The sequence below is a fragment of the Nicotiana tabacum genome, chromosome 3, assembly GCF_000715075.1.
Source record: "Nicotiana tabacum cultivar K326 chromosome 3, ASM71507v2, whole genome shotgun sequence".
NCBI lineage: Eukaryota > Viridiplantae > Streptophyta > Magnoliopsida > Solanales > Solanaceae > Nicotiana > Nicotiana tabacum.
The window spans coordinates 11888401-11960489 of record NC_134082.1 but is presented as its reverse complement, the minus strand read 5'-3'; the positions used below and the strand labels follow the sequence as shown (position 1 = coordinate 11960489).

The 72089-nt window shown below is 36.2% G+C and overlaps 2 protein-coding genes across 3 annotated transcripts; one reads left to right on the top strand and one right to left on the bottom strand.

Moving 5' to 3' along the window:
* Positions 1-22367: 22367 nt before the first annotated feature.
* LOC107795609 (methylsterol monooxygenase 2-2) lies at positions 22368-28872 on the top strand. 2 transcript variants are annotated; one of them, XM_016618273.2, is made up of 7 exons: positions 22368-22525; positions 24716-24853; positions 25134-25279; positions 25779-25898; positions 25991-26203; positions 26292-26372; positions 28535-28872. In XM_016618273.2, exons 1-7 carry the CDS (start codon positions 22496-22498, stop codon positions 28617-28619), a joined length of 813 nt encoding a protein of 270 aa, XP_016473759.1. In that variant the 5' UTR covers positions 22368-22495; the 3' UTR covers positions 28620-28872. The 2 variants fall into 2 exon arrangements, with proteins under 2 accessions (XP_016473759.1, XP_016473758.1); XM_016618272.2 differs by lacking the exon at positions 22368-22525 and adding an exon at positions 23539-24485.
* A 1815-nt stretch (positions 28873-30687) lies between these two features.
* Positions 30688-35427, bottom strand: LOC107795610 (tropinone reductase homolog At5g06060). The gene is made up of 5 exons (XM_016618274.2): positions 35085-35427; positions 34022-34229; positions 32858-33074; positions 32655-32761; positions 30688-31127 (listed from the first exon to the last, which is right to left on the bottom strand). The coding sequence occupies exons 1-5, from the start codon at positions 35408-35410 to the stop codon at positions 30939-30941; spliced, it is 1047 nt and encodes a 348-aa protein (XP_016473760.1). The 5' UTR covers positions 35411-35427; the 3' UTR covers positions 30688-30938.
* Positions 35428-72089: the final 36662 nt, after the last annotated feature.

Here is a 72089-nt window from a genome sequence, read left to right as displayed (position 1 = left end):
TCGGAGCAAGGTAAGTCTCATATCTAACCTTGTGAGGGAGAAACTACCTGTAGGTATTAAATTGTTATGTGATACTATTTGTGGGTGCTACATACACATGAGGTGACGAGAGTCCATACGTAGATAAAAGTATGTTTACTTTATGATAGTCATGTTTACTTTATGATCATATGCTTATGTTGCAAACACATGACCCGTAATTTGATAAGTTTCTTCCTTTTCTGTGGATCGGCCGAACCCCTCATCATTATATTTGGATGCATATCTGATTTGCGCCGATCGACCCTAGGTACTGTACACACCACTCTGGATCGGGTCATACGAACTCGGCATAATCGTGCGTGATACTGTTAGGAGTCTGAATATTTATGAGATTTTCCTTTGATTGAGACCTGACATTTATATGATATTCCTCATCCATTTGAGATTGCACTTGATATATCTGATCTTTGGAGATAGAATATGAGATCCAAGAGATTTATATCGTCAAAATAAATATTGGAGAATTATGTGAGTTACTCTTTTTACCCATGGTTGTTGTGTGATACGTATTGTTAATAATTATATTATTTTACTAGACCACTAGTAAGTGTCGATGTTGATCCCTCGTCACTACTTCTCCGGTGTTAGGCTAGATACTTACTGGGTATGCATTGATTTACGTACTCATGCTACACTTCTGTACTAATGTGTAGGATCTGACAGGTTTATTTGGTGGTCATCTTAGCGCGTAGGTGCAATTACTGAGGAGACTTTATGGTGAGCTGTATTCCAGGCTACATGTCGTAGCCTAAAAAGTCTCTATTATATTTATTAATTTATCCTATCTAATTTACATTCTAGACAGATGTTATATTATTATTGTACTCATTTGCAAATACTCATGCACTTGTGACACCAGGTTTTGGGACATTCTAGTGATGTTAATGGTTTTGCTTTAATATTGTCACCTTTTAATTTATGTCTTACTAAAATTATATGCACTTATAAGTGGGTCTAGGTTCACTTAGGTCTCACAAGTCATGAGCTAGTCTAGTAGAGTCTTGTAGATCGGTAGGGATACGGCTGTGCTTATCTTCGGGACTATAGGGCTATTAGGAGCACGTCCCTTACTGATTCCTCATCGTGCTATTTGATTCCATTGAATCTTATGCCTTCATTTCCATCTTACTCATTCTTATACGATGTTGAGAGCTTGTTATGAACGTGGCATCGAGGAGTTGTAGTGGTACTGTAGATGTGGTGCAGAATGTTTCTCCCTGCGTATTCGGGTGGGCTATTATAGTCGCCTTGTGAAAAGGTGTTCTGTCATTTCAACTTAGTGTTAGTGTTGCCTACAGTTTCGAGGTTATGCATTATGTATTATGAAATTTATGTGTTGTTATCATGCAGTGCTGGTGTAAATGGTAGGGTGTTTATTTATGTATTGCAGGAATAAATTGAAAGTACAAGAGGGGGGTAAATTGTGGTCTATTAAAATATAGTTGACTAGGGATGGGTTTAGTCGACTAGATCTCGTGCAGAATGCAAATAGAGATAAACAAAGAGAATAGTAAATAGAAGAACACACAATAATGTTTATATTGGTTCGGTACTGGTATGGTACTTACGTCCAGTTTCCCTTGGGTCACAAGGGTTCTCTTAGATCTTGAAAACAATTACAACAATGATGGTTTTAACTCGTTCACCACCAACGGAATGTAGCAGCTAAATATTTTGAATGTTGACACAACTCTCTTTTACGTTCTAACTGTTCCTATATTTTATGACACTGGTAAACTGAAGAATACAGTGTTTATACTAAGAAGTAGAGAGACTTAGAAGATAATATTTGTAGTTGCGCTAGTCTTCTTTATGAATTGAGCAGACTTCTTATAGGAGAGTTTGAGAGCCGTTATAATTTGTCTTGATTGAGGCACAGAATCCTCTAAGAGATTTGACCCAAGGGGTGCCTCTCGAATCCTGCACTTGAGATGGGTTGGATTCGTTCATGACTTTCCTTGTCATGTCCTTATTTTGTAGAGAGATTTAAGCCTTCGACTTTGCTGATTGAAGATGCCGGATATTCTTTGATCTTCTCTTCATATTTTCTTATTTGATAGTCTTGATCTCCTTCGATTGAGACTGAGAGGGCATGACAGATTTGTTTTCCTTTTTGATCGCTTCTTGTCCTTTGATTCAACATCATCTCCTTTGGTTTAGACATCATCATCTCCTTTGATTTAGCATCATCTCTTTTGGTTTAGACATCATCAGCTTCTTTCCTTTTGACAACTTTCTTTCCTTTTGTTGACACCTTGATTTCTGCAATCAATGTAATAGGTTGTCATCATTGAAACTTAGATTTAGATTTAACAATCTCCCCATTTTTTATGATGACAATAAAGAGAGAGTAAACAGTAAATAAATATAGATAAGTATAAACCATGTATACTTCCTTTTCATTATGCATGCTCCCCCTGCGTTTGTACTTATCATTGCTCCCCGTGAGTTGATACTTTACTTCTCTACTATTATCCCCTTTGACATCAATCGAAAAGGAAAAAAAATACAGGCCGAGTAACATAGTAAGTAATATTTATAAGAACAGACTAGTTAGAGCAGCAAAAGTAATGCCTACAATAGAGTCATTGATGATGGTTCATACAGACCTATGCAAAAATAAGTTGTAAGACTAAAAGCAAGCAAGAAAAACAAAGCAAGAAAGATTATTTTTAACCACATCATCACACAAATACGCATTAGTGTCTCCCCAGGAAATACTTGAGGGTATTGATCACTTTGGTGCAGAAGGAGTCATAGGAATTTTCGACATCTTTGACAAGCTTATCCATCTTTTCTGTCATAGAGTTGAATGCGCTGGTTCCTTGTCTCCGTATGACTCCCATATCTATCCTAAGCTTGGCCACATCTGTACCTATCTCTTTAGAGACTTCCCTGATCTTGTCCACCTGTTCCTTCATCTCAACGAGCAGTAGTTTTACCTCATCTAGATATTGTTGAATCTACTGAAGATTTTGAGAAGCAGTCGACTGAGATTCTTGTTGTGCAGTATGAGCTTCAACTGGCACTGGAATGCTTTCAACTTTAGCGTGCTTAACCCATCCATCATCACCCAAGATGTAACCCATCATTGAAAAAGTTGTCTTATCATAAGTGCTGGTAATATGTTTGGGTGAGAAAGGTGCCAAGTCTACCTTCATAACTTCAAGAATATGTAAGATAAGGAGACCATATGGTAAACAAGCAGCAGAAGAAGAAGATATGTCCCTGATACTCTCAAGCATGTATTGGCGAATTCACACAAACCAGTCCAGCTTTTTATTATTAACAAGATATAAAGGAAAAAAACATCTCAAGTGGATAAAGTACTAAGGGACCCAGTTCTGGGAAGTAAAGTAGTAGCAATCATGTGGGCCAAAACACGATATTCAAACTTCATATTCTTGGGACCAATATCAGAAGGGTTATCAGACAGAAAGGCTTTTGCTTCTTCAAAAGAGGCTTCAAAATCTTTTGGCCAATAATTTTGCACTAAGACCTCAAACCCACTAAACTTAGCAGAGAAAATCTTTTCAAATTGATAAGAGTCCAGAATAATTCGAGTGCCTAAAATCATGGATTCTAAATCGTCTTTATCATTCACAAACAAATTTGCATAGAACATTCTCATAGGCTCTTCATAAACAGAGTTCCCATTAGTATCAAGCAGAGAAGAAAGATGTTGAAAATCAAATATAGCAGTCACATCACAGTGCAGATTTTTCATAAGAGAAAGACTTACAGAGCGTCCATAAGACATAGAATTTGACTTGTAAGTCTCAAACCTTGATTTTTTACTAGATTCATAGAAGATCAATTTGCCCTCTGGTCCGAATTCCATGCTTTCCACCTTTCCTTTCTCGCATGCAGACTTTTTGGGGGTTTGCTCCATGGGCATTTGTCTTGCCTTTTTTCTAGCTAATAGGAAGATTTTCTGAAGATTCACTGCTCTCATTGTCTATTTTGAGAAAATATGAGTCGAATTGAATGACTCCAGGTTTACAGTTTCTTCAGGGTTGAGGGTTTTTTGAAACCTGGTTGCAGTGGAAGAGGAAAGATTTCCTTTTGCCATGGTGAGAAAATTTGCAAGATGAGAACGAGGAGTGAAAAGAAGAAGAAAGGGTTTTTAACAGGGTGTTGGAAAGATTGAAGAGTCGTCTTCGTTAATTGAAAGGGCGGATTCATAATGGAAGTGACCTTTCTAAAAGGATGTTCGGCGGTACAGATGGAAAAGTAATAATGATACTTACAGCAAATTAACGTTAAACACTCATAATAAAGGAAATAAAATATTTTATAAAGATACAAAAGATTTGTTTTAAAAATTTGGCACAATGCCGATCTTTTTCCGTAGTAAACAAAATATTTCCTCTAAAATAGGTTTTGTAAAAATATCAGCAAGTTGAGATTCAGTGCTAATGAAATCTAATACAATATCACCTATAGCAACATGATCACGGATAAAATGATGCTTGATTTCTATATGCTTTGCTCTAGAATGATGCATAGAATTTTTTGACAAACATATGGCACTAGTATTATCACAAAATATAGGAGTAGAGGTAAGAGATAGATCGTAGTCGAGAAGTTGATGCATTATCCACAGAACTTATGTACAACAGCTTCCAACAGCTAAATATTTTGCTTCAGTTGTTGATAAGGTAACACAATTTTATTTCTTGCTATGCCAAGGAACTAGTGCATTTCCTAAAAGTTAACATGTACCGCTGGTACTTTTCCTGTCGATCTTATCACATGCAAAATTCATCTGAAAATCCTCTTAAAGCGAAATTGTTAGAATGAGCATACCATAATCCTAGTTCAGAGGTATTAATGAGGTATCTTATAATGCGTTTGACAGCAGTAAGATGGGATTCCTTAGGAGCCGACTGAAATCTTGCACACTTGCAAACACTAAACATAATATTTGGTTGACTAGCAGTGAGATATAATAAGGATCTAATCATTCCTCTATACATAGATTCATCAACACTTTTTCCATTACTGTCTTCATCAAGCATCGTTGTTGGATTCATTGGAGTTCCAATAGTCTTAGCATTCTCCATGCCAAACTTGTTTATAAGTTCCTTAGTGTACTTGGTTTGGTTAATGAAGATCCCTTTAGGAGACTGTTTGATTTGCAATCCAAGAAAGAAATTTAATTCTCCCATCATACTCATTTGAAATTCTCCTTTCATAGAAAGAGCAAAGTCTTCACATAGAACATAGTTAGGACTACCAAAAATAATTTCAATCAACATAAATTTGAGTAATAAGATTACCTGAACTTGAATGCTTAATGAATAGAGTTGTATCTATATTACCTCGTTTAAAATCTTGATTTAGAAGGAAAGAGCTTAACCTTTCATATCAGTCACGAGGAGATTGCTTGAGTCCGTATAGAGCTTTAGTCAGCTTGTATACATGATCCGAGAGAGTGACATTTACAAATCTAGGAGGTTGCTTCACATATACTTCTTCAAAGATGTAGCCATTTAGAAACACACTTTTTACAACCATTTGAAACAGTTTGAATCCTTTGTGAGCGGCAAATACAAGAAATATTCGAATAGATTCCAATCTTTCTACAAATGTGAAAGTTTTATCATAGTCGATTCCTTCTTGCTGAGGGTATCCTTGCGCAACTAGCTTTGCATTATTTCAAACTACTTGTACAGATTCATTCAATTTATTCCTGAACACCCATTTTGTTCCTACAATAGAGGAGTTTGAAGGTTTTGGAACCAATTCCCACACTTTATTTCTCTCAAACTGATCAAGTTCATCTTTATTGCTTTGATCCAGTGAACATCTTTTGGTGCTTCATCCACTTTCTTTAGCTCAAGTTGAGAAATTAGCCACATGTGATTTGAGCTTTTGGGATATTCTAGTAGTGATTCCTTTATGTGGGTCTCCGATAATAAATTTGTGAGGATATCCAGGTTCACTTTTCCATTCATTTGGAGTGTTTGAGGAAGGCTCTCTTTCCACATTAGTCTACGGATCTATTTGGGAAGGTTCATGATCTTCAATATGCTCTTCAGTTGACTGAGTCTGCTGACCAATTGACTCATTTTGATGATCGTTTCCTACAGTAGCAGATTTGGGGACAATAGAAATTTTCTCATCTTCAGGTAGTTTTTTATTCCTTAAGTGAGGGTTAGTATTAACGAAAACAACATGAATTGATTCTTCAATACATAAGGTTCTTTTATTATAAACCCTATATACTCTACTTGAGGGAGAGTATCTAATAAATATACCTTCGTCACTTTTAGGATCAAACTTACCTAGATTGTCCTTTCCACTGTTGTGAATGGAACATTTGCATCCAAAAGGGTGAAAATAACTGATGTTGGGTTTCTTACCATTCCATAGTTCATATGGAGTCCTTTTAAGGATTGGTCGAATCAGAAACATGTTGATGATATGACATGTTGGGCCTACAGCTTCTGCCCAGAAATGTTGAGGTAGAGAATTCTCCACAATCATAGTTCTTGCAATGTCCTGTAAAGTTCTATTTTTACGTTTTACCACTCCATTCTGTTGTGGTGACCTTGGTGAAGAGAAGTGAGAGATTCCTTGATCATTGCAAAAAATTTCAAAAGCTATGTTTTCAAATTCTCCTCTATGGTCACTTCTGATAGTGGAAATATAGTATCCCTTTTCTCGTTGAACCTTCTTACAAAATACTTCAAAATTCCTTAGAGCTTCATCTTTATGACTTAAAAACATAACCCATGTAAATAAAGAAAAATCATCCACAATAACAAAAACATATTTCCTACCACCTATACTAACAGTTATAGTTGGACCAAATAAGTCCATATGCAATAGTTGAGTAGGTTTAGGGGTAGAAATAATGTTTTTGATTTTGAAAGATGAGCGAGTTTGTTTTCCTAGTTGACATGCATCGCAAATATGATCTTTTGAAAAATCTAGTTTTGGAAGACCAATGACAAGATCATGTTTAGAAAGTTTTTGAATAGTATGCATACTAGCATTACCAAGTTTTCTATGTCAAACCCAGGGATCATCAATCATAGAAACAAGACAAATTTGATCCCCAAGATTATTAATATTGCTAATAGTATAGATATTCCTATCTTTATTACCTGAGAAAATGACCTTACCTGATTCGTCTTCTATAAACCAACCGTATTTTTTAAAATGAACCTCATAGTCATTATCATATAGCTGACTGATACTGAGAAGATTGTAGCTGAGTTCATCAACCAGGTATACTTCGTCTACATCACATGCTAAGCTCAGAAGAACTTTTCCAACTCCAATTATATTACCTTTTGATTTATCTCCAAAAGTGATTGTTCCTCCATCTAGTTTGGTGACTGTTTTGAACAGTTGTTTGTCACAATTCATATGTCTAGAACACGCACTATCGAGATATAATTTTCCTTTTCGATTCTTCTTGCAGTATTCCTACAAAATAAAATTACTTATTTTTAGGTACCCAAGCCTATTTGGGTCCTTAATATTTAAGTTTCTGAGTGTTAATTTGATTAGAAGATTTAGGTAGCCAGACCCATTTCCTGTTATCCTTGAACCTGTAACGATTAGAGGTGTGACCACGTTTACCACAATAAAAACATGATGGATTACTGGGATTTTCATAGCCTCTTTCTGCTCGGATTTTATTCTTGCATTGGTTAGTATTGTGACTATTTTTACCACAAAAGGAGCATGCATGAGATTTGTTAGGATTGTGAGGAGCAGTCTGGTTTGATTTGACAAAACTATGGCTGGTGGATTTTTGCAATCCATTCAGTCAAAGTTGAAGTTCATTTACTTCATCTTGAAGCATATAATGCTCAATTTCACAGACTTCTAGCTTCAAAGCCCAATCTTTTTTTTCTCTTTTGATCTTTCTGAGTTCATTCAGAACTTTTTCAAAATTTGCAATAGCAATGCCAACAAATTCTTAAAGTTCATAACTGTTGGGACATGTAGGAAAACGTACCTCACTGGTTCCCTCGTCTGCCATAAGGCCAAGCTTATTTGGGTTTTCTTGCTCATCTGCTTCTTCATCTACCATCAGCTCAAGCTCCCTTGAATCTTCATTTTCATCAATAGCCATGAAACACATATTTGCAATTTCTTCATGATCAGATTCTTCTTCATCACTCTAGGCTCCAAAAGATTTCTTCTTTTGCATGTTTCTGCTGAGCTACTTCTTTAGTTCAGGACAATCAGCTTGAATGTGTCCAAACTTTTCACATTCATAGCACCTTCAATCATTTTTATCAATTTCAAATTTATCCTTCCTTTCCTGAAGTTAGACTTCCCTTTTTTGCTATTTCTGTTCTTCCTCATCATGCTTGTTACAACTTGAGAGATCATGGCTATGTTTTCATCTTGTTCTCCTTCTTTTTCTTTCTCTTCATTTTCTGGTTCAGCAACAATTGCTTTAAAAGTAACTATTTTCTTCTTTTCTTGTTGAATTTGTCTATCCAAGTGAGTTTTCTCAAAGACAATTAGATCACCTCTAAGTTCATCATAGGACATTTTGTCAAGATCCTGACACTCGAGAGCAATGACCTTGGGCTGCCAAATCGTGGGTAGACTTCTGAGAATCTTTCTGACTTGTTCTCCGCTTTTTATTGTTGTACCAAAGGATTTTAGATCTCCAAGAATTTTGCTGAACCTGGAGAACATTTCCTCTGCAGATTCTCCATCCTTCATTTGGAGTAGCTCATACTCACGAACCAAAAGATTTATCCTTGTTTCTTTTACCTTGTTGGTTCCTTCATATGTGACCTCCAATTTATCCCACATTTCCGTAGCAGTTTCACAGCTTGAGATCTTTTTATACTCTTCACTAGTGATAGCATTGTACAGTAGATTTTTTGCTTTAGCATTCATAGTTATGACAGCAACTTGCTCATCAGTGTAATCATCCAAATCAAGTGGATCAATTGATACTATGACTTGACCATTCTCATCTTTCTTTAGGGGAATTGGAAGATTTTCCTTTGTGATCACCTGCCAGACTTTGATGTCATATGACATGGTATATGTTTCCATACGCACTTTCCAATGAGAAAAGTGTTGTCCGTTAAAATATGGTAGTCGTACTTGAGAGGTTCCTTCTTGAAATAATGCACCAACGACTGTGTTCGATACCATGATCTTTTCTCACTAGCTGTTAAGCTAAGTTTCTGAGCCTTAGTCTGATACCAATTGAAAGTACAAGGGGGGGAGGAATTGTGGTCTATTAAAAAATAGTTGACTAAAGATGAGTTTACTCGACTAGATCTTGTGCAGAATGCAAATAGAGATAACAACAACATACCCAGTATAATTCCACAAGTGGGGTCTGGGGAGGGTAGTGTGTATGCATACCTTACCCCTACCTGGCGAGGTAGAAAGACTATACTCTCGGCTCAAGAAAAAGTGAAAAGAGAGAAAGGAAGAAGACGAAGGAGAAAGAAAAAGAAAAAATATAGGGACGAAGGACGATAAGGAAAAGGGGAGAAAGACAACTAAGAATTTAAATAGAGATAAACAGAGAGAATAGTAAACAGAACAACACAAAGGAATTTTTATACCGGTTCAGTACCGATGTGGTACTTACGTGAAGTTTCCCTTGGGTCACAAGGGTTCTCTTAGATCTTGAAAAAAATTACAGTAATGATGGTTTTAACTCGTTCACCACCAACAAAATGTAGCAGCTATATATTTTGAATGTTGACACAACTCTATTTTGCATTCTAACTCTTACTATCTTTTATGATACTGGTAAACTAAAGAATACAATGTTTATATTAAGAAGTAAAGAGACTTAGAAGACAATGTTTGTAGTTGCACAAGTCTTCTTTATGAACTGAGTAGACTTCTTATAGGAGAGTTTGAGAGCCGTTACAATTTATCTTGATTGAGGCACATAATCCTCTAAGAGATTTGACCCAAGAGGTGCCTCTCGAATCCTGTACTTGAGATGGGTTGGATTCGTTCATGACTTTCCTTGTCACGTCCTTATTTTATGGAGAGATTTGAGCCTTCGACTTTGCTGATTGAAGATGCTGGATATTCTTTGATCATCTCTTGATATATTTCCTTGTTTGATAGCCTTAATCTCTTTCGATTGAGACTGAGAGGGCATGACAGATTTGGTTTCCTTTTTGATGGCTTCTTGTCCTTTGATTTAGCATCATCTCCTTTGGTTTAGACATCATCAACTCCTTTGATTCAGCATCATCTCCTTTGGTTTAGACATCATCAGCTTCTTTCCTTTTATTGACACCTTGATTTCTGAAATCAATGTAAATAGGTTGTCAGCATTAAAACTTAGATTTAGATTTAAGATGAATGATTCAGGAGGAGGGATTATTCGACTCATGGGTTTGGTATTTGTTCCAATACTAGAAGTGAGAATGGTCTACGAATTCTCAAGTTTTGGTTGACGGTGTAGCGAGATTTGGTATTTCCAACTTGGTGGAATTCTCATTTGTAATGTGGTGTCGTTATCCTTGTTGGCACGCATTAAGGCTCATGGTATTATGGTCTCCTTTGAATTTCCTTTGAGGCAGGGTATTGTGGAATGGTGCCTTAGCAGCGGTTATCAAGATGGCAGTGTGTGACAGCTTCAGAGTCGAATCGGTGTTTTTAGTATTGATGGCTCGAGAGAGATGATCTTTATAGAGGCTCAGAGTTGGTGAAAATTTATCTGTTTGGGTGCTACGGAGATGGATTATGATTTGAAGCAGTATTTTGGTGGTAAAGAAGGAGGAAGGACATGGTAGGAGGTGTCTTGCGATGGTTTAATTGCTAGCAGATCAAGTATGAACAGCAGAGAATGAGTAGTTGCCTAAGGAGATGGTTTAACATAAGCGGGAGTTGCAGAGTAACATATGAATTCTGTGGTAGGATAGTCACATGCTTTGAGAAAGTTTAGAGCTATTTGGGGATCATGGTAGACAAATGACTAAGTCTATGAATTTTGTTTAGGATGGTGGCTATTGTACTGAGGAAGGTTGAATATGACGAAAAGGAGTTTGCTTGGAATGAAGATGGGTGTGAAAGCTTGATTAAAGTTTTGGGATGCAACATGCCTTTGAATATTGGAACATGTAGTTGGGCCTTTAGTTGATGCCAATGGGGAATGAACGGACTCTTACAACTGGTGGACGAGCACGGGCTCAGGAGGGTTAACTGATTTTGTGGTATTTGTAACTAGATCAATGCCGTTGGAAGATGTCGATATGGAATTACACGGGTGGGATATCTTTTGTGAGCAGGTTAGCAGTTGCGTGATTTTTTATGAAGTTCCTATAAAGAGTTCTACTTTCTGCATGGTGAGAGGCACGTACTATGATGTGAACTTGGATCGCTTGAAGAAAATGGTATGACTATCAAGAGGTCGAATATGCGATGGTGGATGATAATTCTGAATGTTTTATGAAAAGTTTAATAAGATATTGGAGAAATTTGGCGAGTTAACGGTGTGAGATCATGGTAATTGAGAAGGAGGAGTTATTATGAGTTCTGGATTTATGTGATTGTAGCTTAAATCTAAGTGGGGATCCCACTGTGTATGATTGGGTCACGTGGCCGTGTGCTTTGGCAGTATCAGGTTATTGGTACATTGGTAGATTAGTTATGACTAAGGAAAGAAAACACCAATGGTAATTCGGGCAAAGGACTTGATGAATGTGTGCTACATTTTGCCTTATTGATTTATCTGCATATTTTGGAATGACTCAGAGTTTATGCTTCTTGTGGATGTGATGTACAAGGAAAAGAATTCATCTGATTGCTTTTTTGGGAGTGTTTATGTGCTAGCAGAGCACTAGAGTTTGGTTATATTCAGGACCAGGTCAGAGTGGGTGACTCTCAATGATGGTTTAGTGGGTTCAAGAATTAAGGTGCATTGTCTAAGGATTTTGGGTTTGTTATGTGGTAAATGATAGAGTTTTTGCAGAGGATTATGAAAGGGACTTGTAGTGTTTGTATGTTAGCACCAAGGTCTACGACGCGATGTTAGAGAGATAGAAGGAAACGACTTCAGATTCATAAAAGATCTTTCAAAATGGGTATATTAGTTGGAGATACTATTGAGTACATAAGGATGGTATAAGATGGCTTATGGGTATTGAGATGATGTGGTATCGTGATTTGGGTCACTCGGGATGAGTGTTGTTTGAGGTCCATTATGTGTTTGAATAGAACTATTATTTTGAAGGCAAGTCAAGAGTAAATTGGTAGAAGTTGAGTCAGCGAGTAATAGTTTGAATCAGCATGGTTGTGAAAATGATCAGTTCATTTGATGTGTTAAGCTATATAGGTGATTCGTGGCTATGCATGCGAGTTTGACAGCCACCGTAATTTGATTGATTTGGAGGTATTTTATTCTGATGGCCTTGTTATGTGTAAAATGGATCCTAGATAAGTTATGGCGGTTTAGACTACAATTTGAGGTTTGAATTTTCTACGATTATGGGAATTCAGTTGCGTGTTGCAATTGTTCTTCTGAAATGAGTTGAGTAAAAAGGTTCTAGCCGATAAAGTGTTTATTCTATTAGTGGTTCAGGGGTTATGATGAAATTCGTATACTCTCCCGTAGCGGCATAATAGGTGCAGTGAATGGTATGAAAATTTGAAGTTGAGGATCAAGGTTGTGGTTCGATGTTGATAAGAATGTCATGACCTCGGAGGAGGAGGGGGATTTCAGATGTTTATGGTATGCTGACACTAATTTTGGGCAGCCTAAGGATGGTTTGTATTATGGTAGAAATGTTGGATATTGAAATGCGTAATCGGATTGAGATCCGTTGGTAGGTATAATGTAAATGTGTGTTCTACATCAATTTGGATGTGTTCATTTAGCATAACATTTCTTATGGAGGAATCTTCGGGTGTTGTACGTTATTCTTGTCGTCAACTATTCTATGTAATACTCTATTTACGCCATGTGGATTGTGATACAGCTTGATTATTCGCATGTGTATTGTGATTCCGTGTACCTTGTGGTATTATATGAGCAAGATGGCTCTCGAGATGCATGTCGTTTATTGCTCCTTAGTCGTGCTTGGTATTTTGTAGCGCATGGCACTATATGTCTCCTCATGTGTGGATCGGGTTACATGCTGCAACAGTGAGATGTTAAGGACGACTCCTCAAATTTATTTTGTGTGCCTTGTTTCTCATCTTTGGGATAGGTTCATAGCATCTGTTTGGCCATTTTATTCGATAGTCGGGCTGAATAGTTGTTTACCATAGTTCATTATTTTCTTTAATTGGTCATATTCAAGTTGTGTCTTATTGATGCATTGATGTTGTCGTATGAGATTTTAGGTGATATTTGATATGGCTTGTCGGCAAGCAGCTTGTACTAGGTGAGACGAGGTTGTCGGGCCTGAAATCATTGCAATCAAATTTATATAAGGTATATTAGAGGAAAAATGTCACTATTCAGTTCAGAATGAGGCAATGGTTCTTATTGAGCGGAGGAATTCCATGAATTATTGATTTGTCAGGTGGTTGTAAGTTTCTACGTACAAATCTCTTTCATCATTGCAGCATTGAGAGGGTCAGAACCAGACTTATATGTGTTATGATATATACTACGGGCATCAGATTTGTGAATTTGCAGCTATTGTGGTTGGAGGATGTTATATTGGGCATACGAATTAAGCGGTCAATGTGTGATTACAATATGGGTGGATGATCATGTTTTGGATTCAACATGTTGAGATTGATACGGTGTTCGTATATTAGAATCAGTTTTCATAGAGAATTTAGAATGTTGGAATTTAGTTCTAAGGCTTGTGGGCTAAGATAGCAGAAAGAATCTTCAGTATGGCTTGCGCTAATATGCTGACATGGATAGTGATGATACAGGTAGGTGCACGAGGTGACAAATACAATAAAAATTTAACCACTACTCCTATTTCTATATTTGGAGGAATAGATTAATAATTGAAAATAAAAAACTACATGATCTTTTTCAAGAAAATAGAATGTTCAACAACTACTCCATCCTATTAAGTACTATACTAGTACGCACCAAACTTTCAACCCTATGCCCACTTATAGCCTATTTGGCCAAGCTTCGTTTTGGCCAGAAGTGCTTTTTTTTTTTTGCCAAAGGCAATTTTGGCCAAAACTTGAGGTGTTTGGCCAAACTTTTGTAAGGAAAAAAAGTACTTTTGAGGAGAAGCAGAAGCAGTTTTGGGGAAGCAGAAAAAAGTAGTTTCTCTCCAAAAGCACTTTTTTAGAAGCACTTTTGAGAAAAATACACTTAGAAGTAGTTTTTTAAAGCTTGACCAAACACTAATTGCTGCTCAGAAGTGATTTTCAAACTAATTAGCCGAACACAAACTACTTCTCACCAAAAGTACTTTTGAGAAAAACACTTTAAAAAAAAAAGTACTTCTCAAAATAAGCTGATTTTTGCAGCTTGGCCAAACGGGCTATAAGTAGACTTCATTGCCTCACTAAAGATACTTGGATTACTCCCAGACACACATAGGGGACGACGTAGCGCATCATAAAGGTAGAAGTTTAAATATGAGTTTGGCCAAACGCACTAAGTTTTGTTCAAATAAAAATTTGTATTTTAAAAAAAATAGAAATGTATATACATATAAAAATTAAGAGGAAGTCTTGGTGTAATTGGTAAAGTTGTTGTCATATGATTAGGAAGTCACGGGTTCAAGCCGTGGAAGCAACATCTTGCAGAAGTGCAGGGTAAGGTTGTGTACAATACTCTTGTTGTATGATCCTTTCCTGAACCCCGCGCATAGGAGAACTTAGTGCATCGGATTGCCCATACACATAAAAAATAGAAAATTTTACCTCATATAGCAAAAGTTGACACCTTATTTATTATAAATAAATACCCTTTTAAAAAATTATCTCTTATAGCTACCTTTTAATTTTTATAGCAAAATATCTATTTATGACCACTTCCTACTGTTAAGCCATTAATTACGCTGTGTATTATTTTACTCTCTTCTTTCTATTTTTTCTCTCACAAAATTACTGTATAGGAGGTAAATTTCTCTCTCCAATTTCTCTTAGTCACAGCGCAATTCTCTTCCCCGTTCTCTCTATCCACGATTCTCCACTGATTTATCTCCATTGTCTCTCTCAATTTTCAACTTTTTTGCTCCAAAGAGTCGTGGTAAGTATGAAAGTTGTTAGATTTTCGCTGGTACTGTGCTTCTTCCATTTCTCTCTAAATTTTCAAAGCAGAAATTAGAGATTCACTATCTGGACGACCCAGAGGGTGCCGGTACCGGCGGCGACGCCCCACATGGCGGCGGCCTGGATATCGGTGGATTGAGGATGGAGTTTGGAGCTGAGGAACTTGAAGAGTCTGTTACCTTTATTTTCATTGTATTTCAATGTAACTCGTTGTATTCCATGTATTTTATTGTATTCATTGTCTTTAGTTTTTTCTACTTTTTCAATATATTCATTGTATTTAATTGTATTGAGTAGTATATATTCAATGTATTGTAGAATGTATTTATATATTTTTTAATTAATATAATTTATGTATTCAGGTGTATATATGTATTCAAATGTGTTTGCAGTATGTATTAATATATTTTTGCATTATAGATGACATGTTATACTTCATGTATTCAATATATTTTTATGTATTTAATTGTATTTAATGTAATTATATAATTTCAATATATAAATCTATTTGTAACGATACCGGTAAAAAAATATTTTAGTAAAGATACCACTAAAAAAAGAAAGGACAGATTGAATCTCTGAAGATTGCTCTGTTTTTGGGGTGTTTTTCGGCTGAGAATCTTTTCTATAATTGGAAATGCAAATTTTGCGTGTTATAATTGAGTTTGTTGAGTTATATTAGGAGTTTATCGCGTTAATTGATTTACTTACCGTTTTAAAATAGCTGAAGACCTTTTTTTTCGCAGGTTTCCATTACTGTATTCACGAATACAGCTTGCGAATACATATGAATACAGTCTATGTTTAGCTAAACTTCCTTGTTTTCTGCCGAGTCATTAATACAACAGCTTGAATACATCGAATACACTCTATAACAAGTGAAAACATAGCTATAGGAAGTAATTAAATAAATGGTAGCTATAGCAAATTAATAGACACTAAACAATAATGGTTTCTGAAAATTCTTCAAAAAATTAGAAGTTGTTATGATAAAAATCAAAATATGGTGGATGTCTACTCTTCCTCCATGATCTTTCTCTCAAATGGTTAATGACATATTCAATGACATATTTTCTATGTTCAATGACATATTCCATGACATATTTTCTTCACTTTTCATGCCTATATAAAGGCTTTGTAATAGATAGGAAAATACACACAATTTAAGAAGAAAATATCTTCCTTTCTCTCTATCTCTATTTCTTGTTCATGTTTTACTATTTATTTCTTGTTCATGTTTTACTAAATTGCTTTTATTTCATAACACGTTATCATCACGAGTCTCTAACCAATTGCATATATATATCTACAAAAAATTTCCTACATCCAGAAAGATTACAATTAGAAGCCATACATATTATCACATGGTTAAATGTAAAGAAAAACTACATATGGTAAGTAATGAAATGTAAGAAGGTATGATTATCTTATACTTGTCATTCCTTTAAAATCTCATATGCACACAACTTCGTACTACACTTGTATTGCATAAGCATATATTAATATTACATCTTTTATATCACATGAATGGAATAAAATTTTCGAAGTTCTATATGTTAAAATCATAGTAGCAGTTAATTGTTGATATGATGCATGACATGGTAACCAAAGATATTTTATATAAATTGTCTTATGCATATTTATGTGTTAACTATCTTCAATCTGTCCTGCCGCTTTTAACATTTTCTTTTACTTGGATGAATATTTTTTTCCTTTTGGATTTTTACACTTGCATATAGTACCAAACAAAAAAGGAATAAAAAATAAAATAAAATTGGTCATACTGATTAAAAGCATAAATCATCTTGAAGAAAACAAGAAATACTTCACATCTTTATCTTGGTTGATTAATTACTTCTTTGAAGTTTGGAAAACAAACCAGCTATTGAGAAAGTATACTTCATAATTTATGGTCGTATCATTTGAAAGCAAACAACGATTAGTATGACTACTAGAAGAGGTATTTTTGAGTATCCATGACCTACTTGATGTTTGCTACTGATTTACCATTTTTAAGTATTTTATATGAATGATGCACCAGCTACAACTGGTAAGTTATTACCTATAATGTCACTTTTCAGGTAATATAAATGTTGAATTTATGTATTAGTACTATATGTGTTGTTACCTATATGGTATACTTTTGATAAATTTATTCACTAATTACTTGGTTGAATTGAGTGAATGAAAGTCATGGCGTTAAATCAAATCCAATAGGTAGGGTATACCCCGAAAACAACAATATTTTTGAGAGAGACTCAATAAATATTAAGACAATGATTTTATGATCCTTTTAAACTCTAATAGAATTTAGAAGAAATATTTTGACTACAAACAATTTTATTTCATATAGATGTCACAAATAATTAATAAAGCTTTACGCTGATTTGAGATTTGTACACTTATTTAAGAAAGCAAATTTGATTTGCTAAGTTGCAAAATAGTAGTGTATAACTTTCTTGGCATGTGATTGAAATTAAGGCTTGAGAATGAATCTCAATATTGTTTAGCCTATTATGTCATTAATTGAGGATAAGACATCAGGATCAAGTCCTGATGCTCCATAATGATAAGAGTTGGGTTTGAGTCCCAATTTATTATGGCCTAACATGCCTTTATATTGGTAAGACATTGGGTTTGAGTCTCAATGTACCATATTGATGATATAATGATGATTAAAGAAAAATAATATATTTTTCATGAAAAGGCATAAAAATTATCCCACTTGATTTGCTCCATTCTTGAAGTGAATGTGATAACAGTGCATAATAAGTTTCAATGAAGACAAGTGGTTGAACAATGAACGTGGGCGTTCCAAATATCAAAATAATAATAATCATCACTATGATTATAAAAGGAGAACAATAAGGGTTCTCAAAATAGTCCTTCAAAATGTGAAGGCAATGCTTACCATCAAATTGGTATGAAAATAATAAAGCACATCGCTGATTATGATCCATTCCTTGAAGAGAATGTGACTTGTGATAAGCATTGAGAATGCAAACCCGTTCCTAAAGTTGAATGTGGCAATATGTGATAAAAGCAATGAATAAAGACATGCAATTCATGATTATATAAATATCACACAACTCACCTCTAAGGGAGGTTTGAGTAAAATAAAGAGAATAAATATTATTGTGTGGTTACATGAATATATCATTGGTCGTGTACATGTGATATGCCAAATATTATTTTGTCATGCCTTATAAAAGTTATTAAAGGCAAAGTTAAAGCAAGAAATGATTTTGCTTATGATGATTTTGACCATGACAATTTATTATGATATAATTTTCTCCGTGAAGGAGACATTTACCATATGAATGGTATGATAAAAGATCTTGTAGTACAAAAGTTGTTAAGAACTCCGAAAAAACTAATTTGTTACTACCCGGATGAATAAACTTATTCATGACATTGATATTGTAAAGTCTCAAAAGAAACTTTTTGAGTTTCAACTATATAAGTCAAAGTGATTGGCATATTGAGACTATAAATGAAAGGAAGATTGAATATCTTCATATTTCTATAATCATACCGGGTAATTATGAAAGGTTACCCGATCTTCTTTCTATTTGTACTACACATAAATAAGCATGATGCTGGAATCATATGCCACAAGTAAACTAGAGGTTTACTAAAACAAATATTAATTGACATGACCGGTTGACCATCTCGGTTCAATTATGATACGAAAAATTAATTAAGAATTACATTGACATATATTGAAGAATAGAAGATTCTTCAAGAATTCTCTTGTGCTGCTTATTCTCATGATATATCAGTTAAAGGTTGGGATTGAATCTTTTGATTTCTGGAAGGAATAAAATGTAATATATATATGGGCCCAGTCACCTGCTATGTGGACCGTTTACTATTATATGATTTTAATAGATGCATCTATTTTATGGTCACATGTGCATTTGTTATCAACTTACAGTTTGGTTTTTGCAAGATTGCTTGCTCAAATTATTAGAGCACAATTCCAGAATATAAATTATGATGATTTATCTTAATAATACTGGTTTAAATCCAAGTTGGTTTAGCAGAAATTATATGCCTCCAATTATAGCTAAATCATTGGTTATGAGAACAAAACTCCCAAAAACAAAATTTGGTATGAGATTTATTATTTAATATGCAGCAGCACTTGTACGCATCTAGCCAAGTTATAAAAATTTCTCTCTATCACAATCGGTTCAGGGTCAGGAACCAAATAATTTCTATATAGAAATATTGATGTGCTATATGATTTAATTATGCCACCAAAATGCACAAAAATGAGTTCCCAAAGTTGGTTGGGAAATGTGTTGGTGATCCCAACATTAGGGGGGAAAAAGGGCAGCTGAGAAAGTGATACGTGAAATGAATTATTATGAATACATATAGATCCTCGTACAAGAAAATATAAACTTGAAGTTCAAGTGATATTCATTTACAAATTATTGCCAGACGCATTTGCTGACCTAAAGCTAAATGTCATATTTCAGCTGCTAATGCTCCAAATAGAATAAAGTCCATGAGGGACAGAGTATATGGCACACATAAAGTGTAACAGACCAATCGGTTCCAAAGATAAAACTCCTTGAAGAAGGAGAGGGGAAAATATTCAAAATGGTCATAATAAGGCGACAATTTCCCTAGAAGAGTACCACGACATAACACTTCATAAGACCTCATGGGAGAGGCTCATGTACCTGAAAATAATGAAATAAAGAGATCTCGATAAGTTATGTCTTTATTGGGTAATAATGGAACCGACATAAAATGATTGTCGATGATATTGTTAATATAATGTAGTGCTCAATATGATTAATATTGACGAGGATCTTGAGATCAAATCTGTCATGAAATTTGGACGGATAAAAGATTGGCCAAATAAAAAATACGCAATGAAATTGACTTCACTTGAAAAATGTGAAGTTGGACGGATAGTCCAACACCTGAAAGTATAAAGTCAATTGAGGTATAAATGTGTTCTTGTGCGAAAGGTTCAAGTCGATAGACATAAAGACAACTTGTGGCACAAGAAAATTAGTAAATATCCTCACATTAAATATATGGAGACATGTTCTCTTATAGTGGATATAGTCACTTCAGGTTTTAATCTGGCAATATATGAAAAACTTGATATGCGTATAGTGGATATTATTGAAAGATTTAAATTGTCTTGGAGCATATTAAGGTTTCCAAGAAATTTATTAAATAAAGCTTCAAAAATCCTTATACGGATTGAAACAATCAGGGCGCATGTGGTATAATCGCCCGAGAGAGTACTTGTTGAAAGAAGGGTATAAGAATAATTCAATTTGCCCTTGTGTCCTTATAAAAGGATATGGATTTGAATTTGTTATAATCTCCATATATGTTGATGATTCAAATATCATTAGAACTCCCGGAGAGCTTCCTAAAGCAGTAGACTATTTAAAGAAAGAATTTGAAATGAAAGATCTTGGAAAGACAAAAATTTATCTTGGTCTACAAATTGAATATATGAAATATAGAATTTTTGTCCTTCAATCAGCATACACCTAAAAGATTTTAAAGAGCTTCTATGTGGATAAAGCACATCCGTTAAGTACCTCGATGGTTGTGAGATTACTCGATATAAATAAAGATCCACTCCGACCTCATGAAAATAATGAAGAGCTTCTTGGTCCTAAAGTACCATATCTTAATGCAATTGGTGCGCTAATATATCTTTCTAACACTACAAGACATGACATAACTTTTTCAGTTAATGTCTTAGCAAGATATAGCTCCGCTCAAGGAGAAATTGGAATGAAATCAAGCACATATTGCGTTATCTAAGGGGGATTACCAGTGTGGGCTTATTTTATGGCAATGATTGCAATACCGATCTTGTTGGTTATGTCGATGTGGAGTATTTATTTGACACACATAAGGCTTGATCTCAAACATGTTATGTGTTTACATGTGTGGCACTATCATATCTTGGCGATCGACTAAGCAATCAATCGTGGCTACTTCTTCTAATCATGCTGAGATAATTGCTATTCATGAAGCAAGTCGAGAATGTGTATGGTTGAGGTCTACTATATATCTTATTCGAGACAAATGTGGTTTGAAGTGTGATAAACTACCCACAGTTTTGTATGAAGAAAATACAACATGCATAGCCCAATTAAAGGGAGGATTCATAAAGGAGCTAGGACAAAACACATTTTACCTAAATTATTATTCACACATGATCTTCAAAAGAATGGTGATATTAATTTGCAACGGATTCGTTCAAGTGATAATATGACTGATTTTTTCACCAAATATCTACCGGCATCAACCTTCAAGAAACTAGTGTACAAGATTGGGATACGAAGGCTCAACGATGTGACTGATGATCTCATCAGGGGGAGTTAATACGCGTTGTACTCTTTTTCCCTTACAAGGTTTGTCCCATTGGGTTTTCCTTGCAAGGTTTTTAACGAGGCAACCAAAAGGCGTATTTCTAAATATGTGTACTCTTTTTCCTTCATTAGGATTTTTTTTCCCCATAGGGTTTTTTCCTAATAAGGTTTTAACGAGACACATTATTTATGGACATCCAAGGGGGAGTGTTATGATAAAAATCAAAATATGGTGGATGTCTACTCTTCCTCTATGGTCTTTCTCTCAAATGGTTAATGACATATTTTCTATGTTCAATGACATATTCCATGACATATTTTCTTCACTTTTCATGCTTATATAAAGGCATTATAATAGATAGGAAAATACACACAATTTAAGAAGAAAATCTCTTCCTTTCTCTCTATCTCTATTTCTTGTTCATGTTTTACTAAATTGTCTTTATTTCTTGTTCATGTTTTACTAAATTGCTTTTATTTCATAACAGAAGTCAATTATTAACACGTAAAATCATTCTTTTAAATTCAGACCACTATACACACATCTCAATTATTTAACAAAAAAATCTACTATTTCCCACTTGTACATTTCATCGTTTTTGTCTCTACTGCACCTCTCACATCTTAATGAAACCGTCTCTCTCCTTGGTGCTTTTCCAAGACATGTAAAAGACACAAAATATTTATACTGTTTTACATCAAATTACTTACTATTTCAATTTTAACAGTTACAAATTAAAATGGAAATATCAATTACTTACAAAATATATATATATATATATATATTATTAATTAAATTTGATAGTCACTAGACACCTACCCGTTAAACTATAGCGGTCCACTCTCTTCAATTTTCCAGTTGCTACTTTCTCTCCCTCTATTTATTAATGCCACTAAATACCAAATAGATCGAATCTGTTTCAACAATGGCTTCCATCATTGAATCTGCTTGGACGGTACTCTTCTCTTTTCTTTTTACATCAATTTTCACCTGATTATCCTTTTTTTTTCTCTTAATATTCCAGAAGCTTCGAATTTGTTCCTTTTTTTTACCTTCTAGAAGGTTCGAATTTGTTCTAGAACTACATTCTGCGTTTTCGCCCAATGCGGCTGTTATATTTGGTTAGATGCATGAGGAACAGTACATTTATGAGCAGAATGGGCGCAACATTGATTGTTTGTTTGTATCATTAGCATTTAGCATTCATGTGTAGTAGCAGTAGTAATAATGAACAAATGTGTTTGACTTTGACTTTGACTGGAATATGAATTTGTGGCATTTTGATAATTTCATTGCTCCATGCATTATGTGATTGTTAAGTTATGGGACTCTCTGTTTCATATAGCCGACATCAAGTTTGTGAAGTAGTTGATGGAATTAGTGCTGGTGAGAGATAGTAGGTTCCAGATGGAATCAGTCGAGGTTCGTGCAAGGTGGTTGGACACCACCATCATCAAAAAAGGAAAAAAATTGATGTAGTTAATTGATTGATCTACTGTCCTACTGGAGCTGATTATTGAAGTAAATAACTAAAATTTGATATGCCGTGGAAATTCTGTTTATTCTGTTGTTTTCTGAAGTTACTGATCAGGTGTGTTTGGGCTTTGGCATAATGAAAATATTTTCTGGGAAATGTTTTTAGAAAATTAGTCATTTTTTGGTGTATGATTGTTGGAATATATTTTTTCAAGGAAAATATTTCCACCGAAAGGGAAAATAACTTCCCTCACTTTTATACAGAAGTCATTTCAACATACACTTTGATGATATTGTCAATCTTTATTAGTACTAAATTTTATTATTCAAAAACCACTATCCGATTTTTGTAACATTTTTGTCAATATTGAACAATTTTTTTTTCTGGAAAATATTTTCTAATATCCAACCAAATGCAAAAAACACTTTTAAAAAAACATTTATTAAATATTGAAAATTATGTTAAAAAATCTGATAAATTTTTTTCAAAAAATAAGTCATTTTTGCAAAATATTTTTTCTGATAATTTTTTATATATCACACATGAGAGTTAGCGGCCAAGTTTGAAGTAGGTGGAGCTCAAATGTTGATAAGTTTGTAATTATGTAGTCATAGTGAGTTTGAAGGTAATGTCTGACGCATTACTCTCCCTAGACCCCACTTGTGGGATTCCACTAGGTTTTTTTTTTTTTTTTTTGTTGTTGTTGTGGGTTTGGAAACAAGATTAGGAGTGGGAGCAAAAGCTGGTTGGACTTTTAGAATTCTGTTGTGGCAGCAAGCATGGAAATTAGAGATGGATAGGGAGTAAGAGCATGAAGTTATCCGATGCTTATTAAGTTTGTTAGCATGGTATTATTGAAACCAGCAGTGTATGCAAGATTTTTCATAAGCAATGTTAGTATTTGAAGAATTGAACAAATGAATAAATTAGTATAATGACAAGTGGTGCCATTTTTTTAATATTTATATCCAATATTTTCATTTTGCTTATTATCTATACACACATCTAGTAAAAAATGTTGACGAAGAGGTGTGTCCTAAGACACCGCTTGGGAAAAGGTATATCCGCCCTTGATTGAAAAATAACTTAGGAAATTGGAAACAACGTAGCCATCTCAGGTTTGGAAGTTTTTGACATGCATTTTGCACTCAGGGAAGTCCAAATCAATCTTTTCACAGAAACTTTGGACTGATGTCTTAGTTTGCTAGTCCCAAAATTTGAGGTTGATTCCATCTTTGGGGTTCAAACCCCATCATGAGCTGCCTTGAGAGAGAGAGAGAGAGAGAAAGAGAGCGGTTCAATCTCAAATCTCATGCTCAATGAATTTTTTCTAAAAAATGCTGGTTCGAAGTGCACGAAAAAAGAAAAAGCAGGGGTGAAGCCATGGCTCGTTACGCTGCAATATTTCAAGCTTGTTAGCATTCACCACTTCTCCATGGTAAAATGTTTGAGACTAACGTAGCCTAACATGACAAAACACATTCTTAATGTGAACTTATTTTTCTTTGTTCTCAATCAAGTTTGCAATCTGGCTCTCGTCTGCTTCCAATTAAAAGTCTATTCGGTTATGTGGACTGACTAGTCCTACCAGTGCACTCATTCTTATTTAGAGTAATGAGGTACTAGTTACCTGTTTAATAGACTTTTGATTTATTCTTTCTTTTTCAGTATCTCATTTCAAATTTCAGCGATTTCCAATTGACTTGTCTTGGTGGGTTTGTTCTTCATGAGAGTGTCTTCTTCTTGTCTGGACTCCCGTTCATTCTTTTTGAAAGAGCAGGGTGGTTTGGAAAGTACAAAATTCAGGTATTACTTTTTGACTCTTCTAATGGAATGATGTTTCTTGATTAAACATTCCCAAACTGTAATTATATTCAACTTAAGACTGGTGCTCGAATTCTATTTTGGTTTGCATTCGGAAAACATTTTCTGGAAAAAGCTTTGTGAAAATATTGCAAAAGCATTCGTGTTTGGCACAAGTACTTTGATAAAATCTGGTTATGATGTTTTTCTTTCGTAGTAGTTCATTCTGTCGTTATTCGGATGAACTTTCATATTTTTGCATTCTTGACCTCTTTTGGTGCAGAAGAAGAATAACAGCCCGGAAGCTCAGGAGAAATGTATCACTCGTCTGCTGATGTATCATCTTTGTGTTAATCTCCCAATCCTGCTTGGATCATATCCTGTCTTTAAATTCATGGGGACGCGAAGTAGTCTTCCACTGCCGTCCTGGTAATTTCGATTTTTCATATGCCAAGCTATAGTGATGTGATGGCAACACATAATCGTTGTATTTTCTTTTCTTTTTTTTTGGTCTTCTAATCTTCCTTTCTTTGGTTTTGCTATTTATTTCTTTTTATTTTTGGTTTTAGAATTCAGGCAAACTTAGCAAAAAATATGATATAACAGAGAAAGAAAAGATAGTGAGGGGTTAAGATTTGGTTATGTTGGTAAACTTACTCAAGTACAATGTCTGTTAGGGGATTTATAATGTTGTTAGAGATTTATATGTTAGTAAAACTGTAGACGACATTGATAAGGATGGGCCTAACTGGAACAACATGGATAATGAGACTTCGTTTTATTTTTGGGATAATGAGGAATCATGTAGCCAACTCCAACTAGCTTGGAATTGAGGCGTAATTGTTGTATAATTTTTTAGTAGGTGTGGCAGTGATTTTCTGTTCTTGTTTATTCATTAGAGTAAATTGCAAATATTTTGCTTGTGCAGGAAAGTGATTTCAACACAAATAATATTCTATTTCATCTTGGAGGATTTTGTGTTTTATTGGGGACACAGGATTTTACATACGAAATGGCTCTACAAGCATGTCCACAGTGTCCATCATGAGTATGTGAACAACATTATGTTTTCTGCTTAATACTTGGGTTTCTATTTTTTTTTCACCATGCAGTCAGAGCGTCTGCTTGTTTACACCACAGGTACGCAACACCATTTGGGTTGACTTCTGAGTATGCTCACCCTGCTGAAATTCTCTTCCTTGGATTTGCTACAATAATTGGTCCTGCAATCACGGGCCCCCATTTGATAACATTATATCTCTGGGTCTCACTTAGAGTCCTTGAGACAGTTGAGGCACATTCCGGGTACCATTTCCCTTGGAGCCCGTCAAACTTCTTGCCACTATATGGGGGGTCTGTACATTACTTTATTACTGTTAGAAATCACCCATTTGTATTTATCTGTTTTCCAGATTCCTGAAATTGCTATTATTCTTCCCAGGGCTGATTTTCATGATTATCATCATCGACTGCTCTACACGAAGTCCGGCAACTACTCGTCAACATTTGTATACATGGACTGGTAACACTTACCGCGCATTGCTTTAAACATTAATACCCTAGTGTAATTTAACTAACAGAAAAATGTCAAGTTCTGATTGGTTCAGTATATGAATACATGTGACTCTTATCTGAAAGAGTTGTGCTTAACTTTCCTTTCGCCCAACAAACAACCCCCCCCCCCCCCCCCAAAAAAAAAACCCCCACCCGAAAGAAAAAAAAATATATAAAATATGACAATAGAAAACAACAAATTGTCAAACAATTGAAAAAGGTTAAGATTCTCTATGTAATTCTATAGGGCTGGTTATCGTTTATGCAAGCTAAGCTGCAATGGATGGGGCAGTAAGCCCTTTAGAGAAGGCCATGAAGTTTTATGAAGTAACATAAGGAGCCCAGTCGACCCATAAACATGAACTAATGTACTATGAAGAGTATCTAAAACATTATTAGTTCCTTAGTATCTTTTAGTTGTAGGATAAAGTACAGATTACTACAGACAACATTTGTATGGGAATAGGCAGATACTATGAGCTAATAGTGAAAGTTGTGTTTGTAGTCAACCTGGTAAGGTTTGTGCCATAGTTTCTGTTGGTTTAGTGGCTTAGTGCATTGTAAACTAATTCAGTATTAATTCCATGATGGGCTTCATTCCATCTTCCTCTATTACTACAACCTTATTTTAAACAATAGCACAGGGAACTTGTTTTCCCCCTGATGCAAAGGCGATGCCTGATATTGGATAGTTATTTTTTACTTTTTTTATTTTTAGAAAAATTTAGAACCAGCTAGCCAGGAGTTGTTAATGTAAACTGGATAGATTAAAATACATTGAATATTAAAATCTGTAAAATTGGTATATTCACAACTTGGAGAAAAGAGAGGAAGTTACATTTTAAATAGTAATTGTGGGCACAATGAGCAAATATGTTGTAACTTCAGAAAAAGTTGAGTACATCTCTGAAAGTAATCTACTCATGCTTGTCAGTGGTGAAGTTCTTAGCACTTTTGTGTTTATGCATTTTGCATTCCCAACACAATGTAAATCTCTTGTATGTGGTTTTGTGAAATCCAGAACAACAACAACAACATAACCACTATATTTCCATACTTGTGGTCTGGGGAGGCTAGTGTGTACGCGGGCCTTACCCCTACCTAGTGAAGGTAGAGGTTGTTTCCAATAGACCCTCGGCTCAAAAAAGTAGGGAGGAGGAGAATAAGAAGAAGCGGAGGGAGAGAAAGAAGAAGAAAAGAAAGAAATGGGGGGGGGGGGGAGGGGACAGAGTAAGTAGCACCAAATTAGTAATAACAAGAGAATACAATAACTGAAACAAACTAAACAACATGATTATATGAGCATAATGCTTAGAGAAATGTCTCACCAGGCATAATAGGAAGTATCATAGATGCACTTATTAGTTTGATAGAAAATGCTAACACGAATTTGGGAGGAAGCTTTGAGGATTGTTAGATAGTTATGTGTAAATAGTCCTAGCCCAATATGTAGTAGGAGTAGAATATGTCCTAGTCCCATATGTAGTAGCCTAGTAGGAGTAGAATATATATTATATATAGAGTTCATTGTATCATTGTAAAAAAAATAGATTTTTCACTCGTGCACCTCACAAGGATCAATGCAATTTGGGGAGTTTCAGCCATTTTTCTCTGACAAAAACTTCGTTAAGCTGTTTATTGTGTTACTACTTTCTCTTCATGTGTTAAAGTTTCTTGGTGATGGATCTCTAATATGTGGTAAGCTGAAACCGCTGAGTAATCTGGTTGTGGCATTTCAAGTTCCTCTTTTCCACTTGTGCTAATCTTAAGACAAGGTTTCCAGAGAACTCCTTTAATATGAGAGTAAAATTTGATTTCATTGGCAGTTCTTTCTAAAACTTAAATAGCCTATTATGGTATGTGGCTCTATTCCTGTGTGCATGGGAGGTTACAGAAGCTAAATACTGCATGTGTATGCTTGATAAAAATGTGTATTTTCTGTATGATTTCTCTTTGTAGTTCGACAGAGACAGCGATTTCATATGTCCACCACATTGTGTTTGTGTTGACTACCTCTGTCTCTCAGTGTTGTCTTTGCTAATGTCTTATTACTTTTGTTGCCAGAACAATAGAAATAAGAGATCTTTGTAGAATTCGTGATCTGAAGGATCCCTCTCTCTGTTTTGTTAGGATATTTGGTACTGACAAAGGTTACAGAAAATTGAAGTCCCTGAAGGAAAATGAACGTTTCGAAGCTGTGGGCAAAGAAATGTGAAGAAGATGGGAAAGGGAATAAAACTATGCCTTCTTGGGCATCACATTACGGGTTTCCGGTAGAAATAGTATATAGGCCAAGGGTCAAATTGTTGTAACTAGTCATCTTGTGCGCTTGTTGTATTCGTCTGTGGTTTTAAGAGAAACATTTTTATGTTAAGGTGGATCAATTAGAAGATTGTGCTGGAAAACTTTTTCTCCCTGCAAATCTGCACTCCCATCTTTTTGCTCTTATATGATTGTAAGTTCCATTCTTTCGAGTGTTTCTTATGCGCCACCAAGAGTTGTGGTGAGATGGATGAGATTCTCTACCCTTAACCCAGTGGTCGCGGATTCGAGCCATGGGAATGGAAAAAATCTTGATAGAAAGCACTTCTCCTAGACCCTACACAACTTTAATATTAGTGGGGGGTTAGTGTGTTTCGAAAACTGAATGATTATAAAACAAGATAGATTGTTTCTTGTGCTGCTAATAGTTGAACCCTGTCACTAGTACCAATTAAATACTAATTTTGGACTTCAAAATAGTTTCTTGAGTCCATAAATAGCCTATCCCTTGGAGTTGTCTAAACAAAGTATTTTTAATTGAGTATGCTTAATTTGTGTATTTTTTTTCTTTTTAGTTTGTTTAAGAAAATGTTACATTTCTAGAGTAGGAACAATTTAAATTAAAAAAAAAAATTGCCCTTAATGGCATGCTTTTATGGTTGTGCAAATGTCATCGTATATGTAAACTACATTTTCGCTAAGAACGTTACATAAATTGAGATAGAGAGCGTAAAAAACTTGTAAGACATGTTTGAGGTCCGCTGCTATATGTAGTTACCTTTACATTGAAACATTGCTTCATAAGTAGATTTCCATGTTTCTAATAGACCTTGATTATTTAGCATAAGTTTGTAGCACGAGTAGGAGTGGAAAACGGACGGGTCGGGTTGGATATGGTTCGGGTCGAAACGGGTAATGAAAAACGGCTAAATTATCCAATCCGACTCATATTTAATACGGATAAAAAACGGGTTAACCGGCGGATAATATGAGTAACCATATTATCCATGACTTCTTGCATATGATCACTTTTGAGAGAATTGTTAGTCTCCCTAACTTGAGGAACTCCCAATTTGAGGCTTTACAAATGTAAAAGTAATATCCATTGGTTACCTATTGATTATCCATTTTCTAAATGGATAATATGGTTCTTATCCATATCTGACTTGTTTTTCTTTGAACCATTTTGCCACCACTAAGCACGAGGCATATACTATTGAATGAAAGTTCGATTATTTTCTCCACTAACAAAGACAAGAAGGGACAGGGGAGAGGTAGAAAATTTGGACAATCAAGTGACCAAATTTCAATACTTCACATTGCTGTAAATCCATACCAACTTCGAAATAATTTTTTTTTGTCAGACAACATAATTTGACCTCTTGCAATCTGAAGCTAATCAAACATAATATTGGAGAAATTCAATATGCATTGGTCAGTTATTGAAGATACAGAGATCTGGATCACATTATCAGGTAACTTGGAAGTTCAATTCTTTCAACTCAAGAATGTTTAACATACTACACACACTCTTGGAAAACCCTACACACCACGAACCCCCTTCTTCCGCCCCTCGGTAGAGGGGGGTTGTTGATGTTGTGTGCGCATTTGATAACTCAACTCAAATGCATTTTAGCCAAACTAACTGCAGGTTGGTATTTTAACATGGAGCATTATGTGGGAAAAGACTTGGTCTAGTTAATGGATGAAGATATCAAGCCAGAGAAGACGGCACCATGAGTGATCATCATAAGGAAGAGAGTTTCCAACATAATCAAAACACAAAAGAAAGGGCTCAACAAGGCAGATATGATGGTTCAATTTCAGAAACCTGTTGCACAGGAAAGCTGCAGAAATGTTGCATATACTGCACTAGTGAGTTTGAAGAGATGCAAGCAGGGCTTAATATATGGCACCAGTGTAAAAATGAATGCCAAGATTATACTTTTTACATGAAGAAATCTAGTTAAAATAGCAGAACCAGCACTGCATTGGAAAAATGGGACGAAATGATATAGTACTTTTAGCCTGCTCAACCAGTTGGTTTGAATGCTCATATTGCCAAAATGAACGAGCACTAAGGTTAAGATTACCTAAATAGTAATTTAATTCCTAAGCTACCACTAGTCAATGAGCCAACAGTCAAAAATTGATCTTCCAAAAAAACTTTTTCCAACACAATGGAAGGTCCAGCCAACGATGCATTTAATGCATTTGGACAAAATTTTCCTATGAAATGTTGTGATACTACATACCTAGAGGCTCTATTCCTCTAGCCATGGTGAGGGTAAAAGCCATTTACAGACATTCCACCGTCAACACAGATTATCTGGCCAGTGATGTACGAAGATGCAGGAAGACAAAGGAATCCCACAAGAGATGAAACCTCGGATGGTTCTCCCAGACGCCCAAGTGGAGTCCGGTCATATACTTCTTGCAAATACTCTTTGTTACTCAGCACCTGAACATGAAAAGGGCATCAGTTATTTAAGTATTAACAAACAATTGAAAAAACAGAAACTCAAACATGAATTGCTGTTTGGTTGACGTCCTGAAACAGAGAAAATGAACATTTGATGCAGCTAGCAATTTGACAATACAATGACGTTAACGGAATGGCTTTTTCATAGATGATTGCTAACGTGAGGATCAGCATAAAGAAAGCACCAAATAAGTTGTTCCCAATCTGGGGGCCTGGAAAAGAGCCATCATTCTTGTATTTACCCTGAGCTTTATGAACTGCCCTTACATCCGATTTCCTTACATCTACTCTTACAATGCTGCATTTGGCTCACACTATATGTATGTATGTATAAACTATAAAGTAACATTTCAACAAAATAGTTATATAACATGTGAGTATACCCACCACCACAAACGAGTAGTTGATGCATGGCACAAAATGTGTGCCGTAAAGTGCACATAGGCGCAGGTTGCAGGCTTAGGCTGCTCGAGACCTCTTCTCGACCTCCACATGGCTACTCTCTTTTTTTTTTTACTTTTTTTTTCCACTTCTTCCTCAAAATTTTTTATTGGAATGGCAATCGAATTTGAACAAACTCGCCAGTGCTGCTCTCTCGCTTAGCTCAACTTCTTCTTGCCAACTCGTTTTTCATAGTACACAAACTCTCCTCTTGCTACTATTAATTTACTCTCATCTGAGCAATGGGCGGGTGGCACTTTTGATCTGTATTGGCAGAAGCATAGTTTGAGGATTTAGAGTTCCGATTTCGTGGATCACTGCACCTCTCCCTTCAGCTGTCTATACCAGGATTTGACACTTGATTTTCTGGTTCAAAAGAATTGCGATAGCAAAAATGGGCAACAGTGATTACAAAGGCGCGAGGCTATCACAATGTGAAAGCAATCCAGACTGGACATCTCTTGTCAGGTCTGAACTCTGTTGATCATGAGCATTTCCCTTCTGATACTAACGTTTCTTTTCTCCAGGAACAAAGGGAATGAAGGACCAAGGTGGGCATTGTGCTGCAATACTCACATTGACTTTTCATGAAACACCAGTAATTTCCCTTTGTCTTCTAGAAGCTCAAACAATCATGACCTGTGGCCAGTTTACCCAATGACTCTGTTGCTTTAGAAGATTCTATGATCCTTATAATATAGAATCCTTATAATATAGCACTTGAACTTCTCAACCTTAGTTGACCTCTTGTTCGCCCCCCAAGAACCCACTCTTTTGGTGTTCAGTTTTGTTATAGCATGAAAACGCATAAGCATCGGGATACATGTAGGACATAGATACTATTGAATCTGAACCTCAATAAAAATGATAAAAGTGTCATGTAACCCTCTGATTATGCTAATCTTAAGAATTGAAAGTCAAATACATGATACTGGTATGCTAGAAAAATTGGGATACGTGTATTTGAGACCAAAGACTACCTCAGAGGATATCAAAAGGACGCAGTTCATAAAAAACAACACCATTTGTAATAGGACTACTGAAAAGAAGAAAGTTCATATTTACTTGTTCCACCATGGATGTTTTGATGTACCAAGGTGCAACAGCATTACTCCTGATGTTGTCTTTAGCCCACTCACATGCCAAATATTTTGTAAGTTGATTAATTGCTCCTACAGAAAGAAGTCAAGTGGAAAAGATGATGGCATTTCACCGTCATACTCTCTATCAACCCAAATGTTGTAAATAAATGGGAAGGAAGGTCTTACCTTTTGTTGCTCCTTGTACAGACATAGATTTCAATGAGATAAAACCTGAGACAGAAGAAGTGAACACAACACTTCCAGCTCCAGATTCTTTCAGAAGGGGATAAGCCAACTGAGACAGATGGAAGACAGATTCAAAATTTGTTCCCATGAGAGTGGAAAACTCTTCAGCTGTAAAATCCACCATAGCTTTGCGAATATTGGTCCCCACGTTGTTTATCTACTGAGGAATGAATCAAAGCCAATTGACTTATTAGTTCATCTATTAATGCATGCAAGTGCTCCAACAAAGCTAGATGAAAATAAGTTCAAAGATAGTTGCGTCAACTGTCAACAGAGATGCCAGGTCAATTATCAAGAAGAAGTAGGATATCAGACAACATGTATAAGTCGAGGAGCAAAGTGATACATGATGCAATGTATCTATTACCCAACAATGATTCAAATTCCAGTCTCCTACTCTTTAGTTGTAATTATATGCAACTGGATAAATGCTACTTTTACCAATTATTCTCTACAAGGAAATAGTTATACATAACCTAACACAGAAAGCAGTAAATAAGAGGTAGAATTTAGGAGTGACGAGAGGAGCATAGAGAATAACAACAACCAGAGCTTCTTAATTGGCTCAAATAGATGGAAAGCTTCCCAGAAACATCATATGAAACAAGACGATTTTGAGTCAGATTGCTCGACCTGTTTTCTGATACTTTCTTAAAATTGTTGACAGAGATGTTGACAAATGACAAGAGATAGAGATAACAAATGGGAGGCAGAATCATCTTTATCAATCTTTTAAGACAAATTATTTCTACTCTTTCAAGATCCTTGGCAGCCTTTACTCCAATTTAATCTCCATTACCTAACTCTCCAAACCATTGCAGACTGATATCCGATGAACGTATTGTTTATATCTAACCCTGCTCTAATTTTTCAGCTTAAAAAAGAAAAACCCTTCAGTTCCAATTGGATCTACTTTCTCTTTTCATTCTTTTCTGGTAACACATTACAACTTTGGTAATAGCTTTGTAGATTTTGCCTTTCGTTGTAATGTGCTATTTGCCAATTGCTGATTAACTGCGGAATGAAGGTTAACAATGTTGCTACATACAAATATCATTGAGATATAATGCTACTAGTAAGTGCTTAAGTGAATGAGACACCTACAAGAATATTGAGCCTCCCGTCGAATGTAGAAGAAACAACTTCCATTAACTTCTGGCGATCAACTTGAGAAGACACATCACATAAGGAGCCAGACACTGCAAAGCCCTCATCTTTCCAGCTCCTCAAACATGTCCCAAGCTCATCTTCATTCCGTGCACACGTATGCACAGTAGCTCCTAATCCACACAATTCCTCCACAATTGCATGCCTAATTGTAGAACAATTCACATCGACAGAATGCAAATACTCAATTAAATATGAGTAATCAAGAAAACAACATACAAATTACTGGATTTTGTGATTGAACATGTGCCAGCGGCTGTAGTAGTTATTTCTTCCGTCTAAAAAAGAATGATGATACAGAGTACAAGACCAAAGAACCTAATTTTTGGCTTGAAATCGTAAATGTTTCATGTGCTTAATCTTCTTGACATATAACCTATATATTTAAAAACTACACATACACTACTCTTAATCGAAATTTTTACAGTAAAATCGTAATTGGGTTTGTGACTGTGTGAATGTGCCAATGGCTACATTTGTTATTTCCACAAAGAATACTGTTTACAAAATCATCCGGAAAACCACATTTCTTATACTAAATTTTCTAACAACTAGTACCCTTAGGGATCGTTTGTTTCGGAAAAGGATATCCGCGGATTACAATACTGGGATTATAATCCCACATTCAGTATGGCATAGATAACACCAAGATTTTAGTATACCGATTTTAGCTAATACCAATAACCACACATGGGTAAATGAAAATTGTAATCCCAGATTTTATATGGGGATTATTATCCTAATCCCAGTAACCAAACGACCCCTTACCGTGTAAAAAGATTTTATAACACTTATAAGTAATTAAAGTTAACTACCCATAGTAGGTTGAATAATTAAGAAAAAAATTAAGGCAGTAAACATTCTACAGCATGAAATTGCAGTTCATTTATAAATCCTTAAGAAATTAAAGTCAACTAAAAACTGGTTGACTCCGGAATAATCATAGTGTCATATACAATGAAACAGAACATGAATCATGAACTAGCAAATGAAAAAGTACCCAATGCCTCGAGTGCCAACAGTGACAAGAGCATTCATGCCATTAAGGGACCATCTATTATTGACTTTGCCACAACATTTAGTTGTGAGTCGAACTGAACTGCAATTCATCCATGGGTTTATTATATAGTTTCTGGGTTTTGGAAGTTGAAGTTTGTGCTTGAGTGAAGCAGCAACGGTGTGTGAAATGAAGAGGGGTTCCGACATTTTCTTTTGGATTTCCGCTCCTTGTCTTGTTTTCCTTTGTTTTGCAAAGAAAACAGAAATAGGAGAGAGAGACAACTGACAAGGGATTGAGGAATTTGGAGCCTTTTTGGATAAGCTCATCTGAAGTAGCTCACAAGCATTAGCATAGCAGCTAAAAGTACTTTTAAGTGGCGGAAGTAATTTAATAAATAAGTAGTTATGTGTTTAGGTATAAGTGTTTAAATTGATAATAAGTTACTATATAATATTTGATAAAAAAGTGCCGATAAGCTCTTTTTCTGTTAAAATGACTTAAATAACCTTAGAACTGTTTACAAGTATAAGGGCGTAATTTCTTTAAAATTTTAGATTCTAGATCGATTCAAATAGAAAATATTTTATTTATTATTTTATTTTAAATACAACTGTGCTTAGATAAGATAATTTTTATGATAAATATAATTTATTTTATGATAAATATACAATTATAAGTTATAATAATTAATAAATTGGCGAAAGTTTCTCAGTCAAATATAAACTTAAATAGGATAAAATACTTGAGGCAGTGAGTATTGATGTAAGAGTTTTTTTCTAGAAAGGAATATTTTAAGGATAAAATAAAATAGTAAAAACTTTGGTCAAACTAAAAGTGCTTATAAGCTAAAAATTCATAAGTTGGGGGTGTCTAGCTTATGACTTTTGGCTTATATAAGTACTTTTAACTTTACCAAATGCGTAGATAAGCCGAAAAATACTTATAAGCTAGTTTAACCAACTTATAAGTTTAGGCAAACACCCTCTCTGTTAGATATAAAGGGTTATTTGCACAAATAGCCTTCTTTGAGGCTATTAGTTAAAGATTTTCACTGTTGCCTAAGTGCAATTTTTTTTTATAGATAATTTTAGAGACGTTTGGCTTCATATTGTAAATCACAAGGGAGGTTATTGTGATAAAACCAAGCATGAAGGGAAGTCCATGCAATTATTCTTTTTTAGTGTTCCACTTTTTGTTCGCTACCTGTATTGAGGCTCGACTAAATCTAAATTCGTGCAGGAAATTCTACATAAAACACTCTCTAACGAACTCTATACCCAAAGTTCGAACTCGAGACCTCTTGTTAAGGATGAAAATATTACTCCCCTATAATCGTAGTTGGTTTCTCCATTACCTGGAATGGTGAAAATTGTGTAATAGATATTGTAACCTAAGGATAGTTTAGTCATTTTTATGAACATATAAAATACTATAAATATCTCTCCATGTACGGTGAACAGATCTTTGTGAAATATACATTGTTACATGGTATCACAAGTCTATGTTGTTTAACCAAAAATAAGGATTTCGGTCAAAGCTTATATTAGAATAACTCGGGTTACTGATAATCAAATAGAAATAGGAATAATTGAGAAATAATAACCGAATGCAAAGCAAATCAATGTATTCCAATAGTATTTTCGTTTCCTTACAAATGATCAGTCTTCTCCTTTTATAGCTATTGCTAGGCAATACGTTTCGTTTCTACCATAATTGAGCCATTATTGTCGATTAATGACATTTAATGTAACGTTACAATCAGTAATCACATTTGATTCAATACAGATTCCTTAACGTTTTCCGTATTTAATGCCCAATAGTACGTATCTATACCTTATTTACTATCAGATTCATTCCCTTCCATCTTAAAGAGGTTCGAGCGCCTATCCTCCTTGCTTTTTCCCTAAATATCTACCCATGTATGTTGAAGCTCGTGCCTCTTTGATTACTCTTCATCATCTATCCTTCTTTGACTGGTCCATGTGTCATGACGTATCATCTTATAATGAATTCCATATATAAACTTAATTTTCCCAATACAGATAGTCCCCCACTTGTCATTTATTCATCAATAGAATATTTGGGAAGTGGACCTCATTCAAGCGGGAATATTTGCCGCCATTAATTCTTCCCAGGAACTGATATTTCATCTGTCTCTTCCATTTAATGTCCATGACACATGGCATCTCCTAGTTGGCTCTACAATCCTTCAGCGCCTTTTAAGGCTTTTTTACGGCTTCACCAATTACGAAGCGACAGTTCTCATTATGATGTTTCCATCATTACGCCTTTTCCTTTGACGGTTGCTTCTGACTATAAATATAACTTTTTACCTTTGTTTTTTTCACAAAAAGTTTAGAGTATTCAATTTTAATTTTCTTCTTCCTCGTACTACTATGTCTTCTTCAAACCCTAACCCTCAGAGAGTCCCCATTGTTGACAACCTTTCTCTTGCTCCTATTAGAAGTAGAAGAGGAGGAAAGTTTCGTAGTTTAGGGTCTTCTTTATCACGAGGCCCCTCTATTCCTTCATCGAGTTTTACTCCACCTTCTAGAACTAGGGGTTCACTTTCTCAAAGATCTTCATCTAGGACTAAAGAACTCACTGAACCTCTTCGTGAACCTTTAGTGGATGAAATTGTTCATGCAGAATTATCTTTCTACAATGATAGAGAATCCATCAGAAACCAACTGTCTTCATTAGATCGTGTTGACATCTACCCGACTCAGATTACTGAAGGTTTGATTTCTATAGTTCGCAGAGATTCCCATTGGAGTCATGACTTTCCCATTATAATCCCCAATGCGAACCAAAGAATCACCTCTTATTTAACTGGGTTTTCTTTTGTTTATACATATACTTTCACGTTGGGTTTCAAACCTGCTATTGATCCTGTTATCCTCGAATTTTGTCACTTTTTCGACGTCTGTTTAGGACAAATTGGCCCTATTGTGTGGAGGGTTGTTGCTTGTTTGAGGCATTTGGCCAACATGACTGGTCTACCTTTTACATTTTTTCATTTAGTCCATCTCTATTCTCCCAAACTCTTTTGCCAAGAAGTCTTTACTCTAGTGGCAAGAAGCAAAAGAGTTCTGGTCAGTCCAGAAGATGATAAAGACTGTGGCTGGTACGCCAGGTTTGTTGCTGCTCCCACTGTTGGTTTAGTGGGTGATGAAAATGTTCCCTTTCATGAGAAGTGGAATTTTGCACGTGAGTTTTCTTTCAATAGCTTTCTCGTATCTTTTTCTCAATTTTGATGATCATCATTTTAATTTTCCTTTTCTTTTTCAGCAACCATGAGATTTGTTGATGAAATTTCCAACTTCCGTGGTTGGGTAAGGAAGCTATTGAATGTTGCTCCAATGGACAGTAGGTCTTGAAAAAATCTTTCTCATCGATTTGGTTAGAAAGTAAAAACTCATGGTAAGAGTTTTTTTTTATTTTTATAAATTCACTTATTACTTCCTCCAAAAATTATTTTGATCCTTCTTTTTGTCAGGATTTCCCATTCGAGGCATAAGTGTTGAGGCCGTTGTAGCTTCCAGAATTTCTTTGGAAAGGGTCCAAGAGATAATTTTGGGTTCTTCATCGAAAAGGAAAGCTACTGTTGATCAAGACTCTGAAGAGGAAGAAGAACAAGATGGGGGTTCTTTAATTAAAAGGCCACAGGCTAGAAGACGAATTATTTCAGATGATGAAGCATCTCCCCTCGTTCTATTCCTCCCATCGAGCTTGTTGAAGCCTCGTTGGTGATTTCGAATGATGATACTCCCGCTGCTGCTCATGATTTTGATGAACAACTTTTTGCCCGCGGTTTTGGTAATGAAAGTTTAGGCCCAGTTTCTAATGAAGCACCCCTTGCTTCTTTTTCTATATCTGCTCCTGTGGTACCTTCTTTGCCAGTCGTGACTGTTGCCATTGTTACTCCTCCCCAGGTTGTTTTGACTCCTTTCATAGTTCCTCCTACAACTGTTCAACAAATTGAGATTGGTTCTTCAAGCGGGAGTGGAGCCATGAAACAGGTTATCATCGAGGTCCCTGCCGATGGTAATCTTTTGAGAAAATCCGGTGGGGCTGACGTGTGGTTGAAACCACTAATTGGTCCAATCGAGAGAGCCAAGCTTGAGAGCCATAACTCTTTAACTTGGATGAACAATATAATACAATCATCATTAAAGGTATTCTTTTTTAATGATTTGTTATTCCCTTTTGTTAAGGTTCTTACTTCTTCTTCTTTTCTCTTTTTAGATTAACCTTGTTGGTACAGCAATGATGAAGAGGGTTTCTCACACGGAGCAATTAATGCTTGAGTATCAAGTTGAAGCAGACAACTTGAGAGAACAATATGAAAGCCTTCAAATTGGCATAGAAGTGTTAGAAGAGAACAAGTGCACCTTAGAGCAGCAGTTGAGGGTTTAACTTCGGAATTGGCGGTTCAAAGAGCTTCCTCAAATCAAGCCGGTAAGAACAAGAATCTTCTCGAAACTTTTTTTTTCCGAGCAACTCTCCAAGGCTAGTGAAGAAATCAGAGAGTTGAAGGCTTTCTCAAGTGAGAAAGAAGTGTATGCCGATGAACTCGTGCAAACTCTAACCCAGACTCAAGAAGACCTCCGGGAATCTTCTGATAAGGTTCGTTCCTTAGAAAGCTTGCATGCTTCTCTTCAAACTTCTTATGATTCTGCCTTGGCTGAGAATAAGAAGCTCAAAAATGAAATTGCTGAATGGGAGAAAGATTATGAGATTCTTGAGTACAAGTCCGCAATTGAAGTGAGTTAGGCGTTTTTGAATTCCCGCCATGATACCATTGTGAAAGTTAGCCAAGAGAACTTTAACTTGGAAGCTGAGTTAGCTAAAATTAAAGAAACCATTAAAAAGACTCAGCAAGGCCAAGACTTTCCCTCTCCCGTGGCTGAAACTTCTGAACATATTGAAGATGATTTGGGTACGGTGAGTGTTACAACTCCTTCAAATCAACTTGAGTCTATTGCTGCTGGTGATCCTTCTTCGGTTCCTACTTCAGCCCCTCAGTGACAAGTCTATGATATGTGACTTCTTTTTCTTTTTTGGTGGAATGTGGTTACAACCCTCAGTCTTATTTGAGGGTTTGTTAAAAACATCAAGTCCCCAGATCTTTTTCGGGGCGTTTTGTATAAATAACTCTTAGTTTATGACTAAGTTCATATTTAGTCTAAACTTTTTAATACTAAGAAGTTTTCGTAGTTATTTTTGAACTTTTATTTTGCTCATTCTTGCCTTTATATTTTAAGGACTTATTCAGTAGTTTGCACTTTTATTTTGCAAAATGCTTTTTTAACTCCATGAATGTTTAAATCAATTATGAATTTTATAAAAGAGGACCCTTTTATATTCGACACTTAATGAAGAAGACGTCTCAACTTCATAATGATGTTAATGTACGACAAAAGAAATAGGAATACACATGTTTCTTGGAATAACTTTGACAAGTTTTTATTTGAACTTAGTCAAGTTTTAAATAACACCTTACATGTATTTAAATAACTTTTATAACTTTTTCGTAACTGTTTTATTTACAACAGATTTCAAAAAAGTCAATAAAACACAAGGTTTTTATTTATAACTCGTTTCAGTACATTGTCTTTAACCTAACTATAATAAGGTTTTCTTTGGCTTCAGCTCATAACTTTGCTCTGCACTTGACTCATTCAATGAATAAACTTTTTAGGCTTGAACTTTGATTATTTCCCAATATTCTTTGCCTTATTTATATTATATAGTCCCCCAAGTGTTTGAGATTTGAAGTATGAAGTCTCGAGCACTTGATTATTCCTCTCATTTGGTCCTTTCCCTAAAAAGAAAAAAACATACGAGACTCGGAGGTGCGATTATAGATGAAGATTGCTTAACCCGCTTGATTTTCTATCAGAATAGTTGTAACCCTAGAACGGAAATTTATATTTTTCCACGTGCCTTGTAGGTCGTTATTCATCATTTAGTATGGGTTAGCTTTTTTCCTATCATCTAAAATCGTTAGTAAAATTTTAACAATTCAAAAATAAAATTTTAAAATGAGGATACCTGACTGTGGGTACTTCTTAGAAATAGTATCTCTTCAAGTGAACGGCTTTCCAATGTGAAGGTAATATCTTGCCATCAATTGTTTCCAACTCGTATGCTCCTTTTCCCGCGATACCATGAATCTTGTAAGGTCCTTCCCAGGATGGACTTAATTTGCCCTTATTAGTTGCCTTTGTGGATTGAAAAACTTTCTTATGTACGAAGTCCCCAATCTTGAAGTATCTTAGACGTGCCTTCCTATTTTAGTGTCGTTCCATGACTTGTTTTTGTGTTGTTATTCTTATTAATGTAGCTTCCCTTTTTCCTTCAAGTAAATCAAGGTTTATGCGCATTTCTTCTTCATTGGATTCTTCTGACGCTTACGTATACCTCATGCTTGGCTCCCCTATCTCAACTGGAATTAAGGCTTCAGCTCCGTACACTAATGATATTGGTGTTTCTCCCGTACTTGTTTTTGTTGTCGTGTGGTACGCCCATAAAACACCGGGTAGCAATTCTGACCAATTGCCTTTTGATTCTTCCAATCGTTTCTTCAAATTGTTGACAATGACTTTATTTGTTGATTCAGCTTGACCATTACCCACCGGATGGTAAGGTGTGGAGGTAATCCTATCTGCCAACTTTGAAAAAATTCTATGATTTGTGCGCCTATAAATTGCTGGCCATTATCACACACGATTTCCTTTGGTACACTGAATCGACATATGATGTTTCACCAAATAAAATCTCTGATTTTTTTTCTCGTACCTGTTTAAATACTCCTGCTTCTACCCATTTAGTAAAGTAGTCAGTGAGTACAAGCAAGAATTTTACCTTTCCTTTTGCTTGTGAAAGTGGACCCACGATATCCATCCCCCATTTCATAAAAGGCCACGGTGCAATGACCGGATGTAGAAACTCCATAGGTCTATGCATGTTATTACCGTATCTTTGGCATTTATCATAGCCACGAAATTTTCCGTTTCCTCTTCATTTTTAGGCCAATAATAGCCTGTTCTAATCATGGTTCTTACCAGTGATCGCCCTCTTGTGTGATTTCCACAATGCCCCTCGTGTATCTCTCTCATTACATATTCCGTTTGAGAAGGCCCGAGGCACCTTGCTAAGGGTACACCGATCATTTTTTGATAAAGATTGCCTTACTTTAAACAATATCGAGCAGCCTTTTTTCGAAGCACGTGAGCTTTTTTTTTTGTCTTCAGGAACGGTACCATACTGCAAAAAGTAACAATCTCGTTCCTCCAATCTCAAGTTAAATTATTAAAATTTACCTCATTTTTGTCTGGATTGAGTACTGAATGAAACAAATGAATTACGGAGGCATTTTCATTGCTCGTCACATCTGCCGCAGATGCGAGATTGGCTAGGGTGTCTGCCTTGACATTTTCATCTCTTGGTATCTGCGTAACTTTCCAGGTTTGGAATTGCCTAATCAGATCCTGTACCTTCTCTAAGTACTGCTACATTCATGCTTCCCTGGCTGTATAAGTCCCTGGCATTTGGTTAACTACAAGCTGTGAATCGCTTTTGATTACAGTCTAATTAATGCTGAGTTCTCGTGCCAGTTCTAAACCTGCAATCAAAGTTTCATACTCTGCCTCATTGTTAGTTATAGAATGATATTTTATGGTTTGTCGAATGGTTTCACCCGTAGGTGGTACCGAAAAAATTCCTAAACCTGCCCCATTCACATTAGATGAGCCATCAGTAAATAAGGTCCAAATTCCTAGATTAGACCCGTTGAACACCTGTAATTCTTTTTCTGCTTCTAATTGCATCCTTTGGCTAAAATCAGCCAAATAATCTGCTAACACCTGAGATTTGCGGTTCTGGGCTGATATATGATGTCATATTCACTTATTTCTATGGCCCATTTGGCTAACTTACCTGATAACTCATGCTTATGTAATATATTGCGCAATGGATAAGCAGTTACTACGGAAATAGAGTGGCATTGAAAATAAGGCGTTAGTTTTCTAGATGCCATGATTAGTGCAAGTGCAAGCTTTTCTAATTGAGGATACCGCGTCTCTGCATCTAATAATGATTTGCTAACATAATAAATTGGAGACTGTTTACCTTGGTCTTCACGAACTAAAATAGCACTCACCGCTACTTCTCAAACAGCCAGATAGATGAGCAATCTTTCTCCAACATTTGGTTTTGCGAGCAACGATGGATTTGACAGGTATGTCTTCAAGTTTTTGAGTGCTTGTTGACACTCCTCACTCCATTCGAACTGATCTTGCTTTTTAAGAGCTGAAAAGAATTTAAAACATTTTATTTGATGACTTGGAAATAAATCTCCCTAAGGCTGCAATTCTTCCTGTCAGTCTCTACACTTTTTTTTTACTTGTAAGCATGTCAGGAATTTCTTCAATGACTTTAATCTGCGTGGTATTTACTTCACTTCTACGGTTAGAAACAAGAAAACCCAAAAACTTACCTAATGAAACGCCGAATGCAAATTTCTCAGGATTTAGCTTAATATTGAATTTTTGTAAGACTCGAAATGTATCAGACAAGTGCGATATATGATCCCCTGATTGTTGAGATTTAACGAGCATGTCATCTATGTAGACCTCCATAGTTTTTCCTAAATGTTCTTGGAATATTTTGGTCACCAATCTTTGATACGTTGCACCAGCATTTTTGAGACCAAAGGGCATTACTTTATAATAGTAAGTCTCCATGTCTGTTATAAATGAAGTTTTTTCTTCATCTAGGGGATCCATTTTCATCTGATTATACCCTGAATATGCATCTAAAAAGCTTAATAATTCATGTCCTGCAGTAGCATCAATCATTTGATCTATATGTGGTAATGGAAAAGAATCTTTAGGACACGCTTTGTTAAGATCTATGTAATCTACACAAACTCGCCATTTGCCATTCTTTTTCGGTACTACAACAGTATTGGCTAACGAATTAGGATACTTTACCTTGCGGATAGATCCAATTTTTAATAGTTTTTGAACCTTATCTTGAATCACCTGATTTTTGAAAGTCCCCTGCTTTCTCTTCTTTTGTTTGATGGGTGGATACGATGGGTCTTCATTTAACTTGTGAGTCATTACTCCTGGGGCTATTCTTGTCATATTAGAATGGGACCAGGCAAAACAATCCACGTTAGTTTTTAAAAATTCAATTCACTTACCTTTCATGTCATGGCTTAGGTTGCCCCCAACGTAGACTTTCCTTTCAGGCCATTGTGTAAATAACTCTACAGCCTCCAAATCTTCAATCGATGTTTTGATATTTTCATTTTCCTCTAGTTCTTGAATGGAATCGGGCCTTGAGTCCACATCTGTTCGCCCTTGTTCAGTTGAGGCTTGTGTTATGGTATCCTCAATTGGATTCTATAATTGCTATTTTTTTTCGTTTCTCGTATTTGAGTCTACTACAGAGTTGATGCTCCTAGATGTCTGTTGATCCCCACAGATTTGACGTATTCCCCCATGGTGATGGAAATTTAATAACTTGATGTAAGGTAGATGGAACATCATCTATCTCGTGAATCCATGGTCTCCTGAAAATCATATTGTAAGCCATTTCCATCTCTACCACTTGAAATTTCGTTTCTTTCACAACCCCTTCTGCGAATGTGGTAAGTGTTACCTCCCCTTTTGTCACAACGCTTGAATTGTCAAATCCAGACAAAGTATGTGCCTTTGGTACTAGCTTATCTTCAGCTTGCATCTCGTTTAGTACTCTTAGCAAAATAATGTTCACGGAACTACCTGGATCAATCAAAACTCGTTTTACATTAGTATCATGTACAAGTAGAGATATTACCAGTGCATCATTATGTGGAGTTATCACGCCATCCACATCTGTATCATCAAATATTATACTTTCTTCCTCCAGGACATGTCGGACCCGCTTCCCGTGAGTAATTGTAACTTAAGAAACTTTATTGGCCGCTGTATATGTCACACCATTGATTTCTTCGCCTCGCTTATCACATTAACGATCATTTTGGGAGAAGGAGGTTTAGGGGGCTCCTGCCTGTTTTTCATGTATGCTTGCTTACCTTTTCACTAAATAATTTGGTAAGATACCCTTGCTTTAATAGATGGTCGACTTCACCTTGTAACAATCTACAATCTGTAGTTTTATGAGCATGATCATTATGAAATTCGCACCAGTGATTTGCGCCTATTTGGATTTGATCTCATTTCTTTTGGCCACCGCACCTTATCACCCATGCCTCTTAATACCACTACTAACTCTGAAGTGCTGACATTAAAATTGTACCGCCAAATCTTGCCTTCAAGTTCCTATCATCATCTCGCATCTCTTGTGTGTTTCGATCGTTCCCAAACCTTGATGATGAACCCGACTCTCTATTCCTCGATCTATGATCATACCTTGAATTATCCTGCTTTGATCGTGAGTCTTTTCCTGCTGGGCCCATGTATGGTTCGTATCTATTTTTACCGGATCGTTTTTCAATTTCTGCACGTCTTGAACTCATTTCTTCCTCTTTTTGGGATTGGGAGATAGTATCTTCTTCTATACTTAGCTTCGTGCTGTATCTGTTGTAAATATCATTCCAGGTTGTTGCTGGAAATTCACGCAGACTTTCCTTGAGTCGTCTCGTGGATTCTGAGCTTTTCTCATTCAAATTACTAGTGAAAGCCATAGCTGCCCAGTTATCAAGTACGCGTGGTAACGTCATTCTTTCACGCTGGAATCTATCCACGAACTCTCTAAGCAACTCTGAATCTCCTTGCTTGATTTTGAAAATATCTTCCATTCGTTTTTAACTTTTTGAGCTCCCGAGTGCGCTTTGATAAATGAATCTGTAAGCTCAGAAAAAAAATTTATAGAATTTTTTGGCAAAAGAGAATACCATGTCAATGCTCCCTTGGTGAGTGTTTCACTAAAATTCTTGACCAATACTGATTCGATTTCTTGCTTGGTTAAATCATTGTCTTTCACACCAGTTGTGAATGCGGTCACATGGTCTCGTGGATCCGTTGTGCCATCATACTTTGGAATGTCAGGCATTTTAAACTTCTTTGGTATCGGCATTGGAGTAGCACTAGGCTTCCATGGTTGTTGTGAGTACTTATCCATGTCTATTCCTTTGATTACAGGTGGTACTCCAGGTATTTGCTCTATGCGATCACTTTGCACCTTGAGCTGTTTCTGCAAGGTTAGAACTAAATTTTGTAAATCAGAATTAACTATGTTACTTGGTTCGCCATTGCGAGACTCGCTTGGAGTTCCACCAGTGCCTGAGTTAATGAGCCCAGAATGTGGATTTTCTAGAGTATTCTGATTCGGAGTTGGTGTTGGTGGTGCAACTGGCAATTGGCTGGTAAAAGCTCGGAGAGCATTGCTAACTTGTTGAGCAATGAGATTTTTTAAGGCATCATCGAGTGCTTGTTCGTTCGCAACTCCAGCATTTTGATTTGCCTCGAATCTGTTTTGATTTGCAACCCCATTATTTGTTTCAGATCCATCTGGAGTTCCTTCTAGTGAGTGACGTTGTGAATCACGCGGTGAGGGAAGTGGGGTCCTGTCACCCGCATCATTCTTCTGATATTGAGGATCTTGTTGGCTATTGTCGTTGTTATTCGACATGGTAAGTTTTTTGATGAAAGAATTGATTAAGAAAGTAAACGATTATCAGATTCCCGGTAACAGAACCAATTTATTTAACCAAAAATAAGGACTTCGGTCAAAGCTTATATTAGAAGAACTCGGGTTACTGATAATCAAATAGAAATAGGAATAATTGAGAAATAATAACTGAATGCAAAATAAATCAATATATTCCAATAGATTTTTGTTTCCTTACAAATGATCAGTCTTCTCCTTTTATAGCTATTTCAAGGTAATACGTTTCGTTTCTACCATAATTGAGCCATTATTGTCGATTAATGGCATATAATATAACGTTAGAATCACTAATCACATTGGATTCAATACAGATTCCTTAATGTTTACTGTATTTAATGCTTAATAGTATGTATCTATACCTTATTTACTATCAGATTCATTCCCTTCCATCATAAAGAGGTTCAAGTGCTTATCCTCCTTGCTTTTTCCCTGAACATCTTCCCGTGCCTGTTGAAGCTTGTGCATCTTTGATTAGTCTTTATCACCTATCCTTCTTTGACTGGTCCACGTGTCATGACGAGTCATCTTATAATGAATCCCATATATAAACTTAATTTTTTCCAATATATATGTCATCTCTACATTGATTATTCCTCTCTTTCCTCGAATTATGGTTTCCTCTTCCTCTACGGAATCAACACTTTCTCTACCCACTTCCATGGTAGAGGCTTCTTCCCTTCTCCTATGATTTCATTATGCTATTTCTATCTCTAACATTAAGAATCTTGTTCCCACGGTTTTTTATTACACAAATTATATGTTATGGAGAGAATTTTTCTTGCTTGTCTTCAAAGGTCATGGTGTCTATGGCTTCATTGATGGAAGTATCCCTTGTCCCAAGCCTTGTAATTCTCATGATGATGGCATATTTGTATTCAATCCTGCTTTCAGACAATGGGTTCAACTGGACTCTATTGTTCTCTCATGGATTAAGGCAACAATTTCTCAAGAGATTCTCTAGGATATAAATCTTAAGAAAGATTTTGTTTCAATAAATGAATATGTTCATCGTCTCAAGTCCATTACTGATGTGTTAACATCCATTGGTAATCTCGTCTTTGATTCGGATCTCATTTTATAAATACTCTCTGGTATACCTCCTAAATACATGTGTGTGAGCAATTCTATCTCTACTTGTATCCCTCTTCCCGCCTTTGTTGAAACCGGATCCCTTCTTTTTCTTCATGAAGCTCAATTGAGTAGTATCTTCTATCCATCTACATATAATTTTACTACTGCTTTTGTGGCTAAGCAATAGTCTTTTTCCTCTAATGACCATGAACATGGTAGGCACTACAATGGTGGCTAAGTTTTTAATGGTCGGCATGGTAGAAGTTGACACAATCAAGGATTCTCAAAATCCTTTAATGTGCCCCTCATGATTTCTGCTCACCCCCCGACTTCGTTATATATTAGGTCCTCCGCCCTTTCCAGTCAAGCTTCGTTATTTCCCTCTCCAACCACTCATGGAATTCTTTCTTTTCAACGTTACTATCATCCCTACCATACTGCTCATGACTATCCATCATTGGGTTCTAAAGCTTTTGTTTCAGATGTTCACTTTAATCTTCTTTATCGTCTCATGCTTCGCTTGGTGATGCCTCTTGGTTTGTGGATAGTGGCATTTCTTCTCACATGACCCCAAATATATCCAACTTATCATCTATTCATCCATATAATGGCTCCAATCGTGTAACCGTGGGTAATAGTATTCAAGTTCATATCTCCTATAGGGCATGGTACACTTTCTACTCCTCATTCCGTCTTTTCTCTTAAGAATATTTTAATTGCTTCTCATCTTTCTGCTAATTTACTAAGTATTCGTAAATTGATCTTACATAATAGTTATTCTATTGAATTTTATCCTTTTGGTTTGTCTATTAAGGAATTCAAGACGAAGAGGCTACTTCATCGGTACAATAGCTCTGGACCTCTTTATACTCTCTCTTCGCCTTTTGGTGGTCTAGTTGATACATCTCACTCTTACTCTTGCCAGTGTTTGAGCCTTTCCAAACTTGTGGCATCGTCGGCTAAGACATCCAAGCTCAGAAATTTTAGCTAGATTAGTTAGGATCAACAACTTATCTTGTTCTACATTGCAAGGCTTAAACAATTTATATAATGCTTGTCAACTTGGCAAACATCACAAGTTACCATTTAGGAATTTATGTTCCTTTATTAAATCTCCTTTTGAATTAATCTATAGTGATATTTGGACTTATCCAATTCCTTCATTTCTGGTTTTAGATATTATATTTTGTTTCTAATTTCACTAAGTTTTCTTGATTTTTTCCTATAAAGTGTAAATATGAGGCTTTCACTATATTCAAGCAGATTTATGCATATGCATTAACTCAATTTTCTATAAAAATTAAAGCTCTCCAATGTGATAGGGTTGCTGAGTTTTAAGCTTCAGGAATTTTGTTCCTTTCTTAATAACAACGGTGATTTGCTTCGCTTTTTATGCCCCATACTCACCAACAAAATGGTAAATCTGAACATATGCATCGTACAACTTTAAATATGGTTCGTTCTCTATTATTTTTGTCCTATCTTCCATCTCATTTTTGGTTGAAGCTCTTCACACTGTTTTCCATCTCTTAAATGTTATTCCTTCATCTAAACTTAATTTTAAGACCCAATATGAATTTCTTTTTGGCAAGCATGTCGCATACCATCACTTACGTGTCTTTGGTTGTTCGTGTTACCCTAATTTACGTGATTATTCATCACATAAGTTGAGTCATAGATCCACATTGTATCTTTCTTGGTTATCCCTTTAATTATAAGGGAAATAGGTATTTTGATCATTCAAATAATGACGTATATATCTCTAGACATGTTATTTTCAATGAGGACTCTTTTCCTTATCCTCATCTTCTCTCTTTATCCTCACCTAAATCTAGTTTAACAAGTCTTAATTTTGAGCTTCCTTCTGTAATAGATATTTACCCTTATCCTGTACAATATTTTAAAGCTACCGATGCTTCTTCAATTTCAACTACTACTCATAATTCAATGCACTAGCTTGCTACTACTTCTAAAGCATCTCCTATTTATTTTTCTCCCCATCCTACTGGTCAAGTAAGGAGCAATACGTTACAAGAAAATAGTTTTACTCCAATGTTGATTCAATTTTCTACCCTATCTCTACAGTCTCCATCATGTAACTAACTATAATAAAATCAAATACACTCTAAAAATTTACCTCCTTTTCCTTACTCCTTGTCACATTGTGATATTCCCTTAACTGTTTATCCTTGTTCTGCGCAACCAACTATTGATGTTGCTAAGTCCTCTGTATGAGCAGGACAACTCTCGTCTATCTCAAATAATTTTCGTTATATCATACAAACACATCCTCGTGGTGAATCGACCTTCAACCTGCTAAACATTTTTCTAACAATAAAATTCATCACATGATTACCCGCAAAAGAATAGGTTCTCCTACGCCTTGTATTCTTCCATCATTACTTTCTCATACTTCTTTTCTTCCTTTTAAAACCCCATGCTTTACTGAAACCTCTAAGTGTCCTCATTGGAGACGTGCAATGGCAGAAGAATATAATTCCCTTATGGCTGCCCATACATAGGATTTAGTTCCCCTCCCTTCTGATGCTAATGTTATAGGTTGTCGTTGGGTATATAGAGTTAAACAAAAATTAGATGGTTCTTTTGAGCGCCATAAAGCTCGTCTTGTGGCTCAGGGTTATAATCAACCATAAAGATTAGACTATGATCAAACGTTCGATCATGTGGTGAAACCAATTACCATTTTTACGGTTCTTGCTATTGATACGTCTAAATGATGACATGTTTAGGGGCGGAGCTACGGTAGGGGGTGTGGGTTCGCACGAACCCAGTGACCTTTTTGAGACCCTGTATTTGTATTGAAGAATTTACTATTTATATATAAATATATACTACCAAACCCAGTAACAAAAGGGGTCTGGGTTCAATGGTAAGAGTTCAGGGTTCTCTTGGAGAACACACGGGTTCGAATCACGCTGAACGAAGTTAGCTATTTTCTTATTTTTTATGGTTTTTATTTTTAAGAAAGCACAAATAGCACAAATTAGACGATGTCGTGGCTGTTTATTCTAATCTTCTCAACTTCCAAATCAAAAACGTTGGGGTGCTGCCAAGAGATTAAAAAAACCTAGATGAAAAAGGCGCACCAACTCTTTCTTTTACAGCAACAAAATACTATTTTCCACCATTAAAGGAGCCTTCTTACTCAATCGAAAACCAATAGCTTTTCTTCGTGAAAACTGCCTCAAACTCAAGCTCCAAAACACACCAAACTTCAGCTACAAAACTCCATTAAACTCCCACAAAAATCAGCGAAAATCAGCTCCCAAAATCCCCCTTTTACAGTCGTAGTGGGAGAGGAGTGGTTGTGAGGAAAGCTGGGTTGAACTTAGGAGAGGAAAGCGAAAGCAGATAAGATGTTCCGACTTTGGGTTAATGGATGGGTTCTTGAAGAATGATGCAGCGAGTTTACAAAAAGATATTCTTGATCATGTTGAATTTACTGTTGCTCGATCAAGATTCAATTTTGATGATTTTGAAGCTTACCAGGTACTCCCATTTCCCGATTTATTTGACATTTGTTCAAAGGAGTAAAAATTGCACAACATATTCATTTTTGGCATTTGGGTCTCGTTTAACTACATCATCCCTTACTCTTAATTTGCTTATTTGTTGGAATAGAGTCATGCTTCACTTACTGCTAGACTTATACCCTTATTAAGAAGAAAACTTTCATATGTCTACAGTAGAGCTACAGTAGAAGAAAATTCAATGACTTTTTTCGAGACCCTGTATTTATAATTTAGAACCCATACACTTAAAATTCTAACTCCGCCTCTGGGCATGTTCATCATATAGATGTTAAGAATGTTTTTTTTTGCATGGAAATCTTAATGAACTGGTATATATAAAGCAGTCTAGTGGCTTTGTTCATCCACAATTTTCTCATCATATTTGTCAATTGAACAAAGCTCTTTATGGCTTAAAGCAAGCCCATAGGGCATGGCTTCAACAATTCACTTCTTTTATTCTAACTCATGGTTTTCATAATAGCTTATTTGGTTCTTCTTTCTTTATTTACAAACAAAATTCAGACTTTGTTGTTCTTCTTCTTTATGTTGATGATATTCTTTTTACTGCATATTCTCCTTCATTGCTTCAATCTTTAATGTGGACTCTCTAGGTTTGATTTTTTTTATGAGTGATTTGGGGTTAGGTAAATTTTCTTTGTCAATCAAAATATATTAAAGACCTTATTAGTCGCTCCAATTTACTAGCGTTAAAGCCAGTTTCAACACCTCTTTCTCTCAAATCATCTCTACATTCAAACGACTCTTCTTTATTTTCTGATCAACTCTTTATAGGAGTCTTGTTGGTGGTCTTCAATACCTAACTTTCACCTGCCCCGATATTTCTTTTGCAGTTAATCAAGTTTCTCAGTTTATGCATTCTCCCTTGAAAGTTTACTATATTGCAGTAAAACAGATTTTACATTACTTGCACGGAACTTTAAATCATGGTTTATTTGTTTCTGGTGGTTCTCTTGGTAGTTTGCAATGTTATACTAATGCAGATTGAGCCGGTTGTCCTACAACTCGCCGTTCTACTTCGGTATACTGTATTTTTCTTGGCCCTAATCTTATTTCATGATCTTCTAAAAATTAAAATATTGTTTCTCGATCATGTATTGGTGGAAAAATAGGCATGACACGTGAATTAATGATATGGTGAAAAATGGCATTTGTATTAGGTTAATGAAGAAGAATGATGAGGCACGATTAAAATACCTACAAGATTTATGAAAGAAGGCATTGTATCTGATAGCTGGGAAAACATAAATAGGCACGAGATGCGTGAAGACCATAAAAGGGAAAGATTTATGAACAATTGCGAATATGAAAAGGGAATCAGCATTATCCCTGATTCTGTAAGATCATTTATTATTTCCAACATAGTCATTACGAGATTTTAGTAACGGACAATTAATGCAGTTGATGTTAGTAACGAGTAGGAATTAAGTGAGGGGGAACCATTACATCTTTGTATCCTTATATAATGGCTTTTACCTTATTTTGTATGATCATCGGAATATTTACGAACATATGCAATCAGTATTTTACTTTATCCCTTCTTGATTGAAGATTCTTGTCCACAATTCTTAGGAGAAAACAACAATTATCAATCCTCGTTTACTAAATATTGAGTTTCAATTGATTTTTAATTTTTACTCTCTTGTTTTATTCTCTTATTTTTGGTAAAGTGAAGTAAACTTGGTTATTAGAAACTCGATTTTCTTTAATATTGACTTTGACTACAAAAAATATTTTTTGTTAAATAAACTAATTTTGTTACCGGAAATTTGATAATCTATTCACTTTCCATACTTTTATCTTTAGCAACAAAGCACTACAACTACTAATGAAATTTTTCAGGTGGATGAGGGAGTCCAAGAAAGACAACAAGGTGGAATTCAACCACACCGTACGCCCACATCAAATCCACCACGCTCACATGACAATTCACCTGAAATTTCTACTACTCGTAATGATGGGTAATGAGTTGTCGAGCAGACCAACGAGCAGGATAACTTGAGGCAAATGATTGCTCAACAAGTTTGTGAAGCTTTATGAGCATTTGAAAGTGGATTGCCTAATGTTACGCAGACCCCTCCACCAGTAAATACAACTCTAGAAAATGCTCGTTCAAGGCTTGACAATCCAGGAAGTGGAGGAATACCAAACGATTTTAGAGATTGAGGTTCAGGTACACCAAATAATTATAATTTACAAATTTTGGTACTAACCTTGCATAAACAATTCAAGGAACAAAATGAGCGGATAGAACAGATATCTGGAGTGTCGCCGGTGATCAAAGGAGTGAATATTGATAAAATATTCTCAACAACCTTGGAAGCCAAGTGCATCAGCTTTGCCAATCCCAACAAAAATTTAAGATGCCCAATATCCATAAATAAGATGGGACCATTGACCCACGGGATCATGTTACCGAATTTACTACAGGGGTTAAGGGCAATAATTTAACCAAGCAAGAAATTGAATCAGTCTTAGTGAAAATATTTGGTGAAACCCTCACGAAAGGTGTACTAACGTGGTATTTACTCTTACCTGGAAATTCTATTAGTACTTTTGTTGATCTTGAAGATTCATTTATAAAACCACACTTGGGAGCTCAAAAAGTAGAATAGAGAATGGAAGAAATTTTTAAAGTAAAACAAGAAAGCACGTAACTGCTTAGGGAATTCATTAATAGATTTTAGCGGGCGAGGATGATGCTACCACATGTACCTGATAATTGGGCAGCTATGACATTTACAAGAAATTTAACTGAGATAAGTTCATAAGACATGAGAAGATTGAAAGAAATTTTGCGGGAGTTTCCTGCAACCACCTGGAATAACGTGTACAGCAAATACAGTACGAAGTTACGAATAGAACAAAATACAGTTTCCCAGCCAAAAGTAGAAGATAGGTCAAGATCTAGACGTTCAGAGATAGAGAAAAGATCTAATAAGACCAGGTACGAGCCTTACATGGGACCCGCAGGATGCGATTCCCGATCTAAACAATAACAAGCATGGTATGATTCAAGATCGAGATAGAAGGAGATGAGTTCCTCTTTCCAATTCAAAAGGGAGCGGGACACGGCCAGAAATAGTGATTCAAACTCTAGATCAAGAGTAGGAGATTATAATTTCAACATTAGTACGTCAGAGTTGGTAGCTATTCTAAGAGGAATGGGTGACAAGGTGCGATTGTTGAAAGAGATGAGTTAGATCCCAACAAAAGGAGCTAGGAATTTTGGTTCAAATTTCACAATGATCATGACCATAGAACAACAGATTGTAGGCTCTTACAAAGAGAAGTTGAGTATCTATTGAAGCAAGGCTACACCACTGATCTGCTTGTGAAAAAGGTAAACAACCATACATGAAAAACAGGAAAAAAACACCCAAAGACCCCGTCACCAAATAGAACGGTAAATATTATAATCGGGGATGAAGAAATCAATTGGATGACATACACGATAGCAAGAAAGACATCCAAAGTCATTGTTACCCATGGAAATTGGGTTCGTCAAATTTTGGAAAGGGATGGCATAATGTTTGACGATGAAGATGTGGACGACTTGATCATTCCTCATAACCATGCACTGGTAATATCTTTACTTATTCATGATACTAATGTTAAACAAGTTATAATTGACCAGGTAGCTCAATAAACATCATACTAATGAGATTAGTGAACGAGATGCAAGTGAATGATCAAATCATACCTAAGACATGGTCGTTATCTGGGTTTGATAATTCAAGTATCATCACAAAAGGAGAAATCATATTGACAACATTTGTAGAAGGTGTGACAAACACACTAAATTCCAGGTGCTAGATGGAGCCATAGAATATAACGTAATTTTAGGAAGGCCATGGATTCATGATATGGATGTAGTCTCGTCAACGTTGCATCAGGTGATTAAATTCCCATCACAATGGGGAATCCGTCAAACTAAAGGAGATAAACAGGCAGCGAGTGATATCAACTCAGTTACAACTGCAAGTGGAACACTCGAGAATGAAGATAAGAAGTAGCAATTATGGTATTCAGTTGAGGATAATTTATTACCCACCTTAATGGAAAGTCCAAAGAATGAAGTTGATATAGATTGAAGGCCTAATATGATTTAAGAACCAAAGGAAAACGAGAATATCAAAACAACCAAGGAGGAGCTCAAAGTTGTTATGTTATTCGTCCATTATCCTGACAAAAAAGCTTACATCGGAATAAACTTGAGCTTGGAAATGAAAGGTAAGTTAATTGAAATCTTATGTGCTAATGCCGATTTTTTTTGCTTGGTCACATTCAGACATGATAGGTATACCACTAGAAGTAGGGGCAGATGTAGCATATACTTGACGGGTTCAATTGAACCCATAACTTTTAACGCAGAGTAAAAATTTATTAAAATTTCAAAAATAGTAGATATGAACCCATAACTTTTAAAATATAATGGGTCAATGCTAAAAAAATTAAAAGTTAAACTCATAGGATTAAATTCTAGATTCGCCTTTGACTAGAAGTAATGACTCATAAACTGAATAAGGACCCACTACATCCACCTGTCAAACAAAATAAAAGGAAGCAAAGAGAATTTAAAAATCATGTAATCCAAGATGAGGTACAAAAACTTCTAAAAATTGGTCTAATTAGAGAGGTAAAGTACCCTGACTGGTTAGCTAATTCAATTGTAGTCCCAAAAAGGAATGGGAAGTGACGAGTATGCATGGATTATACTAATTTAAATAAAGCTTGCACTAGATATTCGTTTCCTTTATCGCATAGAGATTAACTAATTGATTCTACCATAAATCATGAACTTTTAAGTTTTTAGACGCATATTCTGTTTAAAATCAAATAAATATGGATCCTCTAAATGAGGAAAATATTTTGTTTATTACAGATAGAGGGACCTACTGCTACAAAGTTATGTCGTTCACCTTAAAAAATGCAGGAGCAACATACCAAAGATTGATGAACAAAATATTTCAAGAACACTTGGGGAAGACTATGGATGTTCACATTGATTACATGTTGGTCAACTCAGCACGAATAGGGGATCATTTCCAGCACTTGACTAAGACCTTCGAAATTCTCGGCAAATATAATATGAAGCTAAACTCGAAAAAGTGCGCCTTTGGTGTCGATTCATGTAAATTTTTTGGATTTCTTATTTCTAACACGGGCATCGAAGTGAATCCCGTTCAAATTAAAGCAATTGAGGAAATACCAAATATACTTATAAGAAGAAAAAAAAGAGGTACAGAGGTTAACAAGTAGAGTAACAACTTTAGGAAGTTTTATATCCAAATCTTCAAAAAAAAAATTAAATTCTTTTCAATATTGAAAAAACAAAATTAATTTGAATGGACTAACGGATGTCAACAATCTTTGAAGGATTTGAAGTCATACTTATCGAAACCGCCCCTATTAGCAAAACTAAGGGACGAAGAAAAATTACTTGTTTACTTAGCTGTGTCAAAGGTGGCAGTAAGCATTGTGCTGGTGCGAGAAGACAAGGGTAAGCAATCTCTAATTCTTTATTAGATGCCGAGATACGGTACCCTCATTTATAAAAACTTGCATTAGCATTAATAATGATATCAACAAAGTTACAGCCTAGTTTCAATGTCATCCTATTTATGTTATGACTGCTTTCCCGCTAAGGAATATTTTGTACAAGCAAGAGTTATCAGGGAGGTTAGCTAAATGGACCATAGAGCTTAGTGAATATGATATTATTTATTAGCTAGAACTGCCATAAAGCCTTAGGTACTAGAGGATTTCGTATGAGATTTCAACTCGAACCTACTTCTTGAAGCAGAAAAAGAGGTACGAGTGTTTACTGGATATAATTTGGGGACTTGGACCTTATATACCGATGGTTATTCAAATGTAAAAGGAGCATATTTGGGAATAGTTTTAATTTCACCTTCGGGAGACATTATAAAATAAGCAGTAAAGTGTTATCTAATTACTAACAGTAAGGCAGAGTACAAAGCCGTGACTGTAGGTTTAGAACTCGTGAGGGAGCTTGGGATTGAACGAATCGAAATCAAAAGTGACTCGCAGCTAATAGTAAACCAAATGCAAGGGAACTACGTGGCAAGAGAGACGCAAATGTAGCAATACCTGAAAAAGGTACAAGAATTACTGAGGCAGTTCTAGAGTTAGAAAGCTATCCAAATACCCAGGGAAGAAAACACAGAAGCCGATGTATTGGCAATCTGGGGTTCGTGGCAGATGTGTCAAACGCGAAAAATGTGATTGTTGTACATTTGTTCTATTCATCCCTTGATCAAATAATAAATGAGGTAAATTTCAATAATTGGGATTGGAGAAACGAATTTGTGATTTATTTGCAGTATTAAATTTTACCTAGGATAAAAAGAAATCCCAATTGCTACAAATGATAGTTGTTCAGTATTGCCTAATAGAAGGTAATTTATATCACAAAATATTTGGAGGACCCCTAGCACAGTCCTTGGACCATCACAAACTGAATATGTGATGCGGGAAGTGTATGAAGGACATTACGGTAATCATGTAGGATGAAGATCGCTGGTAAAAACGTTAAAAAGCATGGAATATTATTGGATAAAAATACAGGATGAAGTAGAAAATTTCGTAATGAGGTGTGATAAGTGTCAATAATATGAAAATAATAAGCACTGACCGGCAGATTTTCTCCATTCAATTATATTACCATAGTCATTTATGAAGTAGGGGGTGGATATCGTAGGTCTTTTACCTCAAACACCTGGAAAGGTAAGTTTTTTTTGTTAATTTTAACTAATTATTTTTCAAAATGGGTAGAGGTAAGTTCATTCAAACAGGTACGAGAAAAGAAAGTTCTCGACTTCATTTGAAGGAGTATAATATGTCAGTTTAGAGCCCCAAATGAAATTGTTTGCGATAACATGCCACAGTTTGTGGGTGAGAATATTACTGCTTTTTTGAAGAGTTGGAAAATTAAATGAATTACTTCAGCACCTTATTGTCCCGTATATATTGGAAAAGCATAGTCCACAAATAAAATTATTATCAGCAATATAAAGAAGCAATTAGAAAAATCAAAAGTCAGGAGGCCTGAAGGACTACTTGGGGTGGTATGGGCTTACCAAACAATGACAAAAATAAATACGAGAGAAACACCGTTCTCGCTTGTTTATGGAACCGATGCCTTAATTCCAGTAGAAATAGGAGAACCAAGTACAAGGTACACACATGCAAATGAAGCATTAAATGAGGAAGAGCTTCATATGAATTTAGATTTGACGGAAGAAAGAAAGGAGGTAGCTTTAGTTCGGATGACAACACAAAAGCAGAAGATTGAACGATATTACAACGGAAATGCAAATTGAGATATTTCAAGATTGGGGATTTTGTCCTTAAAAAGGTATTTCGATCAACACACGCGGCAAATGCATGAAAGTTAAGTCCAAATTGGAAAGGCCCATATCGAGTTAAAGGTATTGTGGGAAAGGAGCATATGAATTAGAGACTATGGATGACAAGGTGTTATCATCTCATTGGAATGCAGTTCACTTGAAAATATATTACTTTTGAGAACACGAGTACCCACGGTCAGGTATCCTAAAAGTTTATTGTTTACTTTGTTGATTTAAGTTTTAATAACCATTTTAGATGGTAGGCATAAAGCAATCACATACCAGATGATGACATTAGATCTGAAAGACATGCAGAATACTTAATTATTCTTGGTCTAGGTTACAATAATTCTGATGAAAAGGGTTAAGCAGTCACCATCTAAAAAGTTACCTTTGAGTCCCGTACGTGTTTTTGTCACGACCCTAAACCCAGACTCGATCGTGATGACGCCTCTCGTGAAGACAAGGCCAGTTGACACATCACCCAATTCATTTTTAAGCAATTAAAATAACACAATTTAAGTCATTTAACATGATTTAATCCTAAAGAAATAGTGAAACAGTACAATTTGTGGAATAAACACAGCCCGATATCGGGGTATCACCAGTCATGAGCATCTAATAACCGATTAAAAGTAGGAATAGTCTACATAGTCTATTACAGAACTAAAACAAGGGAACATAATATAGGGGGAGAAGCACTGGGCTGCGAACGCCAAGCAACTACCTAGTGAACTCCAAACTACCTAAGCTGGAAGCAATCATCACTCGCTAGCGGGACCCGAGGCTCCTGTATCTGAGCGATAAGAAATCACGTAAAAATACAACAACATACTATAAGGAAGCAGTGTAAAACCCAATAAAAGGCAAAGAAACAGTGAAACCTTATAAAAACACCTTAGTCCAGAATAAGATTCTTTAAAATATCTTTTTAACAGTTAAACAAGTAAATGGCAGGAAACTAGAGTAGATAAACACATAAAAACCGCCTCTCGGGCACAATACCAACAGAATCAGCCCCTCGGGCTATATCTCATATCACAATGGGTACCCGCGCTCACTGGGGGTGTACAGACTCCGGGAGGAGCCCCTTATGGCCCAAGCGCAATATCAAGCCATCTCGTGGCATAATCAATAGGCTCTCGGGATCATATCAAGCCACCTTGTGGCGTACAATCTCAAGCCCTCGGCCTCATAATCATAAATTAGTGTATCACTACTGCGGCGTATAGCCCGACCCAAAAGTATCCTCACAACACAAGCCCTCGACCTTACTCAGTCAGAATCTCATAAGCCACTCGGGCAACAGTAAAACATGATGCTCAGTCCAAAATATCATTTAATATGTTATAACATAGTAAACATGGCTGAGTTATGAAAACGGTGTAATATAGCATGACTGAGTACAGATATTAAAACCAAAACAGTGAGAAAATAGCAGTAAAAAACCCCTACGGGTCCAAGTAGTTGGCACGAGGCCCAAATATGGCATTCAGCCCAAAACGTGATGATAGCAAACAATTTTCAATCAAACACATGGTAAACAGTCATTTGGGATGGACTAAGCCACAATCCCCAATGGTGCACGACCCCACGCTCGTCATCTAGCGTGTGCGTCACCATAATATAGCACAACGATGTGAAATCTGGGGTTTCATACCCTCAGGACAACATTTACAATCATTACTTACCTCAATCCGGTCCAAACTCTAGCCCGCGATGCCTTTGCCTCTCGAATCGGTCTCCGAATGCTCCAAATCTAACCAAAATCAGTGCAAAACCATCAAAATATGCTAAGGGGATAAAGCCCACTCGAAAGAAATCAAATCACAACACATATCCCGAAATTGGCCAAACCTGATACCGGGGCCCACGTCTCGATTCCGATAAAAATTACATCAATAGAATCCTTATCACTCCCCGAGTTCATTCATATCAAAAGCATCAAAATCCAACCACAAACGACCCCTCAAATCCCAAATTCTAGGTCTCCAATTACAAGCCCTAGTTCTTCAATATTAGGCTTAAATTCCATGATTAATTAGGTAGAAAACACATTATAATCGAGTATTAAGTCCATAAATCTTACCTCCAAGTGTCACCCTTGATTCCCTCTTCAATCCTCTTCAAAAAACTCCAAAATCACTCAAAAATGGTGAAAGTTAGCCCCAAAATTGCGGACAATGGCTATTTAAGCATTCTGCCCAGACATTCAAACCCTTCTTCGCGAACGCGGTCAATGCCTCGCGTTCACGAAGCACAACCTGACGTTGACCACATTTTCCTCCTTCGCAAACCCATCTGCCCTCTCATGAACGCGATGCTTCCTGACTCCAAACCTTTGCGAACGTGGCTCCCCTTCTCGCGAATGCATAACTCAATGGCCCCAGCCCTTAACGAACGCGGGACCTCCCTCACGAACGTGAAGGCCAAATCTTCAGCCTCACCTGCTAACCCTTCGTGAATGCGAGGGCCCACTCGTGAACGCGAAGGCCAATTGTCTGCAACACCCAACATCAGATTTCTGCAATTTTTCACAACATGAAACATTGTTCCAACCTTCTCGGGTGACCATCCGAAACTCACCCGAGGCCCTCGGGACCTCAACCAAACATGCCAACATATCTCATAACATCATTCAAACTTGTTCCAACCTTCGGAACACTCAAAACAACATCAAAATATCAATTCACATCGGATTCAAGCCTAAGAATTCCAAAAATCTTCTAAATTACGGTTTCGATCAAAAAGTCTATCAAACCACGTTCGAATGACCTAAAATTTTGCAGATACATCCCAAATGACACAACGGACCTACTGCAACTCTCGAAATTCCATTCCGACCCCTATATCAACATCTCACTTATCAACCGGAAAACGCCAAAATTCCAATTTCGCCAATTCAAGCCTAAATCCACTCCAGACCTCCAAAATACATTCCGATCATGCTCCTAAATCCCAAATCACCTCCGGAAGCTATCTGAACCATCGGAACTCACATCCAAGTCCTTTAGCACATAAGTCAACATCTGGTTGACTTTTTCAACTTAAGCTTCCTCAAAAGAGACTAAGTGTCTCAAACCTTACCAAAACCTCCACGAACCCTAACCAACCAACCCGGTAACACAAAATACACTTGAACAAGGCAATAAGAAGAAGAAATGGGGGAAACAGAGCGGTAACTCATGAAACAATCGGCCGGGTCGTTACAATTTTCTTTTACAGGGAAACGACCAAAGAAATGAGTTGATCCAGTATTCAAGTTTTCATGCTTCAACACTTAAAAACTTATTAAAGCATTTCAAATTCAAATAAAGGCTCGAAAACTTAAGAGCAAAAAACATAATACGAGATCTGTAACAAAACAATACTAACATTGATACCCAAAAACAAGGAAGGAAAAGTTTCCCCAAATCAACTTCAAATAAAAACAAACAAAATGTTTCATAAACACCAACAAAAGAAAAATTTAAGGTGAAAAACTAAGGAGTATCATCAACAGGGGTGAAAATATCAACTTGAGAAGACGAAGGTTGGTAGCTATGGGACCTGTCTTTATCACCTTTGGAAGTTTCATCTTCAAGTGTTAAAAAACTTTGAAGTTACTGAGTATCTTTAATTGCCTCTTTAGATTTGGAAATATCAAAGGTCAAATCCCACCTAGTTAGCCCCGGTCAAAGTTTCTAGACGGGTGTTTAAAAAAGTCCAACTAACATTAAGTGTTAGTTTATCTTCAATGGCTTCATAATCTTTCTCCAGCTGCTTTATCTCTACCCTCGGGTCTTCTTTTTCAGCTTCTGAGGCTTCATAGAGAAGATGAATATACCTTAAGGGTAGAATGTATAACATCATTCATTAAGTTCAAATAGATGTGAGACTCGAGTTTTTTCTTCTCCACGGGGCCGATCAATAGTTTTAACCACACTGCAGCTTGTCTAGACGTCTTCAACAAATTCCCGCTATCGAGGACTTCAATCAGCACCTGTTTCATGCCTGTTCTCCCACTATAAGGGCCAGCCTCTTCACGGGGTTTAACAGTCGGTGCGGTGGTAGAAATAATCGCAGGTGTAGTAGCAACAAAGATGGAAGGATTAACAGTAGGAACGACGGGGGTCATTGGAAGGGTAGCAAGAGGTCTCTCTTCAAAAGCAGGGCCAAAATATTCTTCACCCTCAAATCCTTAAGCGAAGGCTATCAATAAGACTTGAGGGGGGTGTAGACAATAAATTTGCGTCGAGAAAATAAAAGCAAGACCGAAAAATATTGCGACAATCGGAATATTTAATTTCAAATATTTGAGTGTTACAATCTCTACGGATCCTCTGATTCTTCTTTCCAATAGTAAATAAATTAAAGGTCATTTGAGCTTGATCTTGAATTTTAATTTGATTTATCTGTCGCGAACACTTTGATTGTTGCCACGAATTTTATCACGAACAAATAGCCTTGATCTTGAACGCCTTGTATTTGATTTGACTTCGCTCTTGATCTTGAATACTTGAATTGTTCTCCGTTCTTGAGCTTGAACTTGATTTGTTCTTCGTTCTTGAACTTGAACTTGATTTCTTGAACTTGAACTTGGTTGCTTGAAGCCTGAAACTTGTAGAAAAATTTGCGCCGTTTGATACACGAGTTCTCTCTTGCTTCTTGTTATAACTTCTGGTCTCTTTTCTGAGTTATGAAGACCCTTATTCCGACCAATCAGATTGAAGAGCGACAAGGCCACATTTGATTGGCCAGAACAAGTCACTTGCACATGTGACGCGATTTCATTGGCCTTTTAATTTGACTTGGCATGCCTTGTCATTTTGACACCTGGCATGATCCTATTGGTTTTTCAGTTTGACTTGTCGTGCCACGTCATTTGACATGTGACACCAAACTGGGCCTCTATGAAGATGATATTTTGGGCCTAATGCTCATCATTTGTAGCCCAATTAAATAGGCTAGCCCAATAATATTGGATTTATATAATTAATCCAATTATATTAGCCCAAAATATTTATTTGGACTCGTATATTTAAAATATAATCCAAGTTATTTATTGAATGAATCCAATAAATTTTATATGCCTATAAATGCCCCCTTACTTCAAGACTTGTTAAGATATAGACTTGCTGTAATCGAAAACGGGTCATAAAGTTTTAGGGGACTATCAAATTTGTCGCGGGCCAGATTAGAACGTAGAGTATCATCCATGCAATTTGTTACATGTACATCCAGTCAATTACTTGAACAAAGTCATGATTATTTACCCTTGAATAGGGACAAAGACAAACTATAATTTTAATATAAAATTATAACCTCCAGTGACTACATTTCCCGTTAAACGAATCTTTCCTTACTGTAATGATTAGATAGAATTTCACTTTCAGTTCACACTTCCAACAACAATTGAGTTGTTCTCGAGTTCCTATATTACCGCCAAACTTAAAAACAAATCCTTCTTCGAAGAGACATTGCAGTGGCCGAATCCCATATGGAAGATAATTTTAAATGCGGTGTCCATTTGTTTGCAACAAATTATTTGTGATACAAAAATAAATTATAACCACAATATAAATATGAAGAAATATAATTTTATTGATAAAATAATGAGGGTACAATTCTATTTGTTTTCTTGATTCTTCTCTTTAGATTGTTCTCCGTGATTCGAGAGCTTCACCAGCATATTTTTCGAATGTAGGATGATGCGAACTTTCTTGATGTTACATTTCACGTTTTCGTATGTTAAAGTTTCGTTTTCAGTTAACTGACGTAGACTCGGGGATGAGATCATCTTGATGTTAAATACTTACTCTATTTATAACAAGCGATAAATAAGTGTTATGAAGGATAAAGGGGTACACAGATTAAAGAAAATGAGTTTCGTTGAAAGTGGCCAATTTGGAATAAAATACGGATCGAGCGACAATACCCGATAATTATGAACTAGTATCATGCAAGGTACCATATGACCACGGTAGTATAATATATAAAGTATATATGAAGTATTTTAAAAATAAATAGAATTTTAAGTAATTTGTAGTAATTTTAAATTATAATTGGTTAATTACCGGGTAACGAGATATTATCCAGTTAACTAATAAGTGGATAAAAATTAACTAAAATACACCACTCTCCGCGTGGCACAAGGCCACCAATTTAAAGATATGACCCATAAACAATTGTAAAGAGGTGTCTAAATCTTATCACCTTGTAGAAATCTGATAAACCCACAAATGTAATATTATCACAATTTAGTACCAAATCCATTCAAAGGCTAGAACCAGAAACGTTTTCCACCAGAATCAAATGAGTTCAATATCATTCTTTCAAAACTTATGAAGAACCAGAAACGTTTTCCTCCAAAAATCAAATGAATTCAATGTTATTCGTTCCAAAATTTTAGAAACCAGAAAATATTTTCTTCCATGAATTTCTAAGGAGCAAAGGCAAATTTCGTTCAATCAACAAGGTTTTCTAACGAAATATTATACGGAGTTTTCCCTACTCTAGGTATGTTAAGGCCCTCACATCTTTCTTTTGGCATGATCCAAATTATAATGAAGAAACGAGCAAATACATAGTTTCCATAAATTACTCTATGCATAGAAATAGCAGGGGTATCTATATTCTTGATTCCCCATGAAAAATATTATTATCTTCTGTTCATGGGTCTTAGAATAATACATAGTTGAAAAAGTTTATCCGGAAGAAATATTGAGATTATTATGTACTTTTCATGCATTTCACTTATTTATACATGTGCATTGACCCATGACCAGATGATGATATATACGCGTATATATGTATAGTATATATATATAGGATATGGGAAAAGGTTACGGCGTTATATATGCACCACCACCTGATCAGCTAGTATACGATGATGATGTTGCCCACAGTGGCTGAAATATGATTCAGACGGCGTTATATACGCGTATATATGTATATTATATTTATATGGGATATGGGAAAAAGGTTATGGCGTTATATATGCACCACCACCTGATCAGTTGGTATATCATGATGATGATGTTGCCCTTAGTGTCTGAAATAAGAGATTTTATTATCGTATTTAATATGAATTTATACATGTACATTAACTCATGACTCAAACGGCGTTATATACGCGTATCTGTGTATATATATGTATATGGGATATGGGAAAAGGTTACGGCGTTATATACACACCACCACCTGATCAGCTGGTATATGTTGATAATGTGCCCACAGTGGCCGAGACGATATGATGGGATGCCCTTAGTGGCTTGATGATATTATGTACACCCGTACTTATGCATGACACGACATTTATACGCATATGCATGACGTTATAAACGTTTTAGAATTTACAAAGTTATTCAGATTTAAAGATGTGTTTTTATATTCCATGTTTCATCTATGTCTTTTACGTACAAATTTTCATGTCTTACATACTCAGTACATTTTTCGTACTGACGCCCTATTTCACGGGGCCTGCGTTTCATGCCCGCTGGTGCAGGTAGGCAAGCTGACGGTCCCCCTTCTTAAGGTCCCTGATCAGCGAGAGTTGGCGTGTTCCATTTGATCTGGAGCTGCTTTTGATTTTGGTACGATACGTTTGTGTATATATATATATATATATATATATATATATATATATATATATATATATATATATATATATGTTTATGGGTATGACATGGCTCAGTCCCGTCTTTGTACAGTTATGTTTCTATTAGAGGTCTATAACAGTATGTCTATTTGGGATGTATGTGGCCTTGTCGGCTTTCAGTTATTGGATGTATAGTTGTCTATAGTAGCCTTGCCGGCTCGCCCCCTGTATTCTGCAGATATACGTACATATGCCTTGTTGGTAGGTTTCCATCATGTATGTTATCTTCGTAATTCTGAAGATGTTATACAGGTTTATATCTTAGACGTATACTTTGGGGTATTTGATAGGTAGGACTCAGGTACCCGTCGCGGCCCATCGGTTTGGGTTGTGACAAAAGTGGTATCAGAGCAGTTCTGTCCTAGGTTTGCCTACAAACTATGTCTAGTAGAGTCTTGTTTATGGGTGTGTCGTGCACTACACTTATAGACAGGAGGCTACAGGACATATAGAATGTTATCCTCTTTTCTTATCTTAGATTGTGCGATATAAGAATTCATGTTCCTAACGATGCGTTATGTTTTCAGCGATGCCTCCGAAGACTACAGCCGCCAGCACGGGTCAGAAGGTTATGAAGGTGTTAGAAAGAGAGATAAGTTATACTATGGATTCAGACCCATCGGAGATCATCGGTTTTATTGAGAAGGATCCATCCGAGGATCCATATGAGTAATCTGTTTGAGTTGTTTCGACCACTCCGACAGTAGATGGGGTGAGAGGAGTTCCGGCCTCACCAAGGCACTTAGTTTCACAGCCCATTGATTAGGGTATGAGGGGAGTAGTGCATGGATTGGCACAGCCGGGATTCCCTCAGGCTCAAAACTATGTCAAGGTATTTGAGAACACCAGCTCTTCTGGGGTTCCAGATAGTCCACAATCTTGGGAGTCCGTCAATCAAGGTTCGTCGGTGTATGTTATAGGATATACAGAGGAAAAAGATACTAGTCGGGCCAAGAGGGGGAAGGTAACTAATAAGGACATGACGATTCCGCTTCGAAGTATGTCCGATCGAGGTTCTTATATAGGACGAGGCAAGGACTCTCTACTATAGAATTCCTCCAATTGTCAATTTTTGGTTGGTAAGTTCCACCTCTTCTTGCAATATTACCAAGTCAAAATTCTAAATGTGCTAGGTTGTTTTATGAGAATGTAGGGAGAGCCGTCACAACTTGTATATATTATGGTTATGCCTACTTAGAGGTTTTGCAGACGTTATCCTGTATATAGTTTTGGATATGATATGTCTACGGCCTAGTTGAACTCAATGTATATAAACCTTTTTTCTAAAATTAGTTATACAAGTAAAGTCTTAATATTGTTACTTATATATATGGATGTCGCCCGTAATGGCCCGTGATATATTTGATAATAAACAAGGATATGGTACGTGGTGTTCGGTTGGTAGAACTTAATATTATAATAGGCATGGATTGGTTGGCTTTTTGTTATGCTAACATCAAGTGTAGGTCAAAGATGGTTTGATTTTTGTCCCCAGGAGAGCCTGTTTTAGAATGAAAAGGTAATACCGCATCGCCAAAAGGTAAATTTATCTCCTATCTCAAGGCAAGGAAGATAATCAAAAAGGACTACATTTATCACTGAGTTCGGGCTTGGGATGTGGAAGTAGAGTTACCAACCATTCAGTTCTTTCATGTAGTTAATGATTTTCCCGATGAGCTTCCGGATCTTCCTCCAGAGCAAGAATTTGAGCTTGTCATTAACCTAATACTACTAGATATTCATCCAATATCTATTCCCTCTATAGAATGGCCCCTGCATAGCTGAATGAGTTAAAGGAACAACTAAGGGCTTGCTTGAAATAGATTTTATCAAATCTAGTACGTCATCGTGGGGACACCTGTGTTGTTTGTGAGAAAGGAGGATAGTTCATTACGAATGTGTATTAATTATAGGCAGTTGAATAAGGTGACGATCAAGAATAAGTACCACTCCTGAGAATTGATGATTTATTTGATTAGTTGCAAGGTGCCAAGTGTTTTTCAAAGATAGACCTGAGGTCCGGGTACAATCAAGTAAGGGTTAAGGATGAAGATATTCCAAAGACAACATTCAGGACTAGATATGGGCACTTTTAGTTTTGTGTTATGTCGTTTGGTTTGACCAATGCCCCAGCAGTATTCATGGATTCAGTGAACCGTGTTTTCGGGCCCTTTTTAAGATCTGTTCGTAATCATATTGATAGGTGATATATATTGGTATATTCTCGTTCAGAGGCTGAGCATGCATATCACTTGCGTATTGTATCCAGAGTTCTACAAAAGGGGAAGTTGTATGCAAAATTCTCTAAATGTGAATTCTGGTTGAACTCTATAACTTTCCTTGGGCATATTATTTCGGATGAAGGCATCCGGGTGGATACACAAAAGAGGGAGGCATTGAAGACTTGCCCTAGAACCACAACACTGACAGAGGTTCGTCGCTTTCTCCGTTTGGTAGGTTATTACAGGAAACTTGTAACGAAATTTTCTTCTCTTCTAAGCACCTTCAACCAAAATAGCATGTGGTGTCTCGCTTAATGTTCTGGAATAACATAAGGAAATTTATGATGCAGGTAAGTTGAAGAAAGGTTGCGAATAAGTATAAATAGATATGTGTAGGTCGCAAAGCTAAAGTATGGTAGAGCGACAAGGTTTTAGGAAGACAGGAGGAAGGATACGAAAAGATGAGTGAAAAAGGTAACGAGAATGGATAAGTCCTTGGGAATAAGTTTATAAGAAAGCTGATGATTTCTCTAAATTACAGAAGGCTCAGTATAGCCTAAAAGAACTCAAAGGAGTCTAAAACTAGTAATCTTTAGAACAAATGAAATGTTGCCCTAATAGTAGGATAAGGGCATAATTGTAATGGATAAAGGATAAAGTTTGGGCCTCCGAAGAGGGGAAATTCCTGAATTGTAAAAGATTAGGATACCCATGTAAGTTAACTCAGAAGGGAGCTAAGTTTCAATGGACCAATCCTTGCAAATGGAGTTTCCGGGCATTGAAGGATAGATTAACTTCAGCACAGGTTCTACCGCTCCTAGAAGGGACCGATGGTTATATTATCTATTGTGACGCTTCAGGCATTGTATTGGGTCGTGTGCTAACGTAGCATGGTAAGGTTGTAGCTTATGCTTCCAGAAAACTAAAAAAACACGAGAAGAACTACCCAACCCATGATTTAGTGTTAGCCGAGGTGATTCATGCACTAAAGATGTGGAGGCACTACTTGTATGGCATTCATGTTGATATCTATACAGATCATACGAGCTTCCAGTACATCTTCAAGCAAAAGGAATTGAATCTACGTCAAAGGAGATGGTTGGAGCTACTTAAAGACTATGATGTTGATATTTTATACCATCCGGGGAAGGTGACGTAGTAGCCGACACCCTCAGCCATAGATCGATGGGTAGCATGTCGTATTTGCAGCCAGAAAAGAGAGGAATAGACCATGAAGTTCATCGGCTAACAAGTCTTGGAGTTTGGTTACTAGACTCAGGAAATATTGGAATTACTATTCAGGATACGACAACATCCTCTTTAGTAATTGAAGTAAAGGAATGCCAGTACGAGGATCCTGCGCTAGTTCATTATAGGGATACTACTCTTCGGAAGGAGAAGACACCGTTTGAAATTACAGAAGATGGGGTCCTCAGATATCAAGGCGATTATGTATGCCTAATGTTGCAGGGTTGCGTCGGCAGGTTATGGGAGAAACTCACTATTCTCATTATTCTATCCATCCAGGAGCAACAAAGATGTATCATGATATCAGGGAAGTGTATTGGTAGGACGGAATGAAAAAGGATATAGCAGAATTTGTTGCCCAGTGTCCTAACTGTCAGCAGGTTAAGATTGAGCATCAAAACCCGGTGGATTATTGCAGGCTATGGAGATTCTGACTTGGAAATGGGAAGTAATCAATATGGATTTCATCGTAGGCTTACCTTGTACCCAACGTAAGTTCGATTCGATATGGGTGATTGTTGATAGGCTTACAAAGTCAGCCCATTTTTTTCCCGTTACAACTACATATTCCTCAGAGGATTATGTAAGGCTTTATATTAAGGAGATAGTATGACTGTATGGTGTCCCTGTATCTATTATCTCGGATAGAGGAGCTCAATTTACAACTAACTTCTAGAGGTCCTTCCAAAAAGGATTGGGGACTCAAGTAAGTCTTAGTACAACATTTCATCCCCAGACAGACGGACAAGCTGAGCGTATTATACAAACACTAGAGGATATGTTACGAGCTTGTGTAATAGACTTCAAAGGTAGTTGGGAGGATCATCTGCCGCTTATTGAGTTCGCGTATAATAATAGCTACCATTCCAGCATTCAGATGGCTCCATATGAAGCTCCTTATGGACGGAAGTGTAGATCTCCTATAGGGTGGTTCGATGTTGGGGAAACTACATTAGTAGGACCAAAATTAGTACAACAAGCAATTGAGAGAATTAAGCTTAGACAAGAAAGGCTATTGGCTGTCAAAGTCGTCAGAAGGCTTATGCAGATAATCGACGACGAGACTCGAAATTTCAGGTGGATGACTAGGTATTCCAAAAAGGTATCACCAATGAAAGTTGTCATGAGGTTCAGAAAGGAAGGAAAACTTAGCCCATGGTATATTGGGCCTTATAGGATCATCCGGAGAGTGAGCCAAGTAGCTTATGAATTAGAATTGCCCTCAAAATTGGAGTCTGTCCATCCGGTTTTTCACGTATCTATGTTGCAGAAGTGCATTGGCGATCCTACCCGAGTGGTGCCCACGAGTGATGTATAGATTACAAAGGACTTGTCATACGAGAAAATTCTGATTTCCATCCTAAACCGACAAATTCGTAAGCTACGGAATAAGAAGGTAGCCTCCGTAAAGATACTTTAGAGGAACAGCAAGGTGGAAGAAATAACTTGGGAGGCCGAGGAAGACATGAAGTATAGATATCCCTACTTATTTCCTTCTCCATAGAAGGGTCCGACTGAGACATCATAATCATAAGGTACGTGTATAAATTCTTGTGTTGGTTATTGTCGCTATTGATGATTGTGGTCCGGTGTGGCGTTGGATTATTAAGCTTCTACAGGGAGAGTTGGTAGTGATGTTGTTACAAAGGCGACCCTGCCAAAGTTATATGGATTACGGGGAGTTGAACATTCGAGGACGAATGTTTCTAAGGGGGAAGGATATTACATCTCGCATTTTCATACGTTAAATTTTCATTTTCAGTTAACCAACGTAGACTCGGGGATGAGATCATCTTGACGTTAACATACTTACGCTATTTATAACAAGCAATAAATAAGTGTTATGAAGTATAAAGGGGTACACAGATTAAAGAAAATGAGTTTCGTTGAAAGTGGCCAATTTGGAATAAAATACGGTCGAGCGATAATACCTAATAATTATGAACTAGTACCATGCAAGGTACCATATAACCACGGTAGTATAATATATAAAGTATATAAAAATGTTGGTTTATGTTTAGTCAACAATGGAATGTCAATTGGAAGAGTTGGTGGAAAGAGTTAGTGTGGATGCTATGAGGAAGCTTCCTCCTTTGATGTCACCCATGACGTCAAGAGAAGGTAGTTTGATGTCACCAATGACATCAAGAGGAGGTCTTTACCTCTATATATAGATGTACTCCTTCATTTGTAGAAATCATCCCAAAAATAAT

Bases quoted from the DNA above. Each gene is read 5' to 3' on its own strand.
- LOC107795609 (XM_016618272.2), top strand. From the start codon at position 24,360: ATGCTCAATGAATTTTTTCTAAAAAATGCTGGTTCGAAGTGCACGAAA. The intron at 24,486-24,715 runs GTAAAATGTTTG...TTTCTTTTTCAG, and splicing joins GCATTCACCACTTCTCCATG to TATCTCATTTCAAATTTCAG. The intron at 25,280-25,778 runs GTAATTTCGATT...TTGCTTGTGCAG, and splicing joins AGTCTTCCACTGCCGTCCTG to GAAAGTGATTTCAACACAAA.
- LOC107795610 (XM_016618274.2), bottom strand. From the start codon at position 35,410: ATGAGCTTATCCAAAAAGGCTCCAAATTCCTCAATCCCTTGTCAGTTG. The intron at 34,230-35,084 runs GTACTTTTTCAT...TTCTACAATTAG, and splicing joins GTTGGCACTCGAGGCATTGG to GCATGCAATTGTGGAGGAAT. The intron at 31,128-32,654 runs GTAAATATGAAC...TTTCATGTTCAG, and splicing joins AAACATCCATGGTGGAACAA to GTGCTGAGTAACAAAGAGTA.